The sequence below is a fragment of the Lynx canadensis genome, chromosome C1 (assembly GCF_007474595.2).
Source record: "Lynx canadensis isolate LIC74 chromosome C1, mLynCan4.pri.v2, whole genome shotgun sequence".
Classification (NCBI taxonomy): domain Eukaryota; kingdom Metazoa; phylum Chordata; class Mammalia; order Carnivora; family Felidae; genus Lynx; species Lynx canadensis.
In genome coordinates, this window is record NC_044310.1 from 146,661,738 (window position 1) to 146,733,826 (window position 72,089).

A 72,089-nucleotide genomic window follows, 5' to 3' on the forward strand; every position below is an offset into this window, starting at 1 on the left:
TCTCTTGGCTAGAACAGCTTCTCAGACTTTAGTTGTTTCCAACGATCTTAACCATGTTGGGAGTTTACAGTCAGTATTCTATGAAATGTCTCTTAACTAGGATTTGTCTAATGTCCGTCTCATTATTAGACTCAGGTTAAAGGTTTGAGAAGGAAGACTACAGAGATGTAGCTCTTCTCACTACATCATATCAAGCCTACGTGTAATCAATGTCACCTGTCACTATTGATATTGATCTTGATCACCTGACTGAAGTAGTTGTCAAGTATCTCTGCTGTAGAGATACTTTTCTCTCCCCTTTCCATGCTGTATTCTTTGGAAGGAAGTAACCACGTTTAAGGAATGAGGTGCTATACTCCACCTCTTTGAGAGTGGAATGTCTACATAAGTTACGTGGAATTTTTCTGCACAGGAGATTGGTCTCTTCCCTCCATTCATTATTTATTCAGTCATCCATTTATATCAGTATGGGCCCACCCATGGATATTTATTTTATATCTTTGGCTACAGTCTAATACTCTTTTAATTAATTTGTTGCTCAAACCTCCACATTTGGCCATTGGAGGCTTCTGTCTCCCTTTGATATCTCCATTACAATGAGGTTTTGTTTTTATATGAAATACTTTACATTCTGGCACTACAAAGTACTCCAGGTTCTTGTACACTTCCTGCCCCAGTTCTAGAATCAGTCATTTCCGCAAGGAATCTTGGCTTCTTTTACTGGAAATGGATTTAGAAACCAAGATCTTAGTGCTAAGTCTGCTCATTGATTCTAGGGTATCTCATTCCTTCTATACCTTCTCTGCTAACAGAGCAAATTAATATGTATGAGTATATTAACCCATGTATATAATATAACTATAAATATTTCTCTGTGTAACCATCTGTATCAGTATTAAGCTAATACTGAGTGCATACTGATGTCTCTATCTATAACCCATTTCCACATGGACCACCCTAGTCTCTTCCCTTACTTACAGTAAACTCCCACTCCAATAGAGAAAATCCAGGCTCTCATCATCAACCAGTCATTTATTAATAGTTCAACTCTAATATACATGTACAGAGGTATCAGAATGGTTTACAGCCACCCCTATCAGAAACAATTTTTTTTTCAACTGGAATATGTTTATGTATGGTTTCTTTTGCCTTTAATTTTATAGACTAATCATTCCCAAAGTTACTTAAGTCGGCTCCTTTTCCTTATCTTTTCTTAAGTAGGTTGTTTCATACATTAGTAATACAGAGTGTCTTGTCCCATTCTGCATTCAATCCTGGGATCCTCCAATGTTTTAAACGGGTTTTTGTTAATTCTCATACAATAAGTTATTTTTTGTGCTGTAAAGTTCTATGAGTTTGGACAAATAGATAGTGTCATGTATCCACAATCACAATATCATGCAGAATAGTTTTATCATACTTGTCTTGGTCTGCTTGGGCTGACATAACAAAATTCCACAGATTGGATGGCTTAAACAACAGTTGCCTCACAGTTCTGGATGCTGGGTCCAGATCTAGTCTGACATTAAGGTTCCACAGGGTTTGGTTTCTGGGAGAGCTCTCTTCCTGGTTTGCAGATGGCTGCTTTGTCCTCAAATGGCCATTTGTACCCACAAGGCTCTGCTCCCGAGCAGTCAGTCATCAGAACTGTGAGAAAATAAATTTCTGTTGTCTAAGCTTCTCCATCTGCAGTATTTTGTTTCAGTAGACCAAGTAGACTTAGATCTATAAAACTCACCAGGGCTCCATCTATTCAACTTTCTCCACATACACATCCCTCCATCCTACCCCAGACCTCTGGAAACCACTGATTTATTTGTCTCTTCCAGAATTTCACATAAATGGAATCTTATAATAGCCCTTTCAGATTAGCTTCTTTAACTTAGCAACAGGCATTTAGGACTTATCAGGTCTTTTCCTGTCTCGATAGCTCATTTTTTATACCTGAATAATATTCCATTATATGGATATACCACAGTTTATCCATTAACCTATCAAAGGACATTCAAGTTGCTTCCAAGTTTCAGTGATTACAAATAGAGCTGTTACAAACATCTGTGTGTGGGTTTTGTGTGAACATAAGTTTTCAATCAGTCGGGTTAATACCTAGGAGCACAATTGCTGAACCATATGGTAAAGCTATCTTTAGCTTTGTGGGGGAGAAAAAAGCCAAACTGTCTTCCAAAGTGACTGTGCTATTTTGCATTCCTACCAGCAATGCAAGAGCTTTTCTGTAGCACTACATCCTTGATGTCAATTGGCATGGCCAGTTGTTTAGATTTTAGTTATCCTGTAGCCATGTAGTAGTACTTCATTGTTGTTTGAATTTGTAAATCCCAAATGACAAATAATACTGCATTCTTTTCATGTATTTATTTATCGTCTACGTATTATCTTTGGAGATGCGTCTGTTTAGATGTTTCGAACATGGTTTAATTAGGTTGGATTCTTAGTTTTGAACTTTAAAAGTTCTTTTTGTATGTTGCATATAAGTCCCCTTCTAATATGTTTTTTTGCAAATATTTTCTCTCAGTCTATGCTTTTTCTTTTGATTCTGTCAACAGTATCTTTCCCAAAGCAGAAGTTTTTAATTTTAATAAAGTCCAGTATATTGATGTTTGGTTTCATGAATCATCCTTTTGTTTTACCTAAAAATTCATGACCAAACCCATGTTATCTTCCAGAAGTTTTAGACTTTTAAGTTTTATATATAGGCCTATAATTCATTTTAAGTTACTTTTGTGAAATGTGTAAGGGCTTGCATATGGATGTCCAGTTGTTCCAGAACCATTTGTTGAAAGCACCATCCTTTTTCCATTTAACTGCCTTTACTTCTTTGTCAAAGATCAGTGGCTATATTGTTACAGGTCTATTTCTGGGTACTCTCTTCTGTTGTGTTGATTTACGTGCTATTCTTTTGCCAATATCATGCTTCTTAATTATTGTAGACTTACAGAAAGTCAAGAAATTAAGTATTGTGATTCCTCCAACTTTCCCCTCCTCCTCCTCCTTCTCTTCATTCTTCTCCTTCTTCTTCACTTTGGCTATTCTAGGTTTTTTGCCTCTCCATAGAAATTTTACAATCAGTTTGTCAGGGTCTACGAAATAGCTTACTGAAATCTCGATGAGGATTTCACTAGATGTATAGATTAAGTTAGGAAGAAGTCACATCTTAACACGACGAAGTCTTCCAGTCCTTGAACACAGACTCTCTATTTATTTAGATTTTCTCAGACTGAATTTTTCACATATAGTAACAGTACATATTTTTTCAGGTTTATACTTAAGTATTTCATTTTGGGGTATTATTATAAGCTTTGCTGTCATGTTTTTGTTTTTGTTTTCATTTCAAACCCCAGTTGTTCAGTGCTTGTATATAAGAAATCAACTGGCTTTTGTGTAGTAATTTGTATTCTGTGAACTTTCTGTACTCACTTATTACTTCCAGGATTTTTGTTGTTGTTGATTCTTCCTGAATTGCTACATAATCATGTCATCTGCAAAGTTTAATTTCTTGTTCTCAGTTTGTATATACTTTTTGTTTCCTTTCTTGTCTTAGTACACTAGCTAAAACTTTTAGCACAATGGTGAATAAAAGTGATGACAGGACATCCTGAGTTTGTACTTGATCTTAGTGAGGAAATAGACAGTTTCTCACCATTATGATATTTGCATATATTCTTTAATAAGGGACTTCTCTTCTATTCCTAAGAAATATAAGTCTTATTTTCTTTCAAACTGCTTTATTTTCTCAAATTCTGATGATTCTGCTATTTGTGGCATCTCCTGACTTTTGCTCATGGTTAATCATTTCCTTCTGTGCTTTGTAGTTTTGATTATGAGAATTTTATTTTGTTTTTCTGTGCATTACTGACCTGTGCTCATAAAGATGTACCCACATAGAAGTGACAAATTTCATCGTGTCAATCACTGAATTCACTTCAATACACTCAAATTCCCTGAGAAGAATTTTAAAGGAAGTAGCTAGTTCACACTTTAATATTCTTTGAAGTTTCCTAATATTTCATGCACCTGAGGAACAATGTTGGGAGGTCAGTAATGGACCTGAATTCAGTTTCCTCTTCAGCTTTTTTGCTTAGTTATACAATCTTGGCCAGGTTCTTTAATTTCAGAACTCTTTAATCTTACTACTTCTGTATTAAAAATTGTTAACATTCTCCATTTATATTTACTCAAAGAAGTTTAGAAAAGACTCACTGTATTATCAAGTTTGTGAACTCCTTGAATGATGTTGTGAACAAATCCTAAGGCACCTCCTTGATCCCCACCTCCTGATATTCACGCCTTGCGCAATCCCTGCTCTTTGAGCTTGGATGGATCCCATGACTTACGTCTAACATAATATGGCACAGTTGGTCGGTTGTCACTTGTGCAGCATGTCCTGCGATGTGGCAAAGATAATGTCACCTGTATGGTTACATTGCATTATTTAAGGCTGCCTTGCTTGCGGTCTCTCTTTCCATTGCTGGCTTTTGGTGAGCAAGCTTCCGTGAATCCTATCTATGGCACAAAGAAATGATTCTGACAGCAACCTGAGGGAGCTTAGTAATGTTTCTTTTCCCAGTCAGAACTCCAGGTAAGAAGTCATCCCAGATGACACCTTGATTGCAGCCTCATGAGTCCATGAGCAAACCCAGTTAATATTTGCCCAGACACCTGACCCACACAAATTTTGAGCTAATAAATGTGTTTGAAACCTCTAAGTATGTAGTAATGTGTTAAACATCAAAAAGCTAATACAAGGGCAAAGCCTCAATTAAGTAGGTAATGCCTTTTAAAAATGTCAGGGGCACCTGGGTGGCTCAGTCAGTTAAGGGTCCAATTTTGGCTCAGGTCATGAATGTCGCGATTTGTGGGTTTGAGCCCCAATGTCAGGCTCTGTGCTGACAGCTCAGAGCCTGGAGCCAGCTTCCGAGTCTATGTCTCCTTCTCTCTCTGACCCTCCCCTGCTGATGCTCTGTCTGTCTCTGTCTCTCAACAATAAATAGATGTTAAAAAATTTCTTTACAAAATAAAAAATAAAAATGTCAAAAAATCAGGTATCAAGAGGTCGTCCCAGATTTCTTAAAAATCTGCTTTTAAAATAATCATTTCATTTAAGGTGAATAGGTAAAGAGATAGAGATAGAGAGAAGGGGGGGAGAGAAAGGGAGGGAAGAGACTTCTGACACTGAAGCATAGCATTCTTTATTCCAGAAATGTATTAACTTTTTTATTGCCCATATTCTGTAAGGAAATAGATACAAAGTACCAATAACCTTGTAAACTGAAGGGTTGGATATAGTTGTTATGTAGTATTTACTATACTTAAGTTGTATACATCCATAAATACTTATACTGTATGATCAGTACACACAAATTATACCCAAGTTTGATTTCTTCAGTTCAAACTAGGATTTTTAATACTATTTGTACATGCAACTAAGATATAAAAACACTACAAAGTAGAAAGTGATGAAGAAAAGCTCATTTCAAAAAAATAGAGTACCCACGTTTCTGACACCACAAAGGTGGTGTTCCTTTAGCCACATGACAGAATAATTCTCAATATGCTTCATTCAAACTTGGCTTCTCGATGCCTGCCATGCGACAAAAAAATGCATTTTCACAACCAGTTATCAATTAGTGAAATCCACCAATATCGCATATTTGACAACTTTGGGATAAGCAAAAAACAAAGCACTTAGCTTTTCAATTATTTTCTCAAAAATTACATCAAAGTGAGTCATTGTGCTCCAAAAGATTAGAGAAATGAAGTCTTCTAAAGCCCCACTGACGTCACAAGTCTGAAAAGCTCTGCTGTGAGAAATTTACCCACATTTCCACTGAACAGCTAGTTTTCTTACAACTTGTGAACACACAAAACATGAGATACCCTTCCTTCCTGTACTTTGGTTAAAAAGTGCTTTTCTTTTTTTCCAGAACATATCAAACTCTTGACTCTAATTCTTCTTACCTCAGACTATCGTAAAATTTGCTCTGTCCCTTCCCTGAACTTTTTTTGGATTTGACGATTACTGTAAGGAAGAAGCATTATACTGTATTTAACACGTAAAGCCAGAAGAAAAGCAAATAACCTATAACCTGCTTTCCCAGATGATCTGTGGAAGTTCTTAAAACACTGATCACATTGTAGAAGAATTTAAAGTCATCTTTCCTCAAATAAACATGATGATTTCTTTCTCCCGGATTTGGCAAAATAAGGTTAACAAAATACACTGCAGATGATCATTCTAATCTATGATGGGAAATAAACAGTGTCAGGCAATCACAACTGGTTTGCAAGCCCTTGCTGAAAATAAATGTATTGTTAACCACGTAGCTATTAATGTGCCCATATTTGAAAACTAGCTTGTGGAGGCCAAGAGAAAGAGTTATTCTAAATGTGTTTGTTTTCTTTTTTACCAAAGACAATTTTTATCCATGCAGAGTCTCTGAGGGGTGTGCTTTATGTATTCTCTGAGGAGTGGGGGTGGAGGGAAGTTCTGTGGTGATGACCACACAGAACCAGCAAAAGAGTAAACAATATCTCGAAAGACTGAAGATAGGCCAGAGCCAGAAAGGAATGGCTTTCGATGTAAGCCTCGCCCTTGGCCATGGGAACTTCTCTGAATTCCTCCTCCTTTCTGTAAGCCTAACACCTATCTAACAGGGTTGGATCACATGGAAAGCATCTTTAACCTGCTAGGTATTCGTAAGTGGTACACAGGATTGTAACTGTTCCTGTGAAACACTACAAACTGCTTTTCATATGAATGATTCTCAAGCAGAGCCGACTGGATAATTCTAAGTTCAAATAATTAATGGAAAGCAGGTTCCAATTAGAAATCTTTTTATATATATTTTTTTTAACATTCATTTATTACCCTACAGGCCTCCTCACGCTTCCTTTTTTTTTTTTTTCTCAAAATGACTCATTCTTTTGATTTAAGTGTGGTTCCACTCAAAGTCACCTATCAAACATCTCTTTCTCCACCCCCCCCCAACACACACACACAGCTTTAAATCAGTAAGGACTATTTATTACACTATCTACTCTAGAATATAGGTCATGAGCAGCTGTATCACCAGAACAGAGTAACCATGGACTTCAAATGGATACTGAATGAAAATGTGATTGAAAGGCTAGAAGTAATGTGATACTAACATGACCAACACGCAAAAGAATGCTAAGGCAGTAAATGTGGAATCTATAATATAAAGTGAGGAATAATGTGAAAAACTCTACAGGAGAAAAATCCTCTTCCTGGCTTTAATTTTTCAAATTTCAGACATTTGTTCAAAAACAAAGATTGCAAAGTTGTATGCAGGATCTTGAGAATTCTAGACTTGCCATCAAAGTTTAGGCAGAACAAAAGTTGAATTGCGTAAGTGACATTCTCACCTATTTTGTTTAGGCTGACTATAAAAAAGGCCGTATCATAATCTTCCTCAGCACCCCTATTAGACAACATGTTTCCATGGATCTCATGGATCTAAACCCTAATATTAACTTATATGCCTCCTGCTTTATTGTTGCTGTGTTTGTGAAACATAGCTGACTATCATCTTTATTTATAATCCTTCACAGATTTAAGCAGAAAACGTTCAAAATTGCCCATTATTAAGCCTCCCTGGAGGCTCCTGATCTTAAGCAAACATAAGGTTCCGTGACCTACCAATGAACCTACGGAAGGTATCCCAAATAATTATATTCCGTCACTCTTTTATTTACACTTGACTCTGAAAAGTTCTCAGTTTTTCACATAGATAATCCAGAAAATAAATATAACCCTTGCCTTCACAGGCAGCATTAAAATGAGCAGGAATGTGCATTAATTTGTTATAGTATCTAACTTATGACTTAATTCCCCTACCTTCTGGTTATAAACAGAGCTTTCCCGGCTACAAAACGACTTAAGAAGCAAAAATCATGACACAAAAATTTAAATAAAGGTCACTATTGCCATGAAATGGGGTTTCAGTTTTGCAATCCCTCCACAGTTTCCCACCAGGCCGGGTGGAGTTGTTCTAAACAAGTCTAGAGATATTTACGAAATAAGCTAATACAAAAGGGCAAGACAGCCCATCAGAAGCGACTCTCTTCCTCTTCCACTGCACGGTGAAGGCCGGGGATGAATTTTAAGAGTTGTTTCCGGACACTTCCCCTTCTGCTTTTCCGGGGCAGGGTCCCAAATATGTTTGACAAGTTGCCCTCCCACAAGGGGGACATGGACCCACTACTGGCAGTACTAATGCTTCGGTTCCTCCTCGAAGAAGACCTCTTCAGAAAATCGTCCCCATCCCTGGGGACAAAGCACTCATCATCTGTGCTCGTCTGTCGACTGAAGGCTCCCCTGCTTGAGTCCTCAGACACACACGTCTGGTAGCCATCTTCGCTGTCCATCGTCATGGAGCTCAGACAGCTACTCTCGCTGGATAATCGATTCCGGTCCAGGAGGGCAGGGCTGGGCCCAGGCAGGGTTCCAAACAAAACTGATTCATCTATGTCCATGTTCTCCAAACTCGAGCAGTTACCTGAGTCACCTAGAATGCAGAAAAGAGAGTCTACTGTGGAATGCCTATGAGCATCACTCCCTCCGAGTAAATACACAAAACTTCTCTTCAAAGGGTACAAAAAAGAAAGAGTAAAAGTGAATAATATTTTTCACTGAGCTTCGCCCATATGAACAAGTGACTTATTTTGAGGCCATTTGATAAACCTTGTAGGGGTGTTTCCCAAACTATTGTTCGTGGACTAGCTTCCATGTAACAGTGTTCCACGGTCACAGAAACGGTAATGCTAAATGAAATAAATTTAAACAAGAGTCTTCGTATAAGAACAGTTCAACTCATCTGACAGTATGCCAGGGTGAATGGTCAATCTCCAAGAATATAATTTCTTTTTTTTTAATTTTTAATGTTTTATTTTTGTTTTAATGTTTTAATTTGTTTTATTTTGGGGAGAGGGAGAGACAGAGCACAAACAGGGGAGGGCCAGAGAGACAGGTAGACAGAATCCAAAGCAGGCTCCAGGCTCTGAGCTGTCAGCACAGAGCCCAACATGGGGCTTGACTCACAAACTGTGAGATCATGACCTGAGCCGAAGTCAGATGCTCAACCGACTGAGTCACCCAGGCACCCCCAAGAATATTATTTCTTAAACTGAAGTGACTCTGCAACATTCATTAAAATTCTCACAGAAATGGGGCTCTAAAGAATATCTTTGGGGAAAAAAATAAAGAATATACTTGGGGAAATGCTGTCTTATGGACTTCCTCCATTTAGTTCCTCTGATTTTTAGTTACCGTATTTTTATTTATTTTTTAATGTTTTTATTTATTTTTGAGACAGAGAGAGACAGAGCATGAGCAGGGGAGGGGCAAAGAGAGAGGGATACACAGAATCCGAAGCAGGCTCCAGGCTCTGAGCTGTCAGCACAGAGCCTGACATGGAGCTCGAACTCACAGACTGTGAGATCATGACCAGAGACAACGTCGGATGCCCAACCGACTGAGCCACCCAGATGCCCCAAGGTACTGTATTTTTTAAATAATTATATAATTACTGTAACATAAGTTGAAGTATATGGGAAACACAGTTATATAACCTGCGCCTATAGGCTGATTATAGAGAATTCAAAAGGTGTTTAAAACAGAAAAAAATACCTTTCAGCCTCAATATTCCTTGTTTCTTCCCAGACTACTTTAACACTTAAATGCTCTGGAATGCTAGTGTGCCCAGAAAACATCCCTGTCCTGAAATAAGTAACAATTCATTTGTACAAGTTGAATTTGATTGGCTTAGTTAAATTTGTTCATCAACTTTCTCTGTATCTGGGCTCTCCAAACTCGAATTTTAATTGCACACCAACATCCATCCTGTCCATACCCCACTTGCTTATGTACTACCTGAGTTGGTTGGTATGCTGCTGAAAGAAAGGGGATTAATTGTTATACCAGCCTGAGAATGACATAATTAGAAGGTGACTCTGCTTCAGGAAAAGAAATAGAAGAGACTTTATTTTTCTATTTGATCTGCAAGGTTCAATATGTGAGCTCTGCACTGACTAGTCATAATGCTTTCCTTTTTACTAATAAAACCTACTTTACATCATCTGTCAACGAGTTGATGAATTCTTTTTGATTGGAAAGCCGTTGAGAATCTCATGCCTCGTGTATTTATTCTAGGCCTAGAAAAAGTAAACTAAAGAAGTCCTTCAATATCTCAAAAAGAACATGTACAAAAGTGGCTTTATGCGGAGTTGTTTCCCTTAATCCTGAACGAAACACCTTGTCCGTACAAGCCTGTTCCTATAGAACCCCAGAACTGCATGTACTTATTAGACCAAACCCCATCTCCACCGCAGAATGCTCCAGAAGGGGAGGCAAAGGTTTCCTAAACATCCTCAAGTCTACAGAAATCCAGGAGGTAGCTGGATTTTTATACCTCTGTCCTGCTAGGACACTTCAGACCCCCCCAAAAGAATCTATTAAGAATTGTTTTAATATTAATTTTAAAACATACAAAAGAGAAGTAACTTATATATAAATTTCATTTAAGAGAACAAAATTTCAACACAAACCTCTATGTCATACATTAGTGACTAATTATGAATTAAATGTCTTTTTTCCCATAAATAAGTTATGACTTGAAACAGACATTCTGGGTTATAAATGGAGACTTTAGTTCAGTGTTATCTTAAGAAGATATAACCTATGTTTCACACCCACATACCTAGTGGTTTCAGTGAATTATTTGTATGTACAAGTTCATTCCTCGGGTTACAGGAGTCACATAGCAAATGTCGCATCAACAAATTTTTCAATCAACCCATTCCCTTCAGAATTCACACAACTGCGAGAGCCATGCACTGACTATTGGGATGATCATTCCGATTTCTGTCTTGGGTTTATGGGCCAAGAAGAAGAGATTCTCTGCACTCATATAACTTGTATAACATGAACAAATGACAGGAGGTCTACCCAAGAAGCGTGCTACCATTCCAGCTTCCATAGTTTCTGAGACTCACACAACCCCCGAGCCATAAACATTGTCAGGAATTTAACTCATCTATGGCTCTTCTAAAATCTCCACGTGCCTCTTGCAATTGTGCACATGCATGTGAGCATGTGCGTGTTTTCATGTGCCGATGTGTTACACGTATGGAGGAGAGGAGGTGACTGGACTTACTCATCCTCCAGATACATAGGTCACTCCAAAAGTCATGACAAAAAACATACACTAGCATTCCTGATCCATGCTAGACAATTTTTTCTTACAACGATGATAATCTTAAAATAACGTAGAGGCAGAAATACAAAAAAAAAAAAAAAAGATGAATGTTAGTGTGGTTTCTGAACAGGAAGTCACATTTACCATGAAGCAGACGCTGTTCCTGTAACTGCAGAGATCTGAACTCCACCCATTTTTTCTTCAAGGTTTGCTGATAAAGAAGAAAAAAAGTGTTAATTATTGGGAATCCCCAGTGAAGGTAGCAATTTACTTCTGGGTGTTGAGATTTGTCATTAATTTTTTTCTTCCTTTCTTTCTAGCACTAACAAACCCTCTCATTCATTCAGAAGATTATTTTCTATACAAAAGGAGGATGTTGGAAATACTACTTTCTCAAGAAATAATCTAGTAGCACCAATGAGTTGAAACAATTGACAATAGAAACAATGACTTTTTTTATTTTCATTTGTTTTAAATATTACATAACTGATTGTTTGGGTCTGTGTCCATTTACTAGCTGTTGAGGCAAGGATTTACCATCTAGGCTTCCCCCATGCACAAGATGAAGGCCTTCATAGAATCCAGAGCCTGGGATTGTCATGAAAATTAAGCAAGTTAGTAGATGTAGAATGTTTGGAACAGTGATTACAACTTAGTAAATGTTCAGTAAATGCCATCATTCTATAAGCCTGGGGCATTAAACCAGTGTTTTCTGCTGCACACCTATTTATCTTTCATACCAAAAAGGGGAAGCTGGCCTGTCTGAAAGGCTTCCTTTGGAGGGCTAAACTTAGAACACTGCTAATAAGGACCCTCACTTAACTGCTTCCTTCCTTGGCTGCTCAGCACGAGAACAGCGTCCCAGGGTGGGAACGAAGTGGCTGCTGTCAGTCAAGACTGCTCAGGAGACCTGGCCTAACCCATCAAAGGGGCTGAGGTGAGGAAAATCAAAGCCAGCCAGGCAGAAGAAACCATCTGACAAGGATAGCTAGAGGCTCATTCTCCCTCACATCCTTTGGCCTTTACCCTACCCCCGGTCCTTGCCGGTTGCCATCCCCACAGCAAGCCCAGCAGGCAGGCACAGCTCCGATTTGCCTATGGACGCTTCATCCCAAAGGAAAGGCAGCCTAGTTGGAAACAGGCACTGCTCAGTAAGAAACAGTCTGGAAGAGGTAGATGAAGGCTGAAAAGAAGGAGGGAAAAAAGCACATTTGGAAGGGGAAAATAATACACTTACAAGAATATCGTCGAATGCTTAAGGGAAGAATGGCTTTCCTCAGTTCAGGGACTGAACAATCAGTGGGCGGGATTTTCCAAGCCTTGGTAACAGTAACACTAAGCATCAACCCTTAGAGTTACCTATATGATATGCAAGCACTAAATCAAAGCCATAAAATGCCTGGCTCAGTTGATGTCTTGTTTATTCTACATTATACTTTAGTCAGCGTGTCTACGAGATGGCCGGGCTACCTGAATTACAGCTCCTTTTATTTGTGCAAACTGTGGTCCTATGAAGGTCAGAGTTAAGGACCCATGGAGAAAAGAACTAGGATCCAGCGCCTTCCTCCTTACAGGGGTCTATCTCCTGCAAGAGAATAGAGTCCAGGAGAGGAGCACGGCATAGGCTGACAATCAACACTAAACACAGAGAGAAGCTTGCACTTGCTTTCAGAAATGCAAAGTCAGGCCTTGCCAAATAGTTATTTTTTGTGAAAACAAACGTTTTAAAACATCTAATCCGTTTATTTGGTCCAGTTATCTAGGCACGTCATCATTTAAACCAAGAAAACACCAGAGTAAAGAGCAGGTGTGTCAAAGTGATTAAGAGTTTTTGGTCTCTGTGGAAGCTTCCCCATTTTCCTCAGAATCTGTTTCTGCCTGTTCTTAACATTACAGTGGTATATTTGGACCAACGAGAGCTCTTGCCATCAGAAGAAAATGAAAGCATGTGGGAGATCTAACCCCATTGGGCCCTATTGCCTCAGTGTACCTAGCTCAGGGCCTGGTATGCAGCAGCTGCTTAGTAAATATTGGTTGAATGAATATATCAAAGGATGGCTTCCTGAAATCAAACTCAACTCTCACAGACGGGTATTTTGAGTTGGATGTATTTCCAACGTTTCCAATATACATGAGACATACAGCTAAACATTTCCATCTTTGCGACTTTTATAAAGTGCTCTCGTGGATAATAAGCGGTTTAATTTTCCTAACTGTCCTACGAAGTTCCAGATTAGAAAACAAAGGTGCAATGTACCAAATCCTTCCCAAGGGCTACGTACCCAGTAAAAAGCAGAGTTAGATTAAAAAGTAGCCCCTCCAGCTAGCACAGTGGATGTGCTGTTTTCATGTTAAACATCTGAATCAGAGGTCCTGAGAAAGGGAATCCCTGAAGCCATGGCTCAGAAGGGACCACTCTTTCTCAAGAAGAGCTTGTGGCCTCACAGAGTCTTTGAAAGATCAGTGCGTACTTATGTGGGACCCACAAACTAAATGTCATTGTGGGAAGGGGAAGCCAACTTGACCCTGGTTACACGTCAGATCCAGACATTTCTGGCTCGTGACCATGAAAATGAGGCTGAGAAAAGCTGCTAATGGTGGCTATGGCTCATGTAGAACTCGAGCCTAAAGAGGCAATTGTATAAAAATGCAGCCTCATGACCTGAGCCAAACAGGACACTAACCCTCTAGAAGGCATCCACACGGCCAGCCCTGGCTTGGGATTGGGAGCCTCGAAAGTGCAGGGTGGAGGAAACCCAAGCACAATATTGAGTGGAAGGGAGAGACCACCATATAAGGGAAATGGGCAGTATAAAGTCCAAAGGTATGAAAGGCTAGAAAACCGATTGTCAGCACATGGATTCTCTCCAAATAAAATGAAAATGAACAGTGTCCAAAGAAGACTTTAAAACAAGAATATTTATAATCCTCTGAGGAAGAAATGAAACCAATGTTGATCAGAACAAGAAATCTGAAACAGAGAAGTAAAACAAGAACGGATAGACATGAAAAAGAATGATCTGAAAATTAAAAATCAATTAATCCTGGGGCGCCTGGGTGGCTCAGTGGGTTAGTCATCTGACTTCAGCTCAGGTCATGATCTATGAATTCATGAATTCGAGACCCGCATCAGGCTCTGTGCTGATAGCTCAGGGCCTGGAGCCTGCTTCAGATTCTGGGTCTCCCCCTCTCTCTGCCCCTCCCCTGCTCACTCTCTGTCTCTCTCTCTTTCTCAAAAATAAATAAGCATTAAAAAAATTTTTTTAAGAATCAATTAATCCTTAAAGCTGGATGGAAATAACTCATTCTATACAGCATAAATACAACATTACTGAAGAACTAAACAAGAACCTAACAAAGAAGATAAAGTGATACAAAATATGAGTGGTTAGGAAGCAAGGGAAATAAATCAAAAGATTCTAAAATATGTCCAACATGAATTCCAAAAGATAATTCATGGAATGGTGAAGAAGGTATATTCAAAGAGATCAAGATGATAGTTTTCCAAAACTGAAGAAATTCATAAGTCTTTAGATTGAAAAGATAGTGCAATTTTTAAGCAATATACATTTAGAAATGAATCCAGACCTAATCACATTTCAGTGAAACTTTAGATCAGTAAAGACAAAAGAACATCTTAAAAGTAACCCAAAAAAGACAAAAGATTGCCACAAATTGAAATACTGGTTTTTGAAAAGACTCAAAAATAGAAAATCCTCTAGAGTCCCATAAAAAAAAGGCATAAAAAGTAGTACAAGTAAAAATGGGGGCATAATCCTTCTTGTGAAGAAAATAAAAATACGAGAATAGAATTTTTATTATCAACTTATTCAATAAATTTGAAAAATTTGAAAATTTATTATCAAAAACATTAATTCAATAAAACTGTCTCAAACAAAACAAAACAAACAAAACAGAAATCCTGAGAAGTCTTATAATTAATAAGGAAACTGAAACAGAGTTTAGAAGTATTCTCACCAGAAAAGAACCTTAGCTCATGCTAAGAGTCCAGAAAACTTGATACAACACTAAAGAAAGATCGTTTGAGAAAAGAAAACTGCAGGCCATTTTACCTATAAATGAAGCTACCTTCAAAAATCCTAAAGAATATATTAGCAAATCAAATCTACAATTATATAAAAAAATGATTGTAAATTATGACTAGGTTGCATTATTCTAGAAATGCAAGAGTAGTTTAACATTAGAAAATCTTTAAATGTCATTTGCCATATTGACAGATTTTTAAAAAATACATAAACAGGAGGTGGCTGGGTGGCTCAGTCGGTTAAGCATCCGACTTCAGCTCAGGTCATGATCTCGAGGTTTGTGGGTTCGAGCCCTGCATCAGGCTCTGTGCTGACAGCACGGAGCCTGGAGCCTGCTTGGGATTCTGTGTCTCCTCCCCCTTCTCTCTGCCTCACCCCTGCTCACACTCTGTGTCTTTCTGCCTCTTGATAATAAATAAATTTATTTTTTTTAATTCTTTTTTTTTTTAACGTTTATTTATTTTTGAGACAGAGAGAGGCAGAGCATGAATGGGGGAGGGGCAGAGAGAGAGGGAGACACAGAATCTGAAACAGGCTCCAGGCTCTGAGCGGTCAGCACAGAGCCCGACGCGGGGCTCGAACTCACGGACCGTGAGATCATGACTTGAGCCGAAGTCGGATGCTTAACCGACTGAGCCACCCAGGCGCCCCTTGATAATAAATAAATTAAAAAAAATATTTAGAAGTACATAAACAAGAATAATACATGCAGAAAGCAGTGTTTGATAAAATTTAATACACAAGCACTATAAAAACTACCAGTAAATTTGGTATGGAAGGGCGCATCCCAAATCAGAAAAGTATATTCATAGAGAGAGCTCGTTCCTAATAGGAACAAGTGGGCATTCCCTTTAAAATCAAGAAAAAACAAAGATGCCTATTATTATAGTTTCTATTCAACACTATATTATAGGCTATAGTCAATGTAATGAAGAAAGAGAAACTGTTATTCTCAACGGTTACTATCTTCACAGAAAACCCAAAATAACCTACAGATAATTTGTTTAAATGATATAGTTTAGCAATAGTTTGAACAAGATAGTTTGAATGACAGCATAAAAATTGACTTTATGTATCTACACATCAACCTCAATCAAATGTTTATTTTTTATAAAGAAACTATAATACAAACAAAAGTCATTCATAGAAAGGGATACATCTAGCGAAAGACATACAGGATCTACTTGTGTAAAATTATGAGACTCTGTTGAAAGAGATAAAGAAAACAATTAAAAATGGTAAGATTATGAAAACTTTTCCTCTAAGATCAGGAAGAAGACACGATGTCCACTCTCACCACTTTGATTCAACAGAGTGGAAGTCCTCGCATGATAATCAGACATACAAGGAAATAAAAGGAATCCAAACTGGTTAAGGAAGAAGTAAAACTGTCATTATTTGCAGCTTGTATGACACTATATATAGAAAACCATAAAGATTCCACCAAAAACTATTAACACTAACAAACTCAGTAAAGTTGCAGGAGACAAAATTAAAATACCGAAACCTCTTGCATTTCCATACGCTAATAATGAAGTAGCAGATTATAATTGCATCAAAAAGAACAAAATATCTAGGAATAAATTTAACCAAATAGGTGAAAGACTTCTACTCTGAGAACTGTAAGACACTGATGAAAGAAACTGAAGACAATGCAAACAAATGGAAATATATTCAATGTCCACCCTTTGGAAGAATTAATATCATTAAAATGTCCATACTACCCAAAGTAACCTAAAGAGTCAATACAGAATACAGTCCCTATCAAAAGACAAACAGTATTTTGTAAGTTTATTTATTTATTTTGAGAGAGAGGAAGTATGAGTCGAGGAGGGGCATAGAGAGAAGGAGAGAGAATCCAAAGCAGGCTCAACACTGTCAGCACAGAGCCTGACATGGGGCTCGAACCCAGGCACCATGAGATGGTGACCTAAGGCCAAAGTCAGATGCCCAACAAACTGAGCCACCCAGGCGCTCCATGAATAGCATTTTTTAAAGAACTGGAATAATCCTGGGGCGCCTGGGTGGCTCAGTCGATTAAGCACAAGACTTCGGCTCAGGTCATGATCTCAGGTTTGTGGGTTTGAGCCCCTGCATTGGCTCTGTGCTGACTCCAGAGCCTGGAGCCTGCTTTGGATTCTGTGTCTCCCTCTCTCTCTGCCCCTCCCCTGTCTGTGCTCTATCTCCCTCTCTCTCTGAAAAAATAAATAAACATTAAAAAAAAAATAAGGGGCGCCTGGGTGGCTCAGTCAGTTGACCATCCGACTTCGGTTCAGGTCATGATCTTGCAGTCTATGAGTTCGAGCCCCGTGTCGGGCTTTGTGCTGAAAGCTCAGAGCCTAGAGCCTCTTTCGGATTCTGTGTCTCCCTCTCTCTCTGACCCTCCCCCGTTCATGCTCTGTCTCTCTGTCAAAAATAAATAAACATTAAAAAAATAAAAAAAAAAAAGAACTACAATAATCCTAAAATTTGTATGAAACCACAAAAGAACCCAAATAGCCAAAACAATCTTAAAAATGAACACCAGAACTTGAGGTATCACAATCTCAGATTTCAAGATAAACTAAAAAGCCAAAGTAATCAAAACATTACACCAGCACAAAAATAGATACATAGATCAATGGACTAGGATAGAGAGCCCAGAAACAAACCCATACTTATATGGTTAATCAATCTATGACAAAGGAGTTAATAACATACAATGGGGAAAAAATAGTCTTTTCAGTAATTGGGAAAACTGGACAGCTACATGCAAAAGAATGAAACTGGACCACTTTCTTATACCATATAAAAAATAAACTCAAAATGGATTAAAGACCTAAATATGAGACAGGAAACCATAAAACTCCTAAAAGGAAACATATGTAGTAATCTCTTGGACATTGGTCTTAAAAACATATTTTTGGATATGTCTCCTCAGGCAAGGGAAACAAAAGCAAAAATAAATTATGGGGCTACAACAAAATTAAAAGCTTTTGCTCAGCAAAGGAAACCACCGATGAAGCAAAAAGGCAACTGAATGTGAGAAGATATTTGCAAATGATATCTGCAACAAGGGGTTAATATTCAACATATGTAAAGAACTTCCATAATTCAACACCAAAAAGCCCCAAATAATCCCATTAAAAATGGGCAGAGGACCTAAATAGACATTTTTTTCCAAGGAAGACATACAGATGGCTAATAGACACATGAAAAAAACACTCAACATCAGTTATCATCAGGGAAATGTAAATCAAAACCACAATGAGATATCATTTACATCTGTCAGAATGGCTAATATAAAAAACCCAAGAAATAAGAAGTACTGGGGAGTATGTGGAGACAAAAGAAACTTCATGCACTATTGGTAGGAATGCAAATTGGTGCAGCCACTGTGAAAAACAGTATGGAGTTTTCTCAAAAATTTAAAAATAGGCGCCTGGGTGGCTAAGTTGGCTAAATGCCCCACTCTTGATTTTGGCTCAGGCTATAATGTCACGGTCCGTGAGGTCGAGCCCAAAGTAGGGCTCCGCACTAACAGCTTGGAGCCTGCTTGGGATATGCTCTCTCCCCCTCTCTCTGTCCCTCCCCCACTCAAGTGTATGTTCTCTCTCTCTCTCTCTTTCTCTCTCTAAAAATAAATAAACTTAAAAGAAATAGCCAAGATATATAGGCATCCTAAGTGTCCATAAATAGAGAAATGGATAAATGGTGTCCATAAACAGTGGAATATTATTCATCCACAAAAAAGAATAAAATCTTGCTATTTGTGACAGCATGGATGGACCTAGAGGATATTATCTAAGTGAAATAAATCAGACAGGGGAAGACAAATAGCACAGGATTTCACTCCTATGTGGAATCCAAAAAAATTCCACAATCAATCAAACAAACAAAACAAACAAACAAAAAGAAACAGATTCAAAAAATACAGAGAACTGGTGGTTGCCAGAGGGGTGGGGAGTGGGAGGATGGGCGAAAAAATGGCGAGATCGTCTGTCACTAAGAAAACTCAATACCATACAAATGTCAAGCATTTTAAAATTGAGCTATCTACATAAAATGTGGTATCAATCAAAATTCTAAAATGTACTTACAGAACTTGACTACCTGATTCTAACATTTATATAGATGATCAAAGAACCAAGAATAACCTGGACGTTTTGCTCAACGGAATACCAATATTTAAGGTAAAATAACGGAGTTTGAGATAAACAATGGATCGGAATACGGAGCCCAGAAGAAAATCCATGCATATATGAAACGTGCTTGAAAACAGAGGCTTCTCTGCAGTTCAGTTGGGGGAAAAGACGGACTATACAATACGTAGTACTGAGAGAACTGAGTATTCATATGAGAATCAGAGAAAATTAGAATCCCATCGCAAACCCCATATAAAACTTAACTCTGGATGCATTCAGAATGTAAGTGTAAAAAAGAAAAGCCTTAAACCTTTTAGAAGAAAATATAGAAAGTGCAGATTACCTACAAAGGATAAAAAAATAGGAGATCTTTCGTAAACAAAAATATCAAAGGCGCAATACATTTAAAGTGCTAAGGAGACAGAGCATCAGCTAAGAATAATTCAGTCACCTCGCAAAACTCTCCTTCAGCAGTAGCAGTGAAAGATTTTCTTGGCAAAGAAAGACCTACTTACCCTTGCTAAAAGCAAGTACTACGGCAAAAAAAGAAAGTAAACCCAGAGGTAAGGAACAGAAAAAAACAGCAAGCAAGCCAATTCAACGTATGAGTGTATTTGTTCACTACCAGATATCTGCAACAGAAGCCTGTAGTTTTTCTTTCTAAAAGTTGATAAAATTCTCCAAAGGCAAGCAATAATAAGAAAGATGGGGTCTTAAATGGACATTTAAACATGTTAACGTTCTTACGATGTTCTATGAGAGGATGGGTATATTGAAGAAATTCATGCATCGTTTAAAAAATTAGGTAAGTATGAATATTAAAACTTCAAGAGAAAACATTGAAGGAGCAGAAATTGCTTAGAAACATGAAACGTGTTTTTTACAGGAGAATTCTTTATTCCGTGAAATATAGTCCTATTTGATCAGTCATACTTTAAATAACACCACCAGTTTATTTTGTACATTTCTTTCCTTTTTCTACAAAAGGTTAAAGAAGCCAGGTTTATTTAACAACAAAAACAACAACAACAACAACAACAACAACAACAACAACAAAAAGATGTTCACGAATACTCTCTTTTACAAAAACAAATTAAGTTTTGACAGTTTTAAAACCTAAATAGGGGAGCCTGGGTGGCTCAGTCAGTTAAGGATCTGATTCTTGATTTCGGCTCAGGTCATGATCTCACACTTGATCCAGCCCTGAATTGGGTTCTATGCTGAGCCTGGGGCCTGCTTGAGATTCTCTCTTCTCCCTCTCCCTCTCCCTTTGTCCCTCCCCACTTGCACTTATGCTCTCTCTCTCTCTCAAAAAAAAAACCTAAATGTAATATGAAGCACTGTTTATTACATACAAAATATTCATGATAAAATGTTAGAGGCATTCCCTTTAAGGTCAAGAACAAGAAGATTATCACTCTTGAACAACATGGGGGGGTTGGGGCACTGACCCCTGCACAGTAAAAAAATCTACATATAACTCTGCACTCCCTAAAAACTTAACTACTAATAGCCTACTGTTGACTGGAAGCCTTAATGATAACATAAACAGTTAGCACATATTTTGCATGTTATGTTACATACTGTACCCCTACAACAAAGTAAGCTGAATCCTTGCACTTCAAACCTTTGTTGTTCAAGGATCAGCTATATTTGAATAATCAGGGAGTAAAGGGCCAAACCTTTCAGTATCTGCAGATAATATTGTGTCTAAATAAAAAAATCTAAGAGAATCTACAAACATATTGGAATAAAGAGACTTCAGCAAGACTACTGGATTTAAAATTTACACAGGGGCACCTGGGTAGCTCAGATGGCTAAGCATCTGACTTCAGTTCAGGTCATGATCCCACGGTTTATGGGTTTGAGCCCCGCGTCAGGTTCTGTGCTGACAGCTCAGATTCTGTGTCTCTCTCTCACTCTGCTCCTCTCCTGCTCACTCTTTCCATCTCTCTCTCTCTCTTTCTCTCAAAAATAAACATTATTTTTTTTTTATTTACACAAAAATAAATAGCAACAACCTAAAAGATCTTTTAAAAGTAAAAGATCATATTGGAGCGCCTGGGTGGCTCAGTTAAGCGTCCAACTCTTGATTTCAGCTCAGGTCATGATCTCATGATTCATGGGATCAAGCCCCCCATCAGGCTCTGGTCTGACAGCACAGAGCCTGCTTGGGATCCAATCTCTCTCTCTCTGTCTCTCTGTCTCTCTCTCTCTCTCTCTCTGTCTCTCTCTCTCTCTTCTCTTCCCCTCTCTCCCACTCATGCATGTGCACTCTCTCTCTCTAAAAATAAATAACATAAATAAATTACAGTTAAAAGGTCATATTTATTATAGCAAGAAAACTTAGAAGGTACATAAGAATAAACATAATAAAAGATATACAGCAGTGCATGAAGAAATTATAAAATATTTTTGAAGTACACAAAAAACCTGATTTAAAAGATCAAGTCCTATGTTTGAAGTAGGAAAAGTGAAAACCATAAAGATGTCAATTGATATTTATTCTATAAATGTCAATTCCCATCATAATCTGAACAGAGGAATTTTTAAAGAAATTTTACAAATTAACTCAAAATACAGCAATAAGTACAATAACAAGAGTACAAAATCAGTGTTGATACAGAAGGAAACAGAGGTTATTGATGAACTAGATGTGGGGGGAGGGAGGAAGAATACAAGATAAAACAGAAACAGTAACTCTACCCTCACGGGCGCAAAAATTAAAATGTACACACTTCAGGGGCGCTCAGTTGGTTAATCGTCCAACTTTGGCTCAGGTCATGATCTCACAGTTCGTGAGTTCCAGACCCACATCGAGCCCTCTGCTGTCAGCACAGAGCCCGCTTCAGATCCTCTGTCCCCAGCTCTGCCTCTCCCCCACTGGCACGCACATGTGCATGCTCTCTCTAGTTCTTTCAAAAATGAATAAACATTAAAAAGAAAAGAAGTACATGCTTCACAAAGAAAATTAATAAACACCAGCTCTTGCTAAACACAGTCCAGGCAAGCAACCTGCCTGTAGTAGGCCGTGTGGTCTCTGCTTAGACTGGCCCCCTCACTGCCATGCAGGGGAGATCTCTGGGATAAAGAGATCATTGCAATCTGTAGGACCATGACTCACATGCACATGGGTGAGGGCTGCACTTCATGGCCTGGCAGAACCTCACCCATCTAGCAAACTGAGATTTTCAAGACCCCCAAAAAGCCATCCCAGGGAATTGTATCTAAACATCCTGCAATATGCACTGTCTCCTGGAAACTTAATTTTTTTTTTTTTTCCGCTTCAGAGTTGATTGCGTGTTGGCCAATGAAAGTAGATTCAAGGACAACCACAGGAGCAGAGGGAGATGATTTCTGGAGGAAGAAAGAGGCTGAACAGAAAGACACAGAAGAGGAAAGTGGAAAAACAAAACTTCTAGGCCCTCCTGCAAACAGGCAACATGGGGGGAAAAAATGAAGAAAAGACCGGCAACTCCTCCTTTGTTTCTTCCCCAAACAAAATGTAAATCAAGAGAGATCACAGGTGCATGAATGAAAAGTTCTTCAAGTGATGTGCCTTCCTGTTGCTTTTCTGAGCCTCACAAAAACACCGAAGGAGGAAGGAAGAACGTGATTTGCACTGGCTTGTGGAATTTAATATTCCTGTAAAGGTAATTGTGTGGCTCTTGATAATTCAGCAGTTTAGACTCATCATGACATTTCATCTTCAAGGGCTATTTCAATCCCTCAAATAGATTTTTATTCTACCACTCACACATTCAAGGATGAAAAAGGTACCTCGCTGTATTAAATTAAATTACCTTTAAAACTTGTAGCTTTGCTTCCAGCTCTGTTCTTTTGAGAATCATTGTTCCATTAAGAGTCTCTATCCTGTTTTAAGAGAAAGGGAGGGGGGAAGGGAACAGCATGAGTGATTCTTTCAAACAAGTAGCATCCTTGTAGATTATGCCACTTTGAGCACAGACTACACTTAAAAAAGCAACATAAATGTTATTATTTCCATGGCACTTCAAGTATCTGCACCTAGGCGGAATCTTCTGACAATATTCAGAGAAAGAAAATGGAACAAAAGCAACACAAAAACAAAATGTCCCCTAGAGAGAGAGGTTGAAAGATAAGATACTGTTTAACTTGTAACCGATGGCTCGCTTTATAGATGCCAGCGTATGGCAATGATTGTTGTTCTCTAATGGAATCTATTCTTATGGTCTCTGACTGAATCACCTATTCTATTTGGTGAATATTTACTGGGCATTTACTGTGTGCCAGAATTTAGATAGTCTTGCTTAGCATGAGGGGTCCAGCAATGAAACCAACATGCAATAGGGATTTTCAAACAGTGGAAGCAACATGCTCTTTCTTGGAAAAGGGAAACATCCTTTCTTTCCTGGGATGCTAGGGACCTTTACTCTGTAAATTGACTTAATTTTGCAGCTCGAACAAACAGAACCGAAACCACTAAGAGATAATAACCTTCATATGACTCTCACATCTTGGAGCCATTTAAGTTTATAAACCTTAATCCTAGCATTATCAGTTTGATGCTGTTCTTTTCTCCCTATACCAAATGCCTTTCTAAAAATAAAAGGACGTGTTCTATCCTGAGTGATTTGTTTTGTGGGCTCATGTTGAGGCCTTTATTTTGACTACTAAGTCAGCAATCTGAATAAGGTAACAAATTTCATGTGTTAGTCACACACCTAAATATTTTTAAAGTATTGGTTCAAATTCCTTCTGACAAATAAGCTGTAACTATTTATTAAGATTCAGGAAATCTTTCAAGTCATGGGGGAATAATAGCATTAAATACGGAGACGAATTTTTTCTCTATTTCTAATAGCATCGTTCCCAAGATAATGAAATGATAATGAAAGCCAAGATGTCTCCTTTCTCATTAGGATGGTCTTGTCTCTGGTCACGAGTGAGGATCCCTACGAATCTGTTTCAGTGGGAACTTTAATGCTGACCTGAGCTGAACAAGCAATAAATGTCTATGTGCCAAACCTCAGGAATACACTGGTCACCCTCTTCAGTATTTATACAGTTGTCTCTCATTTTCCTGACGTCTGAATTTCCATTTGTCTCCACCCACTACTCCTTAATTACATACCTGCGTTCTACCCACTTCAACCATTTGGAACATAGCCTCCTGATTCTAACTGCCACCATTTTCCCTGGGATTCTATATGGCTCCAACCATATAGATTCAAGTTTCTCTGGAGTAAAGAGCTCCTTTACCCTGAACTCACAGGATCCACAGAGTTGGACCATCACGAGTCCCACACACAGTAAGAACATCTTTGAAGCTTCAGACCAGAATAATTTAGAGCATCCAGGGGATTTTCTATTGGCAGCTTTTGCAATGAGCAGCTGTGGGGTAGCTGAAGACAACAGATCTTGGCTTCCAGAGTGGGGGGTCAAATCCTAGCCCCGTCACTTACTATATCATTGATCTGAATTCCACCTAACTTAAGCTTCAGGCACTTGATCTATAAATAGAAATAAAACTAACATCACAAGGTGGCTGTGAAGGATGAGCGAGATAATGCACACACACCCCACCTTCGTCAGAACAAATGCCTAAATTACTTAGCCTGACAAGACCCATGCTCTGCCCCCTGGCCAACTCCCTGCCTTCATTTCTTATATTCTCCCTAATCTACCAACCACCCATCACACTGGTTGTTTCTCTATCTCTCGGACATGCCAAGCCCATTTTGAGAATTCACAGACCTCTCTCTTTGCCTGAAAGGCTCTCACCAGAAGTTCACATGACCATCCCTTCTTTTTCTTTATGTCTCAGCCCAGATTTCCCCTCCTCAGGCAAGATCCCTCTAAACGCAGGTAGAATCCTCTTACTCAGTATTCTACCCCGTTCCTCATTTTACTTTCTTAATAGCAGTAACCAAAAGTTGAAATTTCAAAATTACTTATTTTGAAGGCTTTCCTTGTCCATCTCCCTCCACAGATAATAAAGCACTACAAGAGTCCTTGTCTTCGTCTCTCCTAAGCCTATATCACAAAGCTGGAAACATAGTATTTGCTCAATAAATAGCATTTGAATGACTGAGGAAATTCCATCTTTTAACTAATTACTGAAGTCTTATTAGGCTCTAAAGGATGGTATGGTAGAAAATTCAGTCAAATCTCTAGTTGGGGAGAACACTCTCCCATGAGTAAGTCTGGACTATTAGTAAGTGTGAGTGTGTGTCGCAGGGCAGGGAGGGTTGACCAGAGTTTTCTTCCTGCTAAATGGAACACTAGAAGAGAAAAACAATTGGCTTGTGGTGTGAGAGTAAAAAACTCAGCCCTCCTGACCTTTTATTTGTTCTAACCACAAGATTATATCAACCATGGAAGCTGGACTAATTCCTCTCTATCCAAAGAGAATGTGGTGCCAGTTTAGTTGAATTTCACATTAAGATAAATAAATAAATAAATTTTCTAAATGCCATCCCTCCCACACAGATGTTGGGGCTATTGATATCCTCTGACTTTAGATGTTGACAATACTTTCAAGTTTGAGGAAACCTTGAGAAACAAACGGGACTGATAATACACGTCTGTACCCGATCCCAAAGCTTTGGTGCACTGCCTCCCTTCTTGTGATCCTGAACAAAAAGCCTATTCATTCACTCAACAGGCATTGTGAGAGACCATAACATTTCTGAAGCCCCATGGGAAGCAGATGGATAGTTACGTTAACACGTTTCCTGAAGATCTGATCAGGTCAACGACTTGTTTGTGGGTAAAGCCTTCCGTGCTCACACCATTGATATTTGCAAGGACATCACCTGGGAGATGCCAAGGAAAGTGAGTGTTAAAACACTTGCTTGAAGAATCCCTCCTGACATGCAAATAAAACAAAACAAGCAAGCCCCAAACCTTAGCAACATAAAAGAGGGAAGAAAATTCAAAGCAGCAATCACATCCTGACCTTCGGTGGCATAAAGATTTCTTTTCTTGCTATTTAAATCATTCCCAACATGAGCAAAGTTATAAATTACCAGTTTGCAGGCCAGCGTAGTGGGCTGGGCTATCCTCCTGTATTTTGCAAATCAGAGTGCACATCTCAGAAGAGCACATGTTCTGGTTCTGGAGCCTGTAAGTCTAAAAATTCAAGTGATACGTAATTATTATTCAAAAAATTCAAAATCTACATGTCAAAAAATAAAAGGGTGTTGATTACGCAGCAGAACAGGTAAAAGTACAAAGAACAATTGGAAAGGCTTTCTTGAATATAAACTGAATCAAAGGTACCAGTCCTGAGATTCTATGATGAAATCTGTAGCCAATCCTTTTCATTAAAAAAAAAAAAAAAAAAAAAAAATCCAGGGTGAGACTAAAAGTGGGATAAGACTGACTCAAGATTTTTCCATTTTCAAGCCTGAGAGACCACCTGATGCTCTCATTATTACATATCTATTAAGAAAAATTAGGTTTCTTATTTCCCAATGGGAAAAAACAATAGTAGCCAAAAAGCAAAGAGAAAAATCTCTGTGTGGTTCTCCCAAGCTAAAGCACTCATTACAAGAGCATATGGAACAGTACACATCCAGGAAGGGAGATGTGCCAACAATAATTATTTTAAATCAGAGCTCTGCAAATAATGACAATCTGCCCTGTATTTTTTCAAAAGTGCTATAATTGACGTGATTACCTTCTTGTCTAAGTGCTCTCTGGTATGCCTGCCTGAATACTCACCGGTTCATTAGTCACTCAACTAAATTAGAAAAAGTTATGCTTCGTCTCTTGCCTCAGTTTGTCAAAAGCCGCTTGGTTTTGTTTTTATTTTTGTTTCAAATTGTACCAAGAACACTCCATAAATATTGCTCGATATAGTGGCCCAGTGACCTATAACAAACATATTTTTCTTTTGCACACGTTTAAGTTACGAAGCCTGGTTCCATTTAGAATCAAAATCAGTATCTGAGTTGAGTAATCTGATTCCTAAAGTTATTCCTATTACAGTACTGCTTCTCCGTGGAGAAATTAATGCCTGATGTTCACTCCTTCTTATTTTACAGACACAGAGACTCCAGAACCAGAAGTCAATCATGTGCATGCAACTCCTAGAAACTTGACTTAGTTAACATCTAAGGAATCTCTATTCACTCTGCAAGGCATTTAGAATCCCTATATCATAAAGGTACGAGGGACCTTTAAAGGTCATTTATTACACTTCCCTCTATGTCAGATCCCTTTAACAGCTTTTCTGCCAGGAAGTCTTGCTACAGCCTGGACCCTTTCAGGAATGAAAAGGTGATCTAGTCCATGCGGTACATGAACCAAAGCTCTAACAGTCACTCCTCTGGGAAACCACCGTTATAACAGCTCTTATTAGCAGTGAGAATCTGCCCTCCAGGTCCAGTGATCAAAGTGAGTACAATGAGGGGAAATATGTTGATTTACACAGCCAGCATATATGTGCACAACCAGTGTAAAATTTGTGGATTGGGGACAGAGAAGAAAAGGCAGAAGCCCCATAGTTCTGGATTGAAATAGTCAAATAATCCCCCCCACCCTCCACACACACACACACACACACACACACACACCTAGTCTTCTAGTTCCCATTTTTAGAAGCCAATGACAGAACAATCCCCTGCATTTCTCAGAGATATAAAAGTCACATTGCCCTCTCTCAGGCCCAGTGACCTTTATTCTAACACCTGCCATTGTTTGATCTACTGGTACCGGGCACGTTACTAAGGACTTTATATGACGTATTGTTTCGTTTGAAACTCCTAAGAATCCCACCAGGCAGCACCAGGAGAACATGAACTTGGTGTGTATGAATCTAACATTTGTGTTGCTATCAAACTGTGTGACTCTCACTAACAGTATAAAACTAGCACCCAGGGAAATCCAAAGGGGATGTGTAGTTTCTTTGCCAATGTGCCCTTCACTTGGTAGACCAGAACCCAAATACATGTTAACCATGGGTGCACGATGGGGATACACGAGGCTCTATCTGGTCTTCAAAAAATTCCCAGAGTATTTCCCCTATTTGATGACTACTGCATATCTTAGGACTGTTAAAGAATAGATTATGGTGTGGGGACGCTTGGTTGGCTCAGTCGGTTAAGCGTCTGACTTCCACTCAGGTCATGATCTCGCTGTTCGTGGGAGCTGTGGTGACGGCTCAGAGCCTGGAGCCTGCTTCAGATTCTTTGTCTCCCTCTCTCTCTGTGCCTCCACTACTCTCTCTCTGTCTCTCTCAAAAATAAATAAACATTAAAAAAAAAAGAATAGATGATGGTGTGGAGCTGGCAATGGAAAGCATATACCAAGAGGAAATTGGCAGAGGACTGGGTTCCTGCTTTACTGGAACACACTGCAGTTCAGAAATAAAATCATCAACTCGTGTTTATCTACAAAGGTTCTAGCTGCTGTAACCTGCTGTCCACTAATGACAGTTTTGACTTGTGCTCCATGTGGAGTCAGCATTCATGGTATGGGGGAGAAACATGGGGAAACAATGACATAGATCATAGAAGAGTTAGAAGAAAATCCTCATTTGTTACATTAAATAGGATAAGGGGGTAGTCATCGATCTTGTTTCCAGTAGCAACCGCTACATACCCTCTGGATAATTCTCATTTAAAAGCAAGCACAAAAGGCAGTGTCTCCACAGCAGAGAGAGAGAGAGCGTTTCGTATGAATGGGGAGTAAGAGAGAGTACTATGCTTCTAAAACCTCATAGAAGAATCATAGATGTCACCGAATTTAAAAGTAGAATAGTTCAGAAAGTAGAAAGTATCTTTCTTCTTCCTATAGCCTTCTCCCTATTCCTTATAGCTAGGGTTCCATTTGGTTTCTTTATTCAGAAGGCATGTTTTACTTATTAGCAGTTTCCTGTTCCTAATCTTCAAATACACAGCATCTTTCCAATTTGGGGGTTGATATTCAGTCACCAAAGTTTTTTGAAAGCAGCACCAAAGTTAATCTCAAAGCTGATGTGCACTATAAGAATACGATTATGCAAAAGACTACGATTATCTAAAAGAAATGCCAAAGTGTGATGGAGGAAAAAAAAAACAATAATACATAAGCTATTACTGTTGCACTTAATTGGACTGGACTTCATCTGACCTAACTCACCATCTTTACAAATATGGCCATGAAAAAGCAGAGAGCAAATAAGAAATGAAATTTTTAAGCTATTAGAAATTGAAACCTATATGAGGCACCTGGGTGGCTCAATCAGTCAGGTGTCCAACTTCAGCTCAGGTCATGATCTCATGGTTCGTGAGTTAGAGCCCTGCATCGGGCTCTGTGCTGACAGCTCAGAGCCTGGAGCCTGCTTTGGATTCTGTGTCCCCTTCTCTCTAGCCCTCCCCTGCTCACGCTCTGTCTCAAACTCTCTCTTTCTGCCTCTCTCTCTCAAAAAATAAATAAACATTTTTTTGAAATGTCAAAAAAAAAAAAAGAAATAGAAACTTACAAAGACTGTTAGAAACTTCGTAGAGCATGAGACAATATGCAGGTAGACCCAAATGTTCTAAAATGTTTCAAATAGTAATTATAAGGTGTTGTCATTAAGAAAAAAGTCCAATTTTCTTCTCCATATCCAAGATGAAATCCTTAGTATCTCAAAATGTAACAGAGGTTCCACACGAATACATGCAGTCCCATATACACAAATATACACACTTTCAAGTATTTCTTGAATGCCAGAGAATAGATTTAAAATCTGATATACAGTACAAAAATGATTATGCAAAACACATCTTAAATGCAACTATATAAAATGCACATCTGTAATAGAGTATTTCACTTTCTTATTTAGAAGATCTGGCTGAAACCAAGTATTTCTGATCAGGCTCAGACTTACAGGAAAACTAAAGCAACTCAGAACAAGGAGCTTAGCAGGTCTCAGGGGTTTTATTTTGGCTTCAATGTTTTCTTTCCTTGATGGCACCCAGCACGCTGAAAAACTCCCCCAAACCACTGCACACTGGATAAAAGTCACAGATACAAGTCACGGAGCCCATGATTCTCTGATCCTGTCTTCACTCTTTCTTTGCAAATATCATACTATCAGTGCCACTTTCTTCATTAAAATCTGGAAAATTGAAAACTGCCCACCTGAATTTCAAATCCAAAAGTTCCATTATCTTGCTTTTCCACGGTAACAAGCTTTCTGTAACAAAAAAAAAAAATTGAAAAATATGCATGAAGACCAAAGTATCACATTTGTCACATACGTATCATTAAATAACTGCCACAATTACGAACAGCTGACGTTCTTGTAAACCACAGTATGTGAGACTCTGTGTGTGTGTGTGTGTGTGTGTGTGTGTGTGTTGTCGTCCACAGTCTGAAGAGCTGTGCTCCTGAATGCCTTGGTGAGAGACACAAAAATACAAGAATCTCTTTACCTTTGAGACCAGGAGAAGTCACCTAAAGAACTTGATCTCGTCAAAGCAAGCTGAAAAATATAATAAGCACACAGTTATCCAAAGGTCCTTAAGACACAACTATGAAGTGTTGTAAATCACCAAGCACTTTGTTCTTTGTCACCTTCTTTGGCCCAGCTCTGGGAAATTGTTATGTAAAGGTAGTAATTTCCATTTTCTAGTGGTAGCAAAGGAGAGTGGGGAAGGGGAACGTTGGAGCATTAAAAGGCTAAATGAGGCTCAAATAATAATACACCCTGGCAAAAAGAGTCCACGTAATGTGGCAAAACTCCAAAGCTTCCAAAAGGAATGTCATCTCTAATCTCTATTTAAAATAGCCTCCGAAAGATTAACCATAGCAATTTCTAATCACACAGAAATCCAAAGAAAACAACACCCACAGAATGGCATATAAAACTCAAATGCTTGATAGTTTTTTGAGATACTGATGAAATGACTGTATTTATTATAATAGTTCAATATGTTACTGTTTTTAACAGGATAAAATAATCTCTAAAGAACCAACTCATATGCAGAAGCACAATTCAGGTGAAACCAGGGACTCAAAACCTCAATTCTGCTTATGATTGATTTTTGCAGAAGGTCTGCAAGAGTGCGGTAAGATCTGCAGCCAAGAGAGCAAAGGAACCAAATAGTATAAACAACAGGAATACTACCACCTTTCCTCCTCGGCATATTTTGGAAAAAGATCCTATAAACATAAACTTCCGAGATACCTTCTACCCTTGTAAATAGGAAACGTAAGCAAAAGGCAGCATCTTGTTTTTTCAGGTGATGGCTGTTTTTTCTGTGTTTTTGTGTTATTGTTTAGGAATTAACAAATGGTAATCAGCCCTTTCTCAAATGTTGGTCCAGTGGCCCAAAATGTGAACTGCAATCCTAGCTAACCCACGGGTGTTTCATGGTCAACCTGACACGCCTGTCATCTATCAGTGAATACATAAAAATGTCAGGGGCCGCTTGGGTGGCTCAGCCAGTTAAGTTTCTGACTCTTGGTGTTGGCTCAGGTCCTGATCTCGAGGGTTGTGAGTTCAAGCCCCACATCGGTCTGTGAGCTGACGCTATGGAGCCTGCTTGGCATTCTCTTTCTCTCCCTCTCTCTCTGCCCCTATCCCGCTCATGCTCTCTCTGTTTCTCTCTCTCTCTCAAAATAAATAAATAAACTAAGAAAAAAAAAGTCAGGAGATCAACACATAGTCCAAACAAATAGAGGTTGAAAATCAGAAGGCGAAAAACACATAAAATTAATGCACAAACAAAACCCTCATTAAGGCATTTGTTAGGACAGAAGCCTACGTCACTGTAATGAATCTGAATTATCAAGTACGAAATGCCAGCCTTTTCACAAACTTTCTGAAATGGCTCTGCGTTCAGAATTTGGCTACTGATTGGTCAGTTAAGCTAATGTAAGGAAGAGATGATCTCTCCTCGCTTTGATGCAAATTGATTACGTTTTGGAATTCCTTGTCTTTTCAGTTCCACCCCTCAAATCATTTGCATCATCCTGAAGTCTGCAATCAGAAGGCTCAGACCCAAAAAGATTCTCTAGATTTGCCAGAAATTATTTATTTTCAATTTGTAAGGACTAACGATAGATGGCCCGCAACAATGTGCATAGTTTATTTCATCCTGATTTGTCCTACTAACCACAAACATGGGCGAGGGACAACTCAGCTATGCAGTAGGGCTGCCTTCTTATAAAAGAGGGCAATGAACTTGATATTCCCAAGTATTTTCATCTCGCCAGCACACTGCACTCACATTGTCTCAATCGACTTTCATTATTTGCATCTCCCTGGCTTTTATCCTTGTTTCCGATTGCAAGCTTCTTAGGTAGGTCATATCTACCTGTTACCTGTTATCATAACCAGGGCTTATATTTAAAAATACTAGTCTTGCTATCAATATTCATCATATTAGTCACACATTCTTGTATGTGGAGACTGTATGTGTATTTATATAAAGGGTATGCTGGATCAAATACCTCACCTCTGTACAGAATTATCTTTATCCTTAGAGCCACGTGGGGACTGTACTTGTTTTGCTTTCTACCCCAGTGCCTAGTGCAGTGCCTGGAATATAGGGGAAACTTCAAAATAGCTAAATAGACAAATAGAAGTAAACTATTAGACACCAACGTAAGTAAGTAGTGGTGAAAGATCAAGTTCAGGAGAAATGCATTAAAATATTCTTCAACTTTGCCCTTCATCAAATTTTAAATATTTGCAGGCAAAACTCAAGGGTAATCATTAAAAATAGAAAATTAAATTTAAGAAAATCCCAAACACGTGGCAACATCAAAAATGAAAAACAAAACAAAACAAAAAGAACAAAACCATCTCAGTCCAAAAACAGCAAGAACCATAAAGGATTAATAGGAAACAAAGGAAGTTCTAATGCCTTAATACATAACTGCCAAATGAATAAATGGTGGCCAAAATGAATGAGTTATTTCCAGCCTTTCCTCAGCAATTTTAAATGCCCTTTTGCCAGGCAAATAATCACAGCACTGAAAGGAACCTTAAGATTTCATCTGGTCCACCTGTAACCTGCTTTCTAAAGTAAAAAAAAAAATCATTCCAGATAAATTCAAATATAAATTTTTTTTTCAATGTTTATTTATTTTTGGGACAGAGAGAGACAGAGCATGAACGGGGGAGGGGCAGAGAGAGAGGGAGACACAGAATCAGAAACAGGCTCCAGGCTCTGAGCCGTCAGCCCAGAGCCCGACACGGGGCTCAAACTCACGGACCGCGAGATCGTGACCTGGCTGAAGTCGGACGCTTAACCGACTGCGCCACCCAGGCGTCCCCAGATAAATTCAAATATAAAATAGTTTAACTCCACAAGACAAACCCAAATCCTCTACACAGAAAGCAATTTTCCTACTTTTCTCTGGCTCACCTCTCTATCTAGCTAATCAACTAGTTGAAAATATTTGCCTAGCACACCGTGAGGCGCACGGCAGAGACCCAATTCCTGTGGATCAACTGATTTGGGTTACCAGCGACACACACACAAAATCAGGCTATGTCAAATTGTAAATTAGTTTCTACTCTAGATCAGCGATGAACCTCTCTTAGGCACCTGATGTTTAAAGAAAAAACAATTTAAACAAATTAGGTACCATCAAATTCTCTGACACGTGCTGCATCTTGACACACAGCCTCCTTGCATATGATCTGGGCTGTCAGACTCAGGCCATGTGGAAAGGAATGTTCCCAGGGTTCAGCCCATGCTCAAGCACCCGGGTATCTGCCGAAGTGGGAAGAAGCATGCCTAAGGCCTTATCCAAAGCATCACCCTTTGAAAAATATTTTGCCTACAGCCCTTTTCCTAGAGTGAGCGGTCCTGTTCTAGGCTCTAACCTGTTCTAGGCTCTAACCTGTTCTAGGCTCTAACCCGGGGCGTCAGTGCTCCCGAATGCGCTCCCAGCCAGAGCGTTTTCTCGGGGTTGCAGCGGAGACACCAAAACGTATGGATAAGGAACGGGTGTGTGATGAACAGCATATGCCGGCAACAGCTGTCTTTTATTACACATTATCTAATATGAGAACTCTAGGTTTGGCAATTTGGCAGGCCTGCAAGCCACACATTCAATGACGACCGCTGATTAGACAAAGCTCCTTAACCCCTTGTTAGCCACTAATATAAAGATGCCTGGGGTTGAGTTTATGATTCCTCTTCTTTTGTTTTTAGTCAGAGGGCTTCAAAGATCAGGCATTAATATTCAAAACGGAATTTTTGCCGCTATGCGGTGATTTACAATGTCCCTCTTTAGGGGGAAGCCAACACTAAATATTTCAGCTGTCAGTTTGCAAAAGATCAGGGTAATCTGTAGCTCAGCCAGAGAGCCAGCAGACTCACAGGAGCTCAAAGTTCAATACTGCAGCCACTTCTGCTGCTAAGTAACAGATTGTTACTTCCTGGTCCCCACTGAGTGAATGCATTTCCGGAAAGTATTGGGGGTGGAGAGAGGATATATATTAACATGTTTCTTTTGTTTCTATTGTTTGTTTCAAAAGCCCAAATCCTGTGCCTTGTTCTCTTTTCCAGTCTCTGCTGCAATCTCCCTAATTCTTCCAGGAATCCAGGTGTTTTGTTTTTTTTTGTTTTTTTTTTTTTCTGTTTCCCTTTTAACCCAGGAACCTTGGGTTAGCAAGGCTCTACAGACTATTCTAAGATACAGCAAAATAACGGAACCGTGTGCAATTTCCTAACTCGTAAGTGCCCTTAAGGAACCCAAATAAACGTCACAGCTTCCCAAGAAAGTCTCACTGTGGACTCATGAGCTTCTTTTCCAAGAAAAACTGTGGGCTATTCACTCAGGGCATGCCACAGTATGAATTAGACAATACTTTCCCAATTATTTCGTAGTGAAATTAACACAGTGTTCTACCTAGAAGTATTCATTTAATGATCAAGATACCTTGTTGCAGTTAGAAACTTGGGAGTTTGGGGTCACAGATGGGTGAACAGACAGAAATCATGTGAAAGCTTCTGCAGGGCAGAACCCATCCCAGAAATAGACACGTTACAGAGTTTAGCACAAAATTCCAGATCAGAACTTTTAAGTGAATTCACCCTTTCTGAAGTTGCCTATTGAGTAATAATTCAATAACCTGGAGAACGTCAGGCAAAGACAACCTGTGGTACCAGTGAGGCACATTCCAGTTTCTAACCCATTTGTCAGGTCCCTGGTTCTTAAACTACCTTCCAACTGCAACCTACTACCCTTGAGGGAGCGGAGCGGCCCAGAGGTACAATCACTACTCCTTTGTTATCACCACATTTATAAAGCCTATCTTTATTTCCTCCCATCTCCTTCCCACACTGTTTCCCATTGCAGGGATTTTTACCCCCCAAAAATATGTTCAGAAGTAGAAGCTGTACTGAGATGTCTGTCGCCTCCTACAAATACAGGTATTGAGATAAGAGGTACACACAGAAATCTATTTTTAAGCAATTCCAAGTGTAAACACCCAAATGCTTCCGAAGATTAATCTGAAACTACATGCTCACCAGATACAGCTTTGCAGAAACCAAAGCCAACAATAACGAGAAGTATGAACTGTTGACGTCAGCCCTGAAAGTGTTGAAAATAACAGTGGGCAGAAAAACACCTGCTCATGTGGTTGCCTCACAGGGATCTTGTTGCCTGCGATTCAGGGAGTGCCAAATGGGTGATTATTCTCTACAAACCACTTAAAGGAAATGAACATCCATTTGGAAAAGCCTGAAATGTTGACATAAACTTGCATCAAGTCTCATTGATGCTAACTGTACAGAATCATAAGTATCATGCAGAAGAGAGTTTTTGTTTTGCCTTCTTTTTTTTCCTTAAAGTCATTCTCACAACAGGAAGAAAACACTGTTTGAATAGGAGTTTGCTATGGGAGAGAATAGGAGAAAAGGGAGAAGACGGGGCCTAAAAAGATAAGAACATCAGAGAGATTCGTCGGTGTGAGAATGTGGGCATTTGTGTGTATATAGGTTATATACCTATGCACAATGCATGTGTTTTGTGTGCCCAAATCCCTCTCCTTATCTCCTTCCAGTAACCTCGTACTGACTGCCTTCTTTTTAGTGGAAGCTATCTTCCCTTGAGTTTAAGACCAGACGTGACTCCTCCGTTTTCACTGCCTTTCACAGCCAAGTCTCCGGGTCTCCTCTCCATTCTGTCCATTTCCTTTTTCTCCAACTACTATAAAAGTTGGTCCCTCATTGCTAGTCTCTACCCATGTACTCACCATGTTTCTAGAGTGAGGCTCCTAAAACCCTCTACTGCTCAAACTGCCCAGTGGCTACCTGTGTTGGTGAAATCACTGCTTCCTCAGGGGAAGTGTTTAGTAAAGCAGCCCTCCGGCTTCTCGGCCTTTACGCTAAGATCAAGCGTAAAGGAGCCCAGCACCAAGGTCTCCACTCCCCTTCAACAGACACTTATTGGGTCTCCCAGACATAATACTATGCTGTTACCTCAATGTGCCCTAAAGGCCCCGAGATCTGTGCCTTGGCATTAATTATTCCCTTGCTCTGGAATACCGTTCAGAACTGGAACATCCTATCCTTCAAGGTTAAATTAAAAGACGTGTCCTTGAATTAGAGCATTTATGTTGTGTAATGCCTATTTTGTTCTGCCTACTGAATTGTTAACCCTAAAAGGCCAGGAAACGCGTTCTTTTCATCTCTGTACCTTCTACACACTGCTCCATATCTGAAACCTGAATAAAGACCTTGGTGCTTCCTATAGCTGCTTTATTTTCAGACAGGCAGTAAATTGATAGAAATGTTCATCATTTGATTAAACTTAATGTCATAAAAGCACTTTCACATTAAACGAAGATCAAAAATCCCAACCATGGCAAATTATGCCCTTATCTTCATTGTGAAAAATAACGAGGAATCAGCTGTATACATTGCTGAGAAAAGATCATGACTCGCCCACTATGCTCTAACTCTCTAATCCTGAAATTAGAAGGCTTAAGAGGAGCACATGATGTACATGGAGGATTGAAGGGCAAAAATTCATGCTTTAAAGCAATTCCAGTTATAAATTCAGATATGCACTTGGAGCATGATAGCAAGTTATATAACTAAAACCTGAAGAGGTGCTATGGTTAAAAAATTATTTTAAAAATTGGAAATTGTAGAATCAAAGAAACGAAAAATAAACTCAGCTGGACATGGATTTTCCTAAGTGAGTTTTCATCTCTAGGGAAATCCCTTACAATAAAAATAAAAATGATAACATGATGGTTGAGCACCAACTTCACGTCAGGCGCTGTGTTAGGCACGGCGCATTTTCTTCACTTACGCCAAAGAAGAGCTCCTTAGGGTGGTTCTATTATTATCTCCATTACAGAGAAAAGAAAACGAAGTCTTAGGCAAGTGGCTTGCCCAAGGTCCCACCAGCTAGTAAATAGCTGAGCTGGTACTCAATCTGCCAATTTATCCAGTAAAAGCCTTCATTCCCAATGGCATTAGGTATGTACCTGTGCCCCCGCACTGAAAACAATTTAGTCAACAAACGCTGTCCTGGAGAAAAGGTACTCTCATTCCATTGAAAATGACTATCACGGAGTGAGGCTGGGAGGCATAGAATCAATGGGACACATACAGGGGGAAAAGATCAATGATTCTCAAACGGGCCACATCTGCATGCACTCTCTAAGTTTGATGCACTTAACGATTTTCATTTTACCTGAACACCTCTTCAAATGAGAAAAACAATCTTCTTTTAAGTTTGGCCTTGAAAACAATATTTTATTATGGTCTTAAATCTTTTGGACTAGTCCATGAGCAACCTGGGCTTCCTGGCTGCGTCCTCCCCCATACTCTTAGTGACTAATTCCAAGCCTCTAAAGTACAAGTTCGGTGCAAAGTCAGATAAACATATCACTCTGCTCCCAAGAGAACAGGAAAACTCTCAAAGGACAAAATAGTAATCATACCTGCTTTCTTCCCCGAGGCAAAGTGGCCACTGTGTCTGCCAGCATTTGAATCCTTCTATTATCATCCATTCGGAAGCTGCCTGTGAGTGTGGAGTCAGAGTTATAAGATGGACCAGCACAGTAGTCCACCAGATTGCCATTGCTGTTCTGTTGCAGGAGCCTTTGTAAAGACATTGTGAATAAAGATTACTTCAGCTAGCACATGGTTGAGTGGCCTTGCAGGATGGGGGAAGCTAAAACTCTAACCCTCTGACAAGTAATCAAAAGTAGCAAAGCAGAAAGAGCCCATGTGACTTCTGTGGTTTTAGGTACTTGTTACACAAACCCTATCTTGCAGTTCACTCCCATTTCTCAATGCTTTTTTTTTTTCTTTAAGCCCCTGGGAGAAACAATACTTTTACCTTTAAAAAAAATCAACTTATTATTTTCTCTTTCAAAAAACCAGAACTCTTATGCTTTTATGAGCTGTGGCAAATCGTGTTCAAAAAACCATCTGCCTTATTTTAAAAGGAAGAAAGAAATATTTCCCCAAGTTCTGCCATTTGTTACCCACCCATTCTCCTACTTAATATGGGCAGTTCAATGTCAAAGTCAAGATACGCAGACATTCAGTTCTTGTGGACATAAGCAAGAATTACAGGGTCCAGTCATAATGTTCTCTTACAAAGTCCTTGTAATGTACTTTCCCCAAAGTACACCCTAGCTCATTAATGTTCATCAAAAAGGCATTATATCTGCCACTTGGATAACCATTCAGCATTCTTCCGGTTGCCCTTCTACTACTTTGTCCTGACTAAAATTATCCATCATCTTACAAGGAACAATGGGAGGAGAAGACCAGCACGTTCAGAGCTCAAAGTTGACCCTCTCTTAGACTGGACTTTGCTGCAGCATCAGCCTGTGGTCCTCGGGGAATAATGGAAAGAACAGGAAGTTATCAGGCAAACCAAGGTGGCGCACGAATGTTTCTTGTTGGTCCGGGCATGAATATGGGTCAAGGACGCCATCATGAAGTACTCAAGATCACAGATACTTTTTTTGGTGGGGGTTTGAGACCTGTAGTTTTGAAAGAACTGGTTTCAGAGGAGGAGCGGGGATGTAAGTAGAGAAAAGAATCAAAACAAAAACCAAAAAAAAAAAAGAAGTTTTACCTACTAGAAAAAGTCAACTGTGATTTTCAAAATAATTGTGAAGGTCAATAGTAGGACGTAAAGGAGTTAGAAAGTTTTGAACTAAAATGGAGGTCAAGGTAAATCCAGGCCGAACAGAAGCTGCCAAGTATAAAGGGTAAAATCTTGAACAAAACGATGTTTCTAAAAACATAAAAATATCTAAATCAGGGATTACAACTGCATTTGCCTTCAGGGCCCAGATGGGTAAAATAATATAACATAAATGTGTAAAACAAAAGAGAGTGGTAGAGACTTTGACAACTAAAGAATGTGTCAGTTATGAAGACATTTATGTGGTGTGTGTGTGTGTGTGTGTGTGTGTGTGTGTGTGAGAGAGAGAGAGAGAGAGAGAGATTTTAAAACATCTCCAGGCTATGAGGTACATGACTTAAATCAACACTGTTAATTGAGGACAGCAGTGCACCTGCCCCCTCAGAATTTTATAAAGTTGAGTAAATATTTTCATATTTCAAAATGCCAAATGGAAATTATACACTTGCCTGATATAAGGCCATATAGCAAAATGACAACCAAGCATTACAGATGAATGCCAAAATTGTATCAATTTAATTTGTTATGCTGACCTTAGCTAATATAAATTATAGAAGTTTATTATTAAATTAAGAAATTAGAAAAAAAAAGCTTTACTTATTTTATGACATTTGTTTAAGAAGGAGAATCTTTCAAATCGTAAGATCCATTGCTGTGCAACCAGAGACAAAGGCAGAGCTGACATTCAGTCAGTATATACCAGATTGGTCAGACTTGTTAATTATATATTTAGGACCTGGCCTATTTTGATTGGCCAGTTCCTTTCTCTGATTGTCAAAGTCTTGTGTCATACCAGTTATTAAATATTTTTAATAACATCCTCCATCAAAAATAGCCTTTGTGATAAAATGTGGAGAAATACTAATATTTTCATACAAATATGACTTCAAGCCTCAAACCCTTGATTCACAAAGGTGTTCTACTATTTACAATTTATTTGTTCTATAGAATTTACCTCAGAATAATTACACTATTCCTAACTCTCTTCCTCTTCATCCTCCCCTTTATTTTATAAAGCTGATTCAGAAAATAAATCAGATCAATCTATCTACCTACTCAAAAGATTTCAAAATTGCCTCATTGTCCACAAAATAAAATAAAATAAAACTTTTAAAAAGTCCAGTTCTTATCTAACTTTATTCTCTGAAATGTCATATCATTTTTTTCAGATCTTTCTTTTGAACTTAACATATGATACTTAGATTACACCTGAAAAGTAAGAGCCAATTTGTATCTTTAAATGTATACTCGTGTCCTATGTATAGAAAGCATTCAAGCAATGTTTGTTAACAAAAAGGGGAGGGAAGTAAATATTTAACAAAAATGAATTTCAGCTCAGGTCAGGATCTCATGGAGTTGGAGCTCTGCATCAGGCTCTGTGCTCTCTGTCCCTCCCCCACTCATGTTCCCTCCCTTCCTCTCTCCTTCTCTCCCTTCCCCATTTCTCTCTCTCTCTCTCTCTCTCTCTCTCTCATCTATCTCTTTCTCTCTCTCAAAATAAATAAGCTTAAAAATATATATATATGTCTGTCGTCTACTCAGAAAGCTAACATCCCATTATTGGGGGGGGGGGACATTCTTATTTGAGGCATTTTTTCATAAATATGCAAATACTTGTGGATTGAGTTAAGTTTTAGTACAAATGAATTGAACCCTGAGGTGCTGGAACATGGGCAAGATGTGATAGAGGCCTCTGAGAAGGGTATATACCTAGAGGACAGAACATAGAAAGGCAGGAGGGTCTAGAAGGCAAACTTGGCCAATTCCATACATAACACCCATTAAACTCATAGACAGCTATAAGAAGGTTAACAACAGCGGTTTCAGTGCCTAACTTTTTGGATTCAAATCCTGGCTCTACAAGTAGCGTTTGACCTTGGAAAAGTCATTTATTCTTTCTGCTATGGACTGAATTGTGCCCCACTATACTCATATGCTGAAGCTCCAAACCCCCGTGTGACTGTATTTGGAAACAGGACCTATAATTAAGGAGGCAATTAAAATTAAATGAAGTCCAAGGGTAGAATCATGATCCAATAGAATTGACGTCTTTATAAGAAAAGACATCAGAGAGCTAGTGCCCGCTAGCTTGCTCTCTTGTCTCTCTGCCATGTGAAAACATAGGGAGGGGGTAGCCGTCTGCAAGCCAGAAAGAGAGGAAAGAGAGCTCTCACCAGGAACCCAATCTATGGGTACCTTGATCTTTGACTTTCCACCCTCTAGAACTGTAATAAATTTCTACTGTTTAAGCCACCCGGTCTGTGGTATTTGTTATTACAGTATTGGTCCAAGATGACTAATACGCTCTCTAAACCACAGTTTTTACATAACTAAAATAAAAATTTGTAGGGAAGAACAGATAAAATAGTCCATGCATAGCGCTTGGTTCAAAGTAGAGTATTACTATTGAATTTTAAGTAATAAGAATTCAAAAGGAAAAACTTCAAAGGAAATTAATTCTCTACGAAATGCCTTATCTACTACCAAATGCTCATATATGCAGCAAGAATGAGCAGTCTAAAGGCCAGCGTACATGTGAAAACCCTTGTTGTCCTGTACCATTTTGCAATGCTTGCAAAACACTGTCAGAGCCAACGTCAGAAATTTCTGTGTCCTTCAGGTTTTAAGACAGTTGTTGGGTTTATTTTATTTTGGCTGTTTGCCTTTATTTGCACAAGAAGTCTTTATTTGCTTCCTGGAAAACCATAGGGTTTTGTTTTGGTTTGGTGTTTGGTTTTGCTTATTTGTTTTATTTTTGCATTTTGCCTTCATTTACACAGGAAGCCCTTATTTGGCTACTTGCACTGACATAGACACAGATTATAGTCACACAGACAATATTTGAGTCTTTTATGTTTGAGTTTATGTGAGGTAAATTTAATTTGGTAGGGCTACTCTCATATCTGAGAGCTGACTAACAGTGACAACTGGTTTGTCCTATTTCTCACCTATTTGTGTGATTGGACTGGGTGAATGGGTGTCTCTATCTTCCTCAAAAACTCTGTGTGCGTCCCTGGGATTCTGAGAGAGTTCCTTAAAGGGAATTCTCCTTCTTCAGAAAAAGGTAAACGACAATCAGGGCTAGCTCTGAAAAATAACAAGCTGAGGAAAGGGAAATAATAGAAACAGAGATCATGAAGTCCCTATATTAGAAACCCTAATGTGGATACAAACCAAATATTAGCTTCAAGTTGTGACGTACTTGTTTAAAACCACACACACACACACACACACACACGCAAGACTTTAAATCTAATATAAATAATAGTTAACAATAGATCATATCCATTATGTTTTATTACAAGTACAAGGAAATTTTCTGACCTATTAAAGCTAATCCAACCAGTCATGAAGCTATGGGTAGACTATAGTGCCACCTAAGAGATTTAGCTGCTGAATTCATCTGGGGTCCTAAACAGATTATCTAGATCAGGTGTTCATGAATCCATTCAGTAAGATAATTCCAAGCCTTATTTCAAATGTAAAAACAGATTATCTTTGTGCATTCATTTTGTGCATTTATCGCATAGAAACATAATTAACTGCTTTTTAAAAAAATTTATTTACATCATTTTACCTACTTCAGGTTTAGGGAGCGTGCTCTGAGCATGATGGGAATATGCCAAAGATGGGTCTCTAAGAAGGTCCATGTTAAAGGTATAAAGTTGTATGTGGGCCACTTTGAGGTGATACGTTATGTGTGTAGGTTTTATCCCGGATCTTCGTGGGTGTGTCAATACATCTATACAAAATGCTCTGTAGGTACGAAGGACTTAAGTCTTCAGGACACAGTCTCTACAAATTATTTTATTTATTTTAGTTATTTATTTAATTTGAGAGAGAGCGCGCACGAGAGAGAGCACGTGTGCGCGCATGCAAGGGAGGGAGGGGCAGAGGAAGAGAGAAAGACTCTCAAGCAGGCTCCACACTCAGCGCAGAGCCCAACGCAAGGCTGGATCCCAGGACTCCGGGACCATGACCCGAGCTGAAAGCAAAAGTCCGAGCTCAACCAACTGAGCCACCCAGGCACTCCCCTACAATGCTTTTAAGACTGTACTCCTCAGAATGTAAGAAGATCCTTGAGTTACCCGGAGGAGAAAGGTGTGCCAGCTTCTAGAATTTCCAGCCCTGACTTGAACCACAGTAGCTCCATCTTTATTTGCTTTGTACTGTGTTCCTCCTCATACCACATGGTTTCCTTGGCTTAAAAAACGAAAGCTACAGGCTTATAGAACAGAAAGCTACAGGCTTCACAACACATACTGTGTGAAAAATAATAGCCTCTTAAGTCACTCGTTAAGAAAGTGTCAGTCCGCAAATGAGTTTCCCGGTATTCACAGACATGGCTCTCTTTTGGAGGGAAAAACACTAACAGTGAGATAGTTAGGGTTCATGGGGACATGCCCCAAATGAAAAACGTTGTGTACCCGAGGCGCTTTCTGTTGCCTACTACTGTGAAACTGTTTCTCCTCCGGAACAGAACCAGAAAGGGGCCACAATGCAGCCTTATATACAAGCCAGACTTAAAATGGGAGACCCCGGCTCCAAGCCACACCAATGAGCTTCCTGAATTGCCTGTCAGTATTGACCAATCAGAACAAGGCCCTTCCAACCTTTTTGGAGAAGGGAGGGCACTTTCTGTATGGGAGGCCTGCCTGACTGGGGTCTGTCTGTTGGTGCTGTTGCTCCTGTAAGAATAGTAAAGACTCTTTAAGCATGAACACAAAGTAACCAGTGACCAGTAGCCCAAGGATCCCTAATTCTGGATTTGCTGAAAAAAGTTTTTAAACTACTTTTTTCCCCATGAATTTATTAAGAGAAAGGTGAAGATGCTTTAAGCAAACTGAAGTACATTTTCATCCTAAAGTCATTCTCTGATATGAAGATGCCTTTCTCAGAAATATAAAGTCTCTAAGAGAAATAAATTGGCCACCTAATTACCAGAATATTTTCCTTGCTTGAGGATTATTATATTAAAAAAAAAAGTAGCTATTTTTTTTCTTTTAAAGTTGCTTCATTAATAAAGCATTTGGGATATGACCAACACGTTTAAACATAAAGGTCAAAATATGTATTGTTTTTTATTCTAACAACCATAAAATAGGTGAAAAGTATCAGCTACACCTAATAAAAATTACTTCAGTAAAGTATGTGGTTTCCATTTGAACATAGGGGTAATTCACTGAAATGAGTTCATTCAGATCCATTTGAGTCAAAGAATAGGACCTTAAGCATGTGGGCAAGAAGATAAAATATTTATAAATAGATAATATATACATATGTGTGTATACATAGATGAGTGTGTGTGCGAGAGAGAGAGAAACTGTAATCTTTATTGGTGATATGGTTGCATAACTAGAATATCCGTGACAATCTGCAAGCCACTGAAAAGCAGACTCAGTAGACGGTTTTCTTAAGTGTGAGTTTCAAAGGATACCATATAAAGAGAAATGAATTTATCATACTGCAGCAATGGATGAAAAGAACTGAAATAACGGGGAAGAGAAACATTATCAAAAGAGCCAAAAACCATAAAATAGGAATGAACCTAGCATGTTTAAGATTTTATGAAGAACATTATAAAATCCAGACTAAGGAAAAGAAATATCATGTTCCTATATGAGAAGAGTCCTTCTTATAAAGATATCTGTAAATTTCCTAAAGTATTCAATGTACTGCACATCAAAATCCCCACAGGTTTTGTTAGCTTGTTTGTTTATAACATTTTTATATACGTTCTTACACTCATCTGAACAAGGAAGTACACAAGACTGGCTGAGAAGAATTTGAAAATAATAGTGGTAGGTAAGTATGGGAATTGAGAAAACTATCATACCTGAGTATCAAAAAATATCATAGGAGTTAACACCATCAAATAGAATAGGTCAATAAAAAGAATATTAACAAATAGAATATTGTCAAATGGATAGAGAATCCCAAACACATCCATGCATATTCAGGTATTATATCATTAAAGCAATTAATTTCATCAGGAAAAGAATAGACTCTTCAATAAATGTGGTTGCTACCCATGTGGAAAAAAATTAAGTGATAGTATTTTATTACAATGAATAATAAATTCCGGATGGTTTAAAAAGTTAAACGTGGGGCGCCTGGGTGGCGCAGTCGGTTAAGCGTCGGACTTCAGCTCAGGTCACGATCTCGCGGTCCGTGAGTCCGAGCCCCGCGTCGGGCTCTGGGCTGATGGCTCAGAGCCTGGAGCCTGTTTCCGATTCTGTGTCTCCCTCTCTCTCTGACCCTCCCCCGTTCATGCTGTCTCTCTCTGTCCCAAAAATAAATAAATGTTGAAAAAAAATTTAATAAAAAAAAAAAATAAAATAAAATAAATAAAAAGTTAAACGTAAGAAAAAAAATTTACATATATGAAATAGTAGTGGAAAATATAGAATATTATAGTAAGATCAGGTTGGGAATGGTTTTCCTAACAATATAAAAGTCCAGACAGCATTAGCAACATAAAGATTAAAAATTTATGTCCAATGAAAACTATAATGAACATAGGTCAAAGCTAAATGGCAGATGTCAAGAAATTGTGATGCACAATTGATTACAGAAGAAATACAAGGCATCAACACATTTATTAAAGGATATTCAAACATGTTAGCAATCAGGAAAGTAAAACTTGAAATAATAGACACTAATTTTACCCACCAGATAAACAAAAAAATAAGAATGGATAATACCTAGTACTGGTAAAGTTACAGTTAAGTGGACTCTTAGAACCTTGTAGGAATATAAATCAATAAAGCTTTATTAATAATTTGACAGTATTGAAATCAAAATATACATACCAGGAATTCTAAGAATTTACCACACAGAGGTACTCTTAACACATGCAGAAAACAGTACAAAAATATTTCTTGTGACATTGTTTGTAATTATGAAAAATTGGAGTTTTAAATGTATATATATTGGGAAGTGTCTAAGTAACTGATGATAATTCCATGGAATATTCTGCACCCATTAGAAAATACAAAATAAATATGTACATGCATAAAGATCTTTAAGGGAAATAAAGCAAGAGAAAAGAATAATGTGCATAATAGGATCCCATGTTTGTTCCTTAAAAAAAAGATCATTTATGTAGATGTGCACAAACATATGCCAACCTGTGAATACTGGTTACTGCTGGAGAAGGTGCTGTGGGGACAAGGGAGGAGGGGTATGAAAGAAGCCCTACAAAATTTAGTCTATGTGTTTTGAACCTTTAATAACAAATATGCATTCCTATACTAGTTGGTCAACTTAAAAAATACCAACAATTCACAGAGAATGTTAAAAAGACAATCACCTTTTGTTGATAATATCTTAGCATTTTCAAGGTCACCATACCTGTTTAAGCTTAGTGATGAGAATTATTGGATGTGTGGTGTTTGTTCACAGCCTACGATTTTGCTTTGTTTAATGGGATATTTTGCACCCATTTAGGGAATTCTTTCATATTTCTTTATCATTTTCTGTCAACCAACTAAACTTCTTCCTCAGGAAGGACCGCTGGACTCCCCACAACATAGTGTAGTAAAGGAGAGGAACACAATCACAAGCCACTGATTTTTATGCAAGTAAAGGGCACCGGTTCATCCTATTGAAACCCCCTCCTAAACGGCAGAACTGCCAAGTTCAGTTCTCATTAGTCTTCTATTACCCCTCCCCTTCCCCACCATACACCCATAGCTCCATTTCAAAACACAGATCTTTCATCAAAATTCAAGGTAAACAAGTGACAGTGTTCCTTCCTTTTCCCTCAGTGAACACCTTGCATCACCCTCAGTACTCAGCTTTTTCTTAACTCCCCCAGGGGCTGCAGGCAGTGCCACCCCACAGAATGGGGAAGGGTTTCGGAACTGTAGAAGGGAGCTTCTTAGAAAGCAAGAAACCTGTCTGGGACTGGAATTTTGCATACTACTTGGAAGACTAAAATACCTACTTGCTAGTTAGGTAATTTCCTCCTGGCCTTTGAATAAAATCCAAACTCCTTAGCCTGCCCTTTGAGGTTGTGTATATTCTGGTAGATCCTATGACCTCATATCATACCACACCCTGGTTACACTGGCCTTTCTTCTGACCCTCCAACAGAAAGCATTTCCTCCTCAGGGCTTCTTGCACTCACTTTTCTCTATGCCCAAAACAGTGCTCTCCCCACCATCTTCAGGTGGCTTGTCCTCTGTCTCTTCAAAGTTCAGCTCAAATATTGCCTCTTGGAGAGGCCCAAACTATTCCTAACTGAATGGATAAAGGTGTTAAATAAGCCAGTCCAAGCAGAACAACTCTGGGAGGGAGTGTGCACCTTGGAGTTTCCTAAGTAGACAGCTCTCCAATCTACTGAACACCTGGAGCTGCCTGGATTGACCTTACTACCTGTAAGGGACTTGCTTTCGACAATAGCAAGAGAGGCAGCAGAGAAAGGCTAGCAGGAAGCAACTTACTGGAGTGTACTTCACCTTCTCCATTTTTGCTTTTAGAGTCTAGAGAGATGGGGTGTGTGTGTATACGCGTGCATCAGAAGGAAATACAGAAGAACAATAAGGTAACTCTTAGAATATCAGAATTCTCTATTTTACTTCCATCCCTGTCTACTTACAAAAAGAAGGAAAGACATGAAATCTTAATTTCTCTGAGATCCAAATGTAATACAGGGAAGGACAGTATATTAGTCATTTCCATGTGTCCATAAAGTTATGAACAGAGCTGGCTAAAATGGGCATCTATAAATTTTTCCTATTATTTAATTGAAATAATAAAGTCAGACAGACACTGTACAAGGTAGTAAGCACAGGAGACAAACCAATGACAATGCATCCTTCTTTGGTAAATCCATAGTTAGAATCTTCAATATAGAATCAACTAAATATACAACTGAAAAAAACATATATATCCTTGAAGTCATAAGAAAATACTAGCTGAATTTACCGAATGTTAGACTGGAAGGAACCTAAGAGTCATCTCAGCTAACTCCCTTAATTTTGGGGTAACAACAACAACAACAACAACAAAAACAACAACTAAGCCCTAGAAAATGTAAGTCTCACTGAAGAGACAGAGTAATTTCATGGCAGAATTATAAGTAGACTACTTGGTATTCTTCGATCCTACAAGCATTTACTGAGTATATAATCATAGTAACATCTCGGCAATGTCTAAAGTGTTTACTCTCATAAAAATCATAAGAATAGTATTATATTTATCATTATTTTTCAGTGAAGCTCACATACTTGCCTAACCTTACACAACGAATATCCACGACAGTCAGGATTAAAATCCACAGCAGACATTTCCAATGATAACAACATTAACCACTGTGCAATATTGCTTCCCCAAAATTGCTCTAACACTATGGGGACATAAAGATGAGCCAGATAGGACCTTGCCCTCATGGAGAGCAGAATCCAGACATATAGGGAAAAAAGTCTCTCAGAATGATAGCAATTAAAACAATAATTCAAGAGGCACCTGGCTGGCTCAGTTGGTTAAGCGTCCGACTTCAGCTCAGGTCATGATCTCGTGGCTTGTGAGTTCAAGCCCCGCGTCGGGCTCTGTGCTCGGGCACAGCTCAGAGCCTGGACCCTGCTTTGGATTCTGTGTCTCCTCCTTTCTCTGCCTCTCCCATGTTCATGTTCTGTCTCTTTCTGTCTCTCAATAGTAAATAAACGTTAAAAAAAATTAAAAAAAATAAATCTAAAAAATACTATGGATTTACTAAAGAGGGACCAATTATTTCCTCTACTGTAGCTCAGTTCATTCCCCTAAGAAATGTACAATCTAGACACAGTGGTATGATTTGTACATAATTAAATCAAAATAAAAGGAAGAGTACCACAGGGACTGAACTGTGTCTCCCCCCCAAAATAATGTTGAAGTCCTAACCCTTGGTACCTGTGACCTTATTTATTAGAGTGTCTTTGCATACGTAATCAAGTTAAGATGAAGATTTAGGGTAGGCCCCAATCCAGTATTATTACCCGAAGATTTAGGGTGGGCCCCAATCCAGTATTATTACCCGTGTCCTTAAAAGAGGAAAACATCATATTGAAGGGAGACACATAGGAATCACACAACATAGCAGAGACAGATTTTGGATTGCTAAGCTTTGTGGGTGCAAGTCAAGGGACACCAGGGATGAAAGGGCACCACCAGAAGCTGTGAAGAGAGAAGGAAGGATTCTACCCAGAGTCTCAGAGGACACATGGCCCTGATGACACCTTGATTTCAAACTTCTAATTTCTAGAACTGTGAGAGAAAAAAAAAGTCTGAGTTAAGTGGCTAAGTTTGTGGTAACTTCTCATGGCAGCCCTAGGAAACGCATACACATCCATTCTTCCTTATATTTAAAGAAAGTATAACAATATTAAAAGTGGAATGTGTGGTCAATCTCAAGAGCAGGTGGTTATTCAGCCCCTCCTTGATCTGGGTGCTGATTCAGAACACAGCGAAAGGTCTGTGAAGTGACAAGTATTGACATTTTATACACAAATTCACGACAAGGAATTATGCTGAATTTGGAAACAATGATACTTTCTCTTTAGCCAAGCACTGATCATTCTTTTTTACTAATCACTGGATGGGGCTGGGGAGAAGGTTGTGAAATGAATGATCTAACCTAAGATAGGTAGACAGCTGGCCTAGTTCCCAAAACAAAAGCCTTGGGAAATTGCCAAGGAGTCCGGACACTAAGTTTCCGGAGGCAGCCAGCTAGGGTTTTTCCCTCCCCACTGATGGAAAAATACAGGAACTACTGCCTCTCTGGACGAACACCTGATCATATGGTCCTGCCAGTGTCAGCCAGAAAGTGGTCCACATCTCTTGTTGAGCAAGGATATGATCTACTTAAGAGTACTGATTTCCAGTGTTGAGCAAGCCTATCAATTACTATATATATATATATATATATATATATATATGCCCATTTGCATCTCTGATTGCAGAGGAAATTGTTAAGATAAAAGTAAGTGAGGACCAAATAAGGACAGTAGCAATGACTTAGGCTCCAGAAGATCTTGTTTCCTTCCCCAGCTCTGCCACCTACCAGCCTGAGGGCTTTGGCAAAGTCAGTGACAATTTGGGGTACGTTTCTCCATGGACTCAATGCCGGGGGAAATGCCACATCATTATGTGGATCAAAATAAATGACATAGGAAATGGAAAAAAGATCTATGAGATTGTAGTCTTACAAGAATCTAAGGGTTTTAAAGTTCCCTAGAGGATGCTAGAATTTGATGCACAACCTACACTCTTCTGGTACCATATTTCTAAAAACCACTTTGGTCCACTTGCATTATATACACCATAGCAGTGAGAACGTAGTATTTCAAACCCAGGGATGCCATCACATCAGCTACAGAGTAAGCTTCAGAGTCCTTCACATAGTTTGTGGCCCCTTCCTCGGCCTGTGTCCAGGACCCTTTCACAGCTGTGTATCCCTGTGTGTGACCTTACACGTACACTGCTTATGAAAGGAGTAAGGCCAACCTTTCGGCTTGAGCTCTTAGGCCCCTGGGCAAGTTACTGAACTGATCTGTGTGCTATTGTCCTCACCTATAAAATGGGACTAGTTATACTGCACATCACCAAGGAAAACACAAGAGTACACGGAACCTAGTATTGTTCAGTAAATGCTTCCTGAAACCATTATTACTCATACTGTTTACTCATATTGGCCCGCCAGCCACCCTGGACTGCTGTGTTCCTTCTGTACACATGATTTTTTCCAACTTCTTACCTTTGTTCACAACACATTGTTCACCTGAATCTACCTACACCAGCTCTATCCATAGAAATCCAACCCATCCTCCCAGGCCTGACTTAAATACCCTATCTTTCACGAAGTGTTGCCCGATGTCCCCAAGCAGATATGAGCATCCAAAACACATTTTTGGGGATCTCTCTTATGATGAATCACATTTCCTCCTCTCCCTTAATAAGTCGTGAGCTCACCTCTCCACCCCCCCTCCCCAGGATAGAATTCTTTCCTCATTCATCTCTGTATCCTTCCAGCTAGCACTTGGAAGAGTGACTTTCTCATAAGAGCTGCTCAGTAAGCATTTGATGAATGCATTCATAACCTGCCCAGAGCTCTGGCAGTTGATTTATTCTCCTGGTGGTTCTTTACTCTGGGCAATGTAGGCATTTGATGAATAATAGTTACTGTGTTTTCAATATCCATGTGTAATTTATGTTTTCTGGATTGTTTGGCTTAATTGTAATGAGTGTGAAATAATTTGGTAGTTTGAAAGGAAAACTTAATACGGTAATAATATACATTTTCTACTTTATTTCTGTGCTGGTAAAGTGCCATCAACTGCCATTGAAATACTATATTTTTCAAGGAAACTTCCACGTTAAATGTACCCATAGACGGTAAGAAGCATCCTAATATCAGAAATGTAAACTGTGGAAAAGATATGCATCAGAATTGAAGAAGTGTAATTAGGGCTCCTTTCTCCCAGCATAGACCCCTCAGTGCTCCGAGATGTACACACTTTATAAATTAGACTCACCTAGCCAGTCCTGTAGGGCAGAATGCAGCCTCTCACTTTGTTTCAGACTTCTCTTTTTCTACTTGATTGAACCTCATGTTTTGTCACTTCTGCCTCTAGAATGTCTAACGTCTAACATCTGACCACCTACCTGCCTCTTCCAAGCTCAGACCCTGGGTCCAGCAGCCTACAACACAACAAAATGGTAGGCAACTGATCTCCCTATGTACAGTCTCCCCCAACCCAACTATTCCTGTCTGACTGTGTCATACCTCAGGCCTACTGAATAAAGTTTACACTTCTTAGCCTGGCATTAAAAATCAGAATCTATTTCTTACCTAATTTTCCAATCTTAGCTTTTAATCCAAATAAATTTAGAGTCCCCAAGGTGTGAAAGCCTTCCTCCTGAGAATATACCTAGCATTGTCATACCTCAGCATCTTTGTTTAAACTCTCCCCTCTTCCTGTGTCTGGGTGGCTCAGTCCATCGAGCATCCAACTTTGGCTCAGGTCGTGATCTCACAGTTTGTGAATTTGAGCCCAGCATCGGGCTCTGTGTTGATAGCTCAGAGCCTGCAACCTGCGTCATATCCCATGTCTCCCCCTCTCTCTGCCCCACTCGTGCTCTGGCTCTCTCTTTCAAAAATAAATAAACATTAAATAATTTTAACTGTCCCCTCTTCCTAAAACCTCCCCCTCTTTTCTATTTGTTGAAACTTCCTCCACTGTTAAGAGCTAAGCTCATGTCCTACCTCCTCGGTGAAGTATTCCCTGATGATAGCAGCCAGCCTATCTCACTACCGCTAAACTCCTATAAAATTTAGTATCTGCCTCATTCACACAGCCCTTGACACATCACCATATATTCTAGTCACTTATGTGAATCGTCGTCCTCCTACTATTTGGATGAGAACCTCATTTTATATATATTTATCCCCCTCATGGGCTTAAACCACATATTGGTTTAGTAAAAATCGAATGGATAGATATCAAGTGAGTAAACAAGATACTTGGAGCAGATAACTCGCTTGACTGGATGTCACATGGAGGTTTCTGGAGTGACATGGGGGGAGTCAGAGCCGATGAAAATTACTGAAATTAAGAATTTTACTTCAAGCTATTCCATAGGCTTGTTTGACAGGGCACTCAGGAGCGTGATAGAGGAACAACTGGCATGCTTAAGGATGCCCCTTAAGGCTATTGGTAAAATAGCCACTGTCCCTAACCGATTGGTTTTGTTTTGACCAAGTAGAAAAAAATGCAAAGTAGAAGGGCTCAACTATTAAATATTCTTGGGGTCACGGAGGGGAAACCCTCAAGTGTATGTCACCACCGAAATACCTGTTGTAGGTTAGCAGTGTCAGAAAAAGATGTCACCACTTTACAGGAAAGAGACGAGGAAGGAAAAATATGTCATTTTGTGGAAAGAGAAAAGGAAGCATTTCACGTCTTCCCTGCTGGTGGTTCAACTTCAGCCGACAGGCTCTGTACCGCGGAGGATTTCGGGACCACCCTCCTCGGCAACACTGGAGAAGCATAAAAATGAAGTCTGTAGAAGAGATGCATCTGGAGAGAGACAGTAATTACTGGCCAGGACTGATTAAAATTCTCGCTAGGACCTCAGAGAAGCGCTGAGCGTGGCTAAGCAAAGAAAGGAAAGCATAACTGCTGCTTCCCGGAGCACGTGTGGAGTGAGGAACAAAGACAGGAAAATATATCACTGGCTCCTAGCCACAAGCTAAGAAAGTGAATGAAGGAAAAGCCAGATTGTATCGATCTGTCGCTCCTATCTATGATATGATATTCAACGCCCTAATCAGTGTGTAGGACAACGCTTTTGCTCCCTGTAAGCAGATTGTTAATATTCCCTAGGTCTTTCTCATGCTGCTGCATTTCATCTCCCTCAATAACAGCAATCATAGGGGCAAAGTTTGTTTGTGCGAAACACTTGTCTCACTCATACACCTGGCAAAAAAAAAAAAAAAAAAAAAAAATCCCGTACGTGTTACAACTGACACACTGATGTTTCCTTCCCTCTTCACTCCAGAAAACAAACTTAAGGTTTTACTCCCTGAACCAGGGATGACAAGGTAGTTTTTGTTTTTGGTTTTTTTCTTTCTTTCTTACTTTCTTTTTTTTTTTTTTTTTTTTTTTTTGCCAGGTTGTTGACTCCCACCTTTCCCTGACCTAGAGAGTTGGTTTACTAGCTGGTTTCTCAAGTAGATTTTTAAAAAATAAATGCTTTTGAAGTATTCTGTCCAAGATGTAGGGCTAACATGAGCAACGGTCTTCAAGGCAATTAACTTTGATTTGTTTTCCAATAACTGCTAGCTGATGATGTTACTAAACTTATGCCTTTGAACTTTTCTAAGGATACAAATTCCGTTCAGGAGTAAATGGGGTGGGCCTGGGTGGCTCAGCCAGTTGAGCATCCGACTTGATTTTGGCTTGGGTCATAATCCGAGAGCCCCGCATTGGGCTTCGCGCTGAGTGTAGACACCTGTTTAAGGTCCTCTCTCTCTCTCTTCCTCCCTCTGCCCCTCTCCCCCCCTCACGTACTCTCTCTCTCTCTCTCTCAAATGTAATAATCAGTTATACCATTATAGATTTGTCACTCTCCACTATATCCCTTGCTTGCTGTTTGCTATCCTTTGCGTAATGGTTTTGTGAACATGGTTCACTCTCCCAAGCAAATGGAAAGCCAAACCATCTAAATCAATGAACTCCCCAGGAAAAACAGCGTACTTGAAAATGCTGGCAGTGTTTAGGGACACGCTAGTCTGTAATATGGCTTTTGTCATTTTCAAGTGAACAACCATGGCTTAGTGTAAATTTCCCTTTTTCTCCACTTTTTAAATGTGATTTCCCTGAAGGCAGGAATCATGTCATGAAAACTATGGACTAAATGGGATCTTTTTTTTTTCAATATATGAAATTTATTGTCAAATTGGTTTCCATACAACACCCAGTGCTCATCCCAAAAGGTGCCCTCCTCAATACCCATCACCCACCCTCCCCTCCCTCCCGCCCCCCATCAACCCTCAGTTTGTTCTCAGTTGGACTAAATGGGATCTTGAAGATCATCTAGCCCTGCTTACCAAACCCTGAGGCCCTCTTTGTCATTCCCCAGGTAAGCTGTAGTTAATTATTTACTTAATTCCATGGGTGCTTGAAGGATTTAGGTACAGAGAGGAATGCAGTTGTGTGTTATTTTGCTTTTAACTACTGGTAGTTTGTTAGTAATAGTTTTGTAATTGTCTGTCTTTTTCTTTTCCTTATTCCTCCACTTTTTTACAAAAACTCTAACAAGGTTTGCAAAGAAACACAAAATTGGCATGCAAACAAGGTTTGAGAAAAAGCAGGGCAGGCTGAGAGGGAACCAGCGATCTCCCCAGAAGAAAGTGTAGTTGGCATTAATTTTTCTATTTACATTCCTTTTTTTTTTACAGCTGTTTTTTGAAAACCGCTAAGAATAAACAAGATACAATGGTCTTTGTAAAGGGAAGGAAAAGAAGATAAGCGTTGCACCCAAATGCCAACATCACAGATTGAATAGAATTGCCCTAGGTTTTATGACTGTTTCATCCCTAGCTTGAAAAATACTGTATATTTTTTGTCACCAAGGCTAATTTCATATACTTTGTACGTTTCTCCTGTATTCCTGGTGGATGAGAAGTCATTATAAAGTTTGAGATGGGGGGACCTTAGAAATAACTCAATACAATGCCTTCATTTTACTGATGGGGACAATCTGAACCAAAGAGGTGAAGCCATTTGCCTGGAGAGACATGGAACCCTGGAGGAGCTGCGGAGTAAGGCATGGGGCTTCCACTTCCCACACCAATGCTCCTTCTGCCAAACCACACCACCTTTTACCAGAAGATCATCATTAGAACCTACTTTGCCTTTTTCTTTTCTTTCCGCATAACTCCAGGCTACTAGACTTTCAATCATTTTTATGATCTTTCAACTAATCAGTAAGATTGTGGCATGGCGTAAGATCACAGGTAACTTTTCAATAAAATATAAAACCATCAGTTCATTTGCCCATAATGGCATCTATTGTTCTAGCTCTCTAGCTTTACTAGTTTTCTGTTCCTCTTAATAAAAATAGTTCTTTGCTGCTATTTTCTGTTTGAAAACCAAACTCTCATACATATTTCTGGTTTTTGCTCTTTTCCTACTCCTTTTCATGTGCTACAGATCAGACTGCTAAGATTTCTGAAGCCTGACACAAGAATCGCTTAGTGCTCAATCCCGCTGCCTTACTGCCTGTCATCCGTCCATCAATTCAAAAATGAATATGTAGGAATGTATTTCACAGTCTTGGCAGGACAAATTTTTTAAAGACTCTGACTGATTTACAACATTTAACCAAATTGCTAGAAATATACCCTGACAAAAAATAACCCTCAATACTAAAACATAATTATAGGAAAGAAAAAATAAATTCTTTCTTCAGGTACCTGGAAAAAAGTCTGAGTTATAACAACACCGAATGAACTACTGGTTTTTGTTTTGTTTTGTTTGCCTGTTCTGCTAAATTAAATAAACTAAAAAACTTTTTTATGCTTGGTTATTTGAGGTGGGGTAGGAAAGGAGATAGAATATAAATTCAATCATGGTAACTGGCATTTCAATGGAAAACAAGATTAACATATTAAAACAATAAAAACCCATTGTACTAACTATGTACACTGGGTTAGCATGCCCTTCTTCCATGAGAAAGAAAGATACTATGCATATGAAAGGGGTCTCACATCCTAATAAATATTCTCTCTGCTAAGCCCTTGTTGTCTCAGGTGGAAAACTGGGAAATGCAAACTCAATTTAATACACAAATAATAAAGTTTAAAAAACACACATGCACACTGCCACAGGGTTTTTGTTCAATATGAGTCTACGTAAGAATAAGAACTTGGGGGTAGTCATTCCAAAAATGTTCCAAGTGTGCTGCTTAGAAAATTATGCCTTCTTACCTCTGGAAGAATAAAATGGAAAGAAAGAAAAAGAAGGCAGAACATAAGGAGAAAGAGGAGGAAAACAGGAAACAAAGAAGAATAAGAAGGAAAGCAGCAGGAGGAGGAAAAAGTCAGACTCTTCCTGAGTTAGGGGAAGGCTCTCACAGAGAGAGGAAGATAGTTCTGTTTGCACCCAGATCTTGTTCAACTTTATAATTCTTGTCTTTCTACCCAACGGTCTTTTCTAATCACCATTCTGTCCACACTAAAGGTTCATCTAGAATCACAAAATTTAAAAGATATGATTAGAGTAAAAAAGTCCTTGGGACAATCCCCTTCCTCTGCTACATTTGACACACAAGGAAACTTAGGTAGAGACAGTGTATTAGATTTGCCCAAGAACACAAAACATTATTCTAAATAAACTAGAAGAGATAAATTCATTCCAAAACAAATTTACTCGGGGTAAGGGGTGGTAAGAGTGGTCTTTTATATCAATTTAACAGTAAGTTACACCTGCGTGTGAAAACACTCAAATTGGAGGATTAAAATGTCCTTTGTGAAAAACTGGTCACAGGAGTATCTTTTCCTGGTCCCTGAGTTTCTTAACTAGAAGAGCCTGAGTTGAACTGGTTGGTGAAAAGCAAACTTGGGCCCACTCAGTTTACTTCATATAAAAAAACTTAAATATGGAGACTAGTGATAGAAGCAAAGAAAGTCCCAAGTTTAGCATGTCATAAGTTATGGATATTTGAAGAAGATGCAGAGAAGAAATCAGGAAGAAGCTAAGAGTTGAATGACATGGTTTGGATAAAACACAAAGGCTGACCTGATAATTAGTCTGTTGATTAACTACAAGAGGACAAGACTTGATGTCCAGACAAGAGCAACCCAGTTATTACTACTCTTCAAATGACTACTTGAGGTGACATTTTCCAGAAAAGAAAGGCCATTCAACATTAGCATGTACTGTCAAGGAATTTGTGGAGTGTCTTTTTTTGGAGTTTTACAAAGTTAGGCAAGACTTCTAGGGAAGAGAGTTGGATGAAATCCAGTGGTTACATATGAGAACTGAGCATCCTTAAGTACCCATCTAGCCCTAACAAGTCAAGCAAAGGATCAAGAATGTAAAATAAGGTGGGGGGGGGGGATGCCTGGGTGGCTCAATTGTTAAATGTCCAACTTTGGCTCAGGTCATAATCACGTGGTTCGTGGGTTCGAGCCCTGCGTTGGGTTCTATGCTGATGGCTTAGAGCCTGGAGCCTGCTTTGTATCTCCCTTTCTCTCTGCCCCTCTACCACTCGTGCTCTGTCTCTCTCTGTCTCTCAGAAATAAATAAAATTGTTAATTTTTTTTGGAAAAAGAATGTAAAATGAGGAAAAATATTGTATTCTCTTTTAAAAGTAAAAAACAGGTAAAAAAAGGAAATGACCTTAGTCTATCTCCTAGCATTTGCAGAAGAAACACATTGTTTGCATCTACAAGGACTGAAAGACACTGTCAAAAATTATCAGTTTGTGGGGTGACGGTTCCTGCCAGAGTAACCTAATTGTCTTTGACTCACTTTTAATCTGGGTGGATGTGGTGAGAATGGCTGATGTTGCTTAACAGCATTTAGTGTTGGTGTTAAATATAGAAAATTCACAAAAAAGATTCTTATCTACAGAGGAGTGGAAAACATGTTATACATGATGAAACAGTAAGACAGAGAGGAAGGTGGGAAATGTCCCCCTTCCTGTCACATAGTTCATCTGTGAACAAAGTTCCCTCTGGCTTCAAAAAAAAAAAAAAAAAAAAAAAAAAAAAAAAAACCTGTGCTCAAGAGAAATAGGTAAATGTGTGGTCGGGACTGAAAAAGCAAGTCCAATATGAATAACATTACCCCCAAGAAAGTATACATTACCTGAAGGTAATGATGGAAAATGATGCACTATTCAAAACTGAAAACAGGATAACTAATTATTACAAGGTACAAAGAGAGTCAATTCTGAAAGTGATACCTTTTAATATGAGAGAAGGAAGATTTGGAACAACAAATCACAAAAACAGCTTTTCTTTAAAATAGGAGTTTTATGACTTTACTGTACAATTTTCTGTAACCCTAACCCTCAGTCTAGCTTACACATTAGTTGGATCTTATTAATATAGTTGAAGATGGAAATACACACTGGTGGTCTCACTTCTCATAAGCATACCACACAATAGAGCAATAGAGTCACCTCTAAAAAGAGATGAGGAAAATAAAGGCATATATATATATATATATATATATATATATATATATGTCTCCTCTGTATTAGGAGTTTGTTGTTAGACTTGACAAATTCTAACACACTAACACTTAAGTGCAGTCACTGTGCATCCAGTGTTTGAGAAAACTGTCCTATTGTCTTTCAACAATTATATCTCTTAAGCATCCTTTATTAAATCATATTTAAAATGTCTGACTTAGAATATATAATCAAAGTAATATGAAAACAAACCAATCATACACATTTCACCACACTCGCTTTATACGCTTTATACAGAGAAAAACTCGAGTTGATGGTCTGGATTAAATTTAACTTTTCCCCCAGAATCTGTGAAAATTCAATTCAAAGCAACAACCTTTAGCAAAATCCCACTATATATCTGGCTCTAAGTGAAGGAAGAGCAATGCTGAATTTTGTAAAACATTGTCTCTGCCCAGAATGAGCCTACAGTTTAGTAAGAGATCAACATAACCACTTCCATAGAATAAAAGACAGAAAATGGTACAAAGGATTTCAAGAAGACAGAACTGAGAGACTGATTTCTTCTTGGGATGGGGCAGGAGTTCTCTTTAAAGGAGGAAGACAAATTTAGAGATACTAGTATAATTTCAATAGTTAGATACGGTGGTTATGGAAGACTCAACATTTCACATATGGATGAGGGTCCAAAGGGAGTCATCAAGAGGAGAAAACAGAGAGAGAACTGATCAGAGACTGGTAACAAGGCTGGTGTTTCAGGAGTGTGGGCTGCTTAGTAAGAGACAGCTACCAAGCACCTTACAGGGACTGAATGGGTAAGGGCTCTTATCTACTATGCTAAATACTTTGGACTTGATTCAATAATCAAAGGGGAATCACTCATTTTTTTGAGCAGAGGTATAAGTCAACTAAGTGGAAATTTTAGGAAAATTGACTTGATCATAAGATAATTGGAGGGAAAAGAGCTAAAGGTCAGTTAGACTAATGTCATAATCTTAGAAACAGGCAATAAAGGCTTGAACCAGAGTAATGTCCATTGGGGAAAATGGGAAAGAGGAGAAGCCAGAAGTACAGAAGTATAGGAATAGGACTTACATAGTGACTCTTAGGTATAAGGCACAATGGGAGTGCAAGTTGAACTCTGAGCCATACTGAGGATGATGATACCTTTGGCAGGAATGGCAAGGAACCTAATGATTTCGCTCCACTGTTGGACTACAATTTCACTGCCACTTCTGTAGCCAAGCTCCAACAAACAGTGCTCAACCTCTGAGGTCCAAAAATCAAATTGCATTGGGAAATCTAATCCTCTCCTTATCCCACGCTACAGAATTCATTTGTAACGGCAGGTCAACAATTGTTGAGATTCCGTAGTTTTCTAAAAACAGTAATTCTGAAAGCCGCATTAAATGTGTATCTTGAACTCAGCTAGATAATCAGAGTCTGACCATCCCTTCAGACTAATGTCCAATCAGAGAATCTGACCTGAGCATCCAAAGACTGTAATGGAATTTGTTTCAGTTGCTTCCTCTTCCTGTATGAGACAACTCCCAGTGGGTACCAAGAAGTCATACTCTACTAGTGAATCTTATCAGTAGAGGAAGAACGTGGCCTTTAATGACCTATTCAAGAGTAATGTTTTATTAAAGTACTTTAAATGTTAAAAATAATAATGAACTAAAGGGTAAATGAACCCAAACAATACATATGGGTGGAGAAGCCAATGTAGGCAAACATGACAGAAAGCTCCTACAGGTCACTGAGAAACATTTAGCCAAAGATATTGCCCTTGTGTCTATGTTCAGTTTTTTCTAAATGCACTTAAATATGAACACAAGCTCTTTTAAAATTATATCTCTGGTTCTAAGCTCTTGTAAGCACATCATCACGGAACCTTAATGATCGTATGGTCTCCCTCTATTGAGGCCAAACTAGGAGGAAGAGTAGAGCCCCTGGAGCTTGAATTTCCCCAGTTAAAACCCCCACAAGGGAGGCAACAAGTATGTGTACTGCAGGTGTACATGTGAATGTGGAAGGAGGTGGGGGAAAGATTATTCCCAGGGGCCAGGCTGGTCTGATTTGAGGTTATCGGTTTAAATGATGTGACACCAAGAGACGACAAACGTGTCAATGTCCAGTGAGCAGAGGAGATGGAGAGCTGACTGAGGAAACCACGTGTGAGAGGATGAAGGGCAGGACAGAGGAGAAGATACACAAACAGAAGCGACAAAATAAGATGTAATAGGAATGGGTTTTGAAACAAATTCTGTGAACAGGGACTTCCCTCGTCTTTCCACATCTCCCTGTGCATAGCCAGCCCATCCCGCTTTGCTTGTTCAGGAGATGTGTTCTTTGATGCCAGACCTCAGTGGGTGTTAGAGACTTAATGTCGGTACCAGAAGGCCCACAGAGATACCATTGTGTCAAAGCTTTTCTCTCATAGGCACCTATAATAATTTTTGCCACGAAATCTAAGAGCCAACAGAACGCAGCCTGGACACTTGGCCCTCACCTTTCTACCCCAGGCTTTCACTTCCATACTCACGTAACCACTGCCAAACCATTACTCGGGCTCTTGAGTCATCCAGGTGAGTTTCACTAGGACGGGGCAGGGCTTTATGCACGGACTATAGTCCCTAGAGGATGCAGTTTTCAGCACACCTGCTCACATGAAACTCAGCACGGCATTCGTCCCAGTTTCTCCTGCACAGTCAAATGGTACTTTTCACACACCTTTTAGGCAAAGAAAACAGCTCAAATGCATCTGCGGTTACCCCAGGGGAACCATTTTATAAGAACCTTTTCTTTTTAAATATAATTTATTGTCAAGTTAGCTAACATACAATGTGTGCTCTTGGTTTCATGGGTAGATTCCCGTGATTCATCGTATAAGCACCTTTTCTAGCAACCACGAACCATCGTCTCTGGTGAGATTTTATACCTGGATCTTCTTTCTGAGATGATGGACAGCATCCTCATGAGAATGAGCCATCCCCCGTCTTCCCTTGTTAGCCCAGTTCAGAAGTGCAAAGAACTTCTACCTGTTCCTCCTCCTAACCAGGATTCAACAATTCAATTTCCTGGACATTGATTCATCATCTACTATGTACAAAGCTATGAGATGAAGTTCTGGAAAGTAGAGGGATGAGCCTAACATGAAAAGCTACTTGGGGGATAAGTGTATTTTATAAAGATGACCTCATAGATATCCCATAGGCTTTCCTTACAATGTGATTTTTGAGAGGCAGGATATACACTCTATTCCCTTGAGTCTAGATAAGGCTGTGGCTAGTGCAGAAATATGCCATGTGACATCCAAGGTTAAGTTATTAAAAAAAAAAAGGAGTTTCTATCCTGTTCCCTTGAGATGCATGCAACCCAGACACCATGCTCTGAGGAAGCCAAGTAGGTCCATGGAAAGACCATGTGTGAGTGTCCCGGCCACCATGTTACTTGAAGTTCCAACAGAGAGCCAGTATCAAGCACCCACATAAGAGCAACTGAGCCTTCCCATGATTCTAGCCCTACCTCTGAGCCCACCCCCCCAATATTGAATGGAGCAAAGATTATGTTCCCTTTGGACCTTGCACAAATTGTCGATATGTGAGTAAAAAGAAAAAAAAAAGAAAAAAAGAAGAAGCATTTATTTTAACCTCTGAGTCTTAGGATCACTTGTCACTTAATGATAGATAACCAGAACCATCATGCATAGCATGTTGTCCTCAGAGAGCTCACAGTTGATTTAGGGAAATAAGCATGTTCACAAATGACTATAATATGTCAAGGTATAACACAATTACCTTAGGAGAGCCACAAATGAAACTGAATATGTGTGCGTATGCATGTATATCCGGGCTTATGCATAGGCAACTCTGAATACATTAAAAATTCATACCAGTTACCTCTGTGGAGTAGTCTTTGGGGGTAAGGGAAGGAAGACTTCTTTTTGTCTACCTCTTTGTATGTTTTAAGATTCACCCTATATATGGACTTACTTCCGTAACTACAGAAACTGTTTAAATGTCTAAAATAATGATAAAATAAGTTGAAGGAAAAAGCTAGACTTTTGCTGCAAGCACCTTACAGGGACAGAATGCAATGAAGCCATTGGGAAGAGGTGCCTCTTCTCTCTCTATGCCTCTGTTTTCACATCTGTAGAAAATAAGACCAGTCTTAGAGGGTTCTGTGAAAATTTAAATGCTGTATGAGCACCCAACGCCGGTAAGCACTCAACAAATAGAAATAAAAAGATCTAAGAGATCCTGAACTGCTGAGTGTTGCCATGGCACGCAGACAGAGGGTCCCAAGTCACAGAATCAGACTGTTGCTTTAGGAACAAAGACATTGTCTCTCCTACTGAGAGTAGAGGATAAAACGGAAGCAGCCCTGTTAGGTGTCATTACAAGAGACAGTGTATGATGGCAGTGATTACAATGTGAAAACTTCTGCAAATGCTACACGGACCTACTCATTTTCCAAAATGTGAAGAGACCACTAAGAGAAAACTTTCTATCCCAGTTCCCCATTCTGCTTCCCCTTTCATGATTTTCATTGGGTGTAACAAGTTGTCTGCGTCTTACAGATGACTGCCATCCACAGGCGGCAAGGTCAGTGTTTACAGTACTTTTGCATCTAGTGTTCAGCTTTTCCCTGTATCTTGAGAAACTAGGCGTTGTCTCAGCTACATCAGGGGAACACTGATCTTTTCATTTGTTCTCATACATAGTTTCCCCATTCAAGTTATATAGGTCACCCAAAAGATAGGGAGGGATAAGTTAACTTCTTCGTTGTCAAAGTGCCCCACGTTCTAAAACGTTGGTGACAACATGATCTATTTCTAGAGGTATGAAGGTTTGGAGCACTCTAAACGAAATGGAGAAGGTGAAGCCAGCCAGCCATGAGATTACGTGATGGGCGAGTATAACCATAGTATTTTCATAATTGGCAATGAGTTATCTTAAGTGTTGTATGTTTCAGGGCAATGGCATCATCACCATGCTTGCAAAGTCAAATGAGTAACGAGCAGTTCCTCTCTGACTCAGAAATTTCTGTTGTTTCCTGTTTGATTTAACTTCCCCAAGTATCTTAGAAACAGATAAAATATTGCTTCAGCTGCTTCAAGGTGACCAGACTTATGGAACTTTTTTTTTTTTTTTTCTTATGGACCAGGTGTTTCACCACCTCCAAGCTTCTGGCACATCAGGAACCGTGTTGTATCTCCATTTCCCTTTCCTTAACTTAGCCGTGAAGCCAGCCTCTCAAATGCAAGAGAACTCTCTATGCTCACAATGAATTAAGCAACAACAAAAATAGCAAAAGAAGAGACATCATGCTAAATGTGGTCAAGAGCCAACTTGTTCAATTTTACGAAAATTTAGCCACTTGAAATCCCTTTTTAAACAGGGATAAAATTAAATAAACCAAGAGAATGACTAAGTAACAAACAAATCTTGCTGATTCCATCACTGCATAACGCATATGAGGAAATGTCTGTGTGAACTGAGATGAATACGAAGAGTACACCGTACAAACTATGTACCCAGAGTTCCCTCTCATACCTTGGGTGGAATTGGACAGGGGCACGAAGCATCCCTAATTAGCTCTATAGGAGCTTGTCTTGACGGGGACAAACACAACCTACAAAGGTTCTGTGGCAACGCTTAGCTGGGACTTCTGAAAGATGGTTCAGGTCTCTAGCAAAAATAGTAATAGTAACAACTGGACACAAGATTTATGTGGTACGGCAGTCATCCCCGCCCTCCTCCAGACCATTTTCCCCTACTTGTCATTGTCACTGCTGATGGCAACATTCTGGAAAGAAAATGAAAGGAAGGCCATGTTCAGATAACAATGAGTCAATGATTCTCTTTTATATCTTTTAAGTACCCTTTTATCATAAGTCTTTAGCACAAGAGGTCCCTCAACAAGAGGGCACTCAGTAGAATATGAATAAGGTCTGACGATCTCATGTATAATTTGTGACTGTAGTTGAGAACACTGTATTATATCATTGAAATTTGCCAGGAGAGTAGAACTTAAATGAAAAAATAAAAGGGTGAGGTGATGGATGTGATAATTACCTAATGAAGCAAATCCTTTCACAATGTCAAAATCATTGTGTTGTACACTTTAAATATCTTACAGGGGTACCTGGGTGGGTGGCTCAGTTGGTTAAGCATCTGTCTCTTGATTTCGGGTCAGGTCGTGATCTCATGACATCAAGCCCCTCATGGGGCTCCGTACTGACAGCATGGAATCTGCTTGGCATTCTCTCTCTCCCTATCTCTCTGCTCCTCCTCCACTCACATGCTCTCTTTCTCTCTCTCAAAATAAATAAATAAACTTTCAAAGAGTAAAACTAGGGGTGCCTGGGTGGCTCAGTCGGTTAAGCTGCTGATTTCAGCTCAGGTCATGACCTCACAGTTGGTGGGTTCGAGCCCCGCGTTGGGCTCTGTGCTGACAGCTCAGAGCCTGAAGCCTGCTTTGGATTCTGTCTCCCTCTGTCTCTGCCCCTCCCCCACCTATGCTCCGTTTCTCTAAAAAATAAACAAAAGAAATTTTTTAATAAAAAAATAAATAAATACCTTACAATTTTGTCAATTATATTCAATAAAGTTGGAGTGCAGAGAAAGGTGTCTACTGAGGTTGACATTACTTCAAAACAAGAATCAGAGCCCCACTAACGCATGGCATGTGGCTAAGTGCACCTTCTATTCTTAGCCGCCCAGGCCATGCCTTTCTCCACCACTAAAAGTGCCTCCTCCAGGGGCGCCTGGGTGGCGCAGTCGGTTAAGCGTCCGACTTCAGCCAGGTCACGATCTCGCGGTCCGGGAGTTCGAGCCCCGCGTCGGGCTCTGGGCTGATGGCTCAGAGCCTGGAGCCTGTTTCCGATTCTGTGTCTCCCTCTCTCTCTGCCCCTCCCCTGTTCATGCTCTGTCTCTCTCTGTCCCGAAAATAAATAAACGTTGAAAAAAAAAAAAAAAAAGTGCCTCCTCCATGGTCTAATTAGAACCAATTTCACACCTGCTCTATCTTGAACCCCTCTAAGTAAGAGATTTCTATACTTTCTTAGCCACCTGTCAAAGTGCACATATGCATAACAGCCCCTCCACTAGCATAGAAAAAAGTTTTAATTAGTTTCTTGTGTTCTTTCTCAGTTTATGTGTTCTTACAGTAAGTAAACCCACATTAAAAAGGTGGGTTTTGGGGCGCCTGGGTGGCGCAGTCGGTTAAGCGTCCGACTTCAGCCAGGTCACGATCTCGCAGTCTGGGAGTTCGAGCCCCGCGTCGGGCTCTGGGCTGATGGCTCAGAGCCTGGAGCCTGTTTCCGATTCTGTGTCTCCCTCTCTCTCTGCCCCTCCCCCGTTCATGCTCTGTCTCTCTCTGTCCCAAAAATAAATAAACGTTGAAAAAAAAAAATTAAAAAAATAAAAAAATAAAAAGGTGGGTTTTTTTAGATAATAAAAATTTTAGAGCATGTCAAAGAGTTTTACAGGGTTACCTAGGAATTACTGATGTCAACAATATTGATCTGATAATCAGACAACACTTTCCCCTCTCCCCAAGAGGAGTGGTTTCAACTACAGTAACTCAGATCATTTTTTTGGCCAAGAAATAACATATCTAAGCCCCTAACGACCAACACGCAGCAGACAGTACAAAACAGAAACAAAAAGAAAACAAAACAGAAAACTAATGCCGGGTGACACTGCTGGCCTGGGGTGGGCTACTCAGGGCTCCTCGCTGATCGCTGACTCTGGGGTCTTCCAGATTGTGTTATTCCTCTAACAAGGCCTACTTGCCCCCAAGAAGGCCCTTTGTTTGCCTTGTATTATGAAGTGCATGTTTACATCCCCACCCCTACCACATTTATGTATTGAAACCCTAACACCCAGTGTGTTAGTATTTGGTGATTAGGCCTTTGGGAGGTAATTATGGCATAAGGGTGGGGCCCTGATGATGGGATTAGTGCCTTTCTAAGAAAAGACAAGTGAGCTTGCCTCTCTCTGATCTTTTTTTTTTTTAATTTTTCTTTTGATATTTTATTTATTTAGGGGAGGAAGACAGAGTTGGAGCAGGTGAGGAGCAAAGAGAGAGGGAGACACAGAATCCGAAGCAGGCTTCAGGCTCCGAGCTGTCAGCACAGAGCCCGAAGCAGGGCTCGAACCCGCAGGGCTCGAACCCACGAACCTCGAGATCACGACCTGAGCCAAAGTCGGATGCTTAACCGGCTGAGCCACCCAGGCGCCCTGTGATCTTCTCATCATATGACACACAGCAAGATAGAATCGGGCTCTCAGCAGAACCCAATCATGTTGGTACCGTGACCTTGGGCATCTGAGTCTTGTGAACTGGGAGAAATAAATGTTTGCTGTTGAAGTCACCCAGTCTGTGGTATTTTGTTATAGAAGCCCAAGACTAAAATTCCTTGAAACCTGTGGCAACTGACACAGCCACCAGTCCCACGGGGCTCTTCTGGGCACGTTGCTGCCAGTGTGTCACAGGCCAGGAAGCGCTGCTGGGGCACAAGGGCCTTCTGAACCTCAGGGATTATCAACAGAGCTCAGTAGCAATGCGGTGTTCCCTATTGTATATGAATTTTTAATATGTCCCATAAGCTGAGAACAGTGGCCCAAAGCTTTTTACACTCCCTGTGCCTCTGTAACCTCACCTGCAAAATGAAGATAATGCATCTGTTTTTGCAGGATTGTTCTGGAGATAGCGAACGATGCTTTGGACAGTGCCTACAATATTGTCACTCAACAAAAACAACAACGCCAAGCTGTAGTAGAAGTAGCATCAGCCGCACAAGTAGTATCATTTCAGCCTTGCCCAGACAGATCCTCTCTAGTGGGGTTATTCACAAGGTGGGTCCATTCTCAGAGGTCACTCTGGGGCTCGAGCCAGCCTCCAGGAAAGTTAGATCTGCAGTCAAACCCCAGAGGGAACTTTGGATCCAACAGGGCACATTCAGAATTTTGCCCACAAAAAGAAATAAACCATTTATGTATTTTTGTCTTTAACGTGTATTAAGTGACACTGAGAGAATGCCCCCAAACGTTAACAAACCGGAACACTACCCAAACTAGAGATTAATGATTGTTGTTTCCCCAGAGCCTGGCCAAGCTTGCTTTGGGCGATTTACTGCCCTATCATCCTGGTGCTTCTGGAATCCCAGTGTGTGCCCATGTCACATGCATCATGCAGATGCCTCCCATGGAGGAGGGATCTGGAAGCACCAGACAGCTTTGCCACTCTTCTTCAGGATTCCTGGATTGCTTCTCCAGGAAATTTCCCCTCTCCAAAAACTATTCTCAATGTCCCTCTTGTGTACTTACGTTCCCACAGCATGGGGGATTTTTCTTACCACCCCACATCATTCATTGGCTTTTTCTCTTCTGTATTTCCCAACAAGTTGTAAGCTGCCTCAGGGCAGGGTCTCAACTCTTTCACTTGTATCTCTAGCACCTACCAGAGTGCCCGGTGATAGGTGCTGTGCACTTTGCATTTGCTAAATGAATTACTGAATACTAGAGGTAGAAGCAGTGGCGGGCAGGGTTGACATGAGAAGTTAATAACAACGTCAGGATTTCCAACAGGAAACAGAGGGGCTTATGTGGCGTGGAAGTCTGAAATGGCTCCACACTTCTAAAGAGATTTAGTGACTTGATGGGCATTTGAAACTACCTGTAGACATGCTGGTTTTAAATGAGCACTTTACAACTCTGATTGTGACCTCTGTCTTTACAAAACAGCAGCTAAAACCACCACTGTACTACTGGTAGGTATGTGCTCCCTGAAAGAATGAGCTGGCCCGAGTGACAAGATGTTCCTGTAAAGCGGCAGAATACCATTTGCATCTGAAAATCTGGCACCTGGGGTACTGCTTGCGGTGACAGCCAAAACTGCCTTTAGAGATAAAGTGGAGATGAAATAGGAGAGAAGGTGACCTTGGAGGAGGCGAATTCATAGGCATCATCTCCTAGACCTCACAGAGCAACCAGTGAAACGATGCGCAGGCTATGATGATTCATGCCCTGGGATTGGTGATATCACATTTTGAGATCCAACAGCCAGAATCTCATATCCTGGGCTGATGGAGAACCCCATGGGATCTTACTAAGAGAGAGGAAAGAAAATGTTCTTCTCTATATAAAACAGTTCAATGATGACTCAATGGAAAATGCAGCTTTAGGGGCGCCTGGGTGGCGCAGTCGGTTAAGCGTCCGACTTCAGCCAGGTCACGATCTCGCAGTCCGTGAGTTCGAGCCCCGCGTCGGGCTCTGGGCTGATGGCTCGGAGCCTGGAGCCTGTTTCCGATTCTGTGTCTCCCTCTCTCTCTGCCCCTCCCCCGTTCATGCTCTGTCTCTCTCTATCCCAAAAATAAATAAACGTTGAAAAAAAAATAAAAAAAAAAAGAAAATGCAGCTTTAAATACACCTGATTTCTGTTCAAGTTCATTAAAAATAATTATGTTCATGGTTGAACCAAACACAGATACCTCCTAAAAAAACAACGAAAGTAAACAACATTCTTTTCTACCATACCTACATAAATGGCCACTCACTGTGGGCAGGTAGGCAGGCTAGTGCAAGGGGACATAGGAAGAGATCCCAGGTAAGTTGAGGAGACAGAAACTGAGAGGAGAAACTTGAGTGTGGATCAAGGATCCAGGATACTGGATGTTAGAGCCTGATTCCAGAAGGGTTTGATTAGAACCAAGACGTCAAGATGAGAACCAAAATGTAGGGAAATAAATCCTCCTGGTCCGGCCATGGAGCAGAGCTTACAAGAGATAAATACATCCAACCTCCCAGGGGAGACAAGCGTTTGAAGAAAATAATCAGACCTTCAATTTTCTCTAAGACATTTTATAAAGTTCAATTGAAATGGGGGGGGGAATTGGAAAATTCTGTGTATATTTATAGAATAATGAAAGTAACAGCTAACAGACCAATTACATCTACTTTTGTTGCTGCCCTCCTCCCCAGTTTATAATATAGCAGGGACTGGAAAGTTCAGAGATTTAATAACAGAGAAATGCTAAAGACTGAATTCTAAGACTCATTCCTTTTTTTTTTTTAATTTCAAGCTTTTATTTAAATTCTAATTAGTAAACATATAGTGTAATATTGTTTCAGGGGTAGAATTTAGATTTGTATCATCACTTACATGCAACACCCAGTGCTCATCCGAAGTGCCCTTTTTAATACCCATCACCAGTCCACCCCATCCCCCCACCCACCTCCCCTCCAGCAACCCTCAGTTTGTTCTCTATAGTTAAGAGTCTCTTATGGTTTGCTTCCCGCTCTCTTTGTTTCCCTTCCCCTATGTTCATCTCTAGTGTTTCTTAAATTCTACATATGAGTGAAATGATATGGCATTTGTGTTTCTCTGACTTGACTTATTTTGCTTAGCATAATACACTCTAGTTACATCCATGTCATTGTAAATGGCAAGATTTCATTCTTTTCGATGGCTTAGTAATATTCCATTATCTATCTATCATCTATCTATCTATCTATCTATCTCCCCTTTCTTATTTATCCATTCATCAGTTGATGCGAATTTTCGCTGTTTCCATAGTTTGGCTATTGTTGATAATGCTGCCATAAACATGCTGTTGATAATGCTGCATATGCCCCTTCAAATCAGTACTTTTGTATCATTTGGGTAAATACCTAGTAGTACAATCGCTGGATTGTAGGATAGTTCTATATTTAACATTCTGAGGCACCTCCATACTCTTCTCCAAAGTGACTGCACCAGTTTGCATTTCCATCAACAGCTGTTGTTTCCTGTGTTGTTAATTTTAGCCATGCTGACAGGTGTGAGGTGGTATCTCATCGTGGTTTTGATTTGTATTTCCCTGATGATGAGTGATCTTGAGCATCTTTTCATGTGCCAGACTCATTCCTTTGGAAACATCTTAACCAGACATTTTAGAGGTAACACTGAAAATCTACATGACATCTATACAGACGTGAGTTTGGGAAGAGAACTGGTTTGTTTTAGAAAAACACCAGCTTTTATCAAAATATCCCAGGGGATGGACTGGCATCTGTTTTCAAAGTTAGAGACAGAAGCACCCATCCTTGCAGTTTTTCTCTTGACTCCATTGCTTTGAAGGGGCGGACCAAGAGCATTCATTGTTTCAACATTTTTATTCACTCTAGACTTCCTCCTGGCTCTGCGATCATCTCTGATTTGAGATCATATTTGTGTACCTCTCATCATTTTCAGTGATCTGCCCCTCTTCCTTTGTCTCTATTTTGCCCCCATACTTCTTCTTTTATTTGTTTAAAATAACTTTCCACCCATTCTTGTCTCTGTTTTAAGGCAGCCTATAAGAGATAGAAATCCCCACCACTACCTGTAACCATGAGGAACATATGTCATGATCTTTCAAGTCCTTTTTTGTTGTTATTATTTTTAACTGGATGCATAAATAATTGCATATCCTCTCTTGCTACACTTAACCATGTTCTCTACTCACTAAGAACTACTCACAACATGATTTTAATTGTAGTGAGATAGTCCACTCTATAGCCATGCCGTATTTTCCAGTTATTACCAACTCATCCAACTTTATTAAATATTAAGTAGTTTCTAACATTTCACTATTAGAAATAATGATGTGATGAAAACTTGAACATAAATAGTTGTCCACGTAACCTTTTTCAGAGGATAAATCCTTATATAAAAATATTGGTTTGAAATGATGGATGTTTTAAGGCTGTCTATGGATATTGGTAAAATTTTGGTAGAAATTTTCCATCCATCCTGAAGAACTCCCGACAACCTTGATTACTGCCAGTTAAAACTTGCTCTGTGAAAAATGCCACCAAATTTTTGTTTTAATTTGAGTTTTTGTCTTTCTTGTATTATAGGAGGCTATT

The 72,089-nt window shown here is 39.5% G+C and overlaps 1 protein-coding gene across 1 annotated transcript; it reads right to left on the minus strand.

Moving 5' to 3' along the window:
* Positions 1 to 5,203: 5,203 nt before the first annotated feature.
* LOC115522385 (cytohesin 1 interacting protein) lies at positions 5,204 to 38,514 on the minus strand. The gene is made up of 8 exons (XM_030328198.1): positions 38,282 to 38,514; positions 30,792 to 30,841; positions 30,499 to 30,553; positions 26,415 to 26,517; positions 26,108 to 26,201; positions 23,208 to 23,277; positions 11,379 to 11,445; positions 5,204 to 8,546 (listed from the first exon to the last, which is right to left on the minus strand). The coding sequence occupies exons 1-8, from the start codon at positions 38,453 to 38,455 to the stop codon at positions 8,089 to 8,091; spliced, it is 1,071 nt and encodes a 356-aa protein (XP_030184058.1). The 5' UTR covers positions 38,456 to 38,514; the 3' UTR covers positions 5,204 to 8,088.
* Positions 38,515 to 72,089: the final 33,575 nt, after the last annotated feature.

What these genes read in the sequence shown, in the direction of transcription:
- LOC115522385 (XM_030328198.1), bottom strand. Translation starts at nt 38,455, where the DNA reads ATGTCTTTACAAAGGCTCCTGCAACAGAACAGCAATGGCAATCTGGTG. An exon ending in TGCCTCGGGGAAGAAAGCAG is followed by an intron (nt 30,842 to 38,281) that starts GTATGATTACTA and finishes TATATTTTTCAG; the next exon opens with CTTGCTTTGACGAGATCAAG. An exon ending in TCTTCAGGAAACGTGTTAAC is followed by an intron (nt 23,278 to 26,107) that starts GTAACTATCCAT and finishes CTCTTAAAACAG; the next exon opens with GATAGAGACTCTTAATGGAA.